Source organism: Cryptomeria japonica, chromosome 3 (assembly GCF_030272615.1).
Source record: "Cryptomeria japonica chromosome 3, Sugi_1.0, whole genome shotgun sequence".
NCBI classification, from domain to species: domain Eukaryota; kingdom Viridiplantae; phylum Streptophyta; class Pinopsida; order Cupressales; family Cupressaceae; genus Cryptomeria; species Cryptomeria japonica.
The window spans coordinates 956,638,507-956,710,595 of NC_081407.1; positions in this window are offsets into that span (position 1 = coordinate 956,638,507).

A 72,089-nucleotide genomic window follows, 5' to 3' on the forward strand; every position below is an offset into this window, starting at 1 on the left:
GATCTTTGAATTCTGGCCTCCATAGCTATTTTGCTTCTCTCTTTCTGTGACAGGTTTGCATGCAGGTGATCTTTGGGAGCTGTAGAGTTGATTTTTCCTCAACTCCAATATAGTATCAGAGCCTACATCTATTGCTTCTTGTTCTTGATTTTTCAGAAGATTTTTTGGAGGAGGGTTTCAAGCTTTTTCAGAGTTTTTGCCTCCATTCTTCTCTTGTGATAGGTATTTTTCTTGTAAGTGATCTTGGGATCTCTGAAGTTGATTTTTTCTCAACTCCAATATGGTATCAGAGCTCTAGATCTGCATCACCCTATTCTCTTCATGAAAGGTTTTGGGCCTTGTTCTTCAGATCTGTGTATTCGAGGGTTTGTGCAAGTTTTGTTTTTTTTTTTTTCATTTATGGGGGTAGCTGATTTTTAGGTACATTTTGGTGCCAAAAGGACCTCATAGTTGGATTCAGAGGGTCAATTCCATGATTTTTGATATATAATTTGCCTATTTTCGGTGACAGGGGCATGATTTTTTATTGAAACATTTTTCGAGGCACGAAAATCCATATGGCTGTACCTGCAAATGTGTCAGAAACTTTTCATCAAAAAAAAGATTTTTTTTTCCCCCCTTTTTATGTCCTAAAAGAGGGGTTTTTTTCTTTTGGGCGTAACTTGGGCATACGGAGGCGTATTTTGACAAATCTTATATCATCGAAAAGCTCTTTCCGAGCTCTATCTAGATATGGAGGTTTGAACTTTTGATTTTGCCTTCTTAATGGCTTTTTTTTCTGTCAAAGCTAGAGGCTTGTTTTTGCACTCTGGGAGACATAACTTGAGCATCCAAACTCCATTTTTCGAATAATTTATATCATTGGAAAGCTTGTTCTATGTTATTTCCATTCATATGAGTTTTCTTTCTAGATTCTTCTCTAGGTATATTTTATTCAGTTTTTTGTTTTTCAGCACTCTGGTGAATATCTTGGATGTTTTAGGTCCTGGGATCTCTTTCTTTGAGTAGGATGTCTCATCTTTGGCTTTTCTTTCTGTTTCCAATCTTCTGTCTCTTCTTATCATTGTAGCATTTTATTTATGCAAACACATTGAGATAAAGTGCCACCATGCATTGTATACTTGGGATCTTGTACATCTTGTGCCTTATTGTACATGCACTACTTATAAAGTGCCATGGGGGGTTGATGTTTTCTTTTTGTTTGCCATCTACCTTTGTCATGTGAGTGTTCCTTACACGACATTAGCCTCATGATGTATGTCAAGTGTTCCTTCCACAACACTATGTACTTTCTCTACACCTTCGATGTTCTCATTTTTTCGTCATGCAATTCTTGTTGGCCGTTCTTTTTAGTGTACTTGTCCCTCTCCCTTTTCAGCATTATGGGGAGGTTTGTCCTGTTGGTTCTAATGCTTCCTTGGTTCGATTGATCATCTCTTCAGGCTTTGGTGTTTCATGCCATCTGTATCTTCGAATTCAGTTGTTTTCTTTTGTTTGCCATCTGATTCGAGTAGTGTCATTTGAGGGCACTCATGCAGATTATAGTCTTCTCTACCTGGTCATGTTCTATTTCAGTGGAGGTTCTTCAAATCAGCAGTTACTCTTCGACAGTGTTTGGAACTATATCATTCTTTAGTGGTGTTCTTCATTCTCTTTCTTTTGTTCCTATCTTCTGGAACACTCTTGTTTGGAGGCTTCTTAGTCCTTCACTTGAGCTTTCATCTCTTTTTGGAGAGGATTTTTGTTCCCATGGGGTTTTCTCCTTTTTTCTCCACTTTACAGAGATTTTATTGTACTTGGGTACCTCATTAGGCCTAGTTGTCAGGACCCATTGTTGCTTTCATGCATTTTTTACATGTTTTTTTAGTCCTTAGTTGTTTTTTAGCTACTCCCTAAGTTCATCTTAAGGGGGGGTGTTAGAGTAATTGTTTATTTAATTATTAGTCTATTATACTCTATGCTTAAGCTAAACTTATGAATCTTATAATTCTTTAGGGTTTCGAGTATCCTCTAATAAGGATTCTCTCTTTGTATTTTTATAACAACTGTAATTATTGAATTGCATTCTTGTTGCACAATCAATATGACTCCTTTTTTCTGGATCTCTGAATTCTGGCCTCCATAGCTATTTTGCTTCTCTCTTTCTGTGACAGGTTTGCATGCAGGTGATCTTTGGGAGTTGTAGAGTTGGTTTTTCCTCAACTCCAATAGTAGATACATACTCCAGCTTCACCTTCCCTTCATTGACTTTCTCTCTCAAGTAGTTATATTTGATTGATATATGCTTAGACTTTGAATGTTGCACCGAATTCTTTGACATATTTATAGTACTTGAATTATGACAGTATATAATAGTAGGCTCATCATGAATAACTCTGATATCTTTCAACATTTGCTTCATCCAAACTATTTTAGTGCAATTACTAGCAGCACTAATGTACTCAACTTCAACAGTAGATAAAGATATATTGAATCTTGTTTCTTGCTAGCCCATGAAACCAGCTTCTTACCTAAAAATAATTCTCCACTGGTAGTACTCTTCCGGTCATCAACATCACTAGCCCAATCTGCATCAGTGTAAGCACATAACATGAAATCATCATTCTTCGGATACCATAAACCATAATCCACAATTCCCTTTATCTATCTGAATATCCTCTTAACAACAGTGACATGACTCTCCTTTGGATGAACTTGATATCTAGCAACCATACACACAACATGCATATTGTCAGGCCTAGTCTGAGTAAGATATAGTAGTCCACAAACCATAGATTTGTACAAACTCTGATTAGCTTTAGGAGATTCATCATTTTTGGACAGTTAAGAACCAGTTGCCATAGGAGTTCCAACTAGTTTGGAATCATCTAGTCCAAACTTCTTCAATAGTTCCTTCACATACTTAGTTTGAGATATAAATATACCTTTTCCTATTTGTGCAATCTACAAACCTAAAAAAAGCTTCATGTCACCAATCATAGACATCTCAAATTCTTTCTACATATCACCGACAAACTTCATACTCATATCATCATCACCACCAAAGACTTCAACAATCAAAATGTTATCATTTTCAATTTCAAAGTACATTTTGTTGTCAAAAACACCTTTGGTAAATCCCAATTTCAACAAATATTTGTCTAATCTAGCATACCAGGCTCTAGGAGCTTGTTTTAGTCCATAAAGTGCTTTCTTCAACTTACATACCATGTCTCGGCCATCATCTGACAGTGAAAATCCATTAGGTTGCTCAATGTAAACTTCTTCCTCTAGATCACCATTCAAAAATGCAAATTTGACATCCACCTGATATACCTTGAAATCTTTATAAGCAACATAAGTAAGTAACAGTCTAACAACTTCAGTTCTAGAAACCGGGGCAAAAGTTTCTTCATAATCAATCCCTTCATGCTATGAATACCCTTTGTAGACCAGTGTAGCTTTATTTCTGACTACTTCACCGACATCATTCATTTTGTTCTTGAAAACCCACTTAGTACCAACAACATTTTTATCCTTAGGTCTAGGCACAAGTTCCCAAGTGTTGTTCTTTTCTATCTGATCCAACTCTTCTTCCATGGCTCTTATCCAGTTTTCATCTTTACAGGCTTCAACAACATCTTTAGGTTCAACTTTAGAAATCAGACATACTTCTTCTGCAGCTAACCTTCTTCTAGTCATCACACCTTTATTCTTGTCACCAATAATTTGATTCTCGAACTGATTCAATCTAACATAGCTCAGAGTATTATGATTGTTCTGATCCTCAGGTTCTTGCACATCATCACCAGTAGCAACAACATTCAGATTAACAGTTTCTACCGGATCATTTTTCTTAGTCTCTTCAGGTTGAATAGGAGTTAAAACAACACGTTGACCATCATCATAAGATCTGATCTCCTTCCCAAGGTTCTCATCCACCTTCACATTTGCACTCTCAACTATCTTTCTTAGTCTCTTGTTATAGAATTGGTAGGATTTACTCTTTGTGCAATATACCAAAAGGATACCTTCATCACTTCTAGAATCAAACTTTCCAAGATCCTTATCTCTCTTAATATAGCATTTGCTAGCAAAAACTTTGAAATATTTCAAAGTAGGAATATGATCAAACCAAAGCTCATAAGGGGTCTTACTGGTATCACCTTTGATATGAACTCTATTGAATGTATAAACTGTAGTGCTAATAGCCTCTCTCCAGTAGACCTTTGAAACATTTCCTTCAATCAACATAGTTCCTACAACATCCAAAATAGTACGATTGTTCCTTTCAACAATCCCATTCTGTTGTGGAGTCCTAAGAGCAAATTTATCAAAGAAATATTCTCATAGAATGAGTTGAATTTATCGAAGAAAAATTCTCCACCTCTATCAGATCTCAAACACTTCAGCTTCAATCCAGACTCAGTTTCAACTTTAGCTTTGAATATTTTAAATTTCTCAAATACTTCTGCTTTGTCCTTCAAAAAGACAACCCACATCATTTTAGAATAATCATCAATTAACAGCATAAATTATCTATCACCCTACACACTTCTAAAATTTGTAGGTCCACATAGGTCAGTATGCACAAGATAAAGAAAACCATCAGATGTATAAGGTTTTCTCTTGAAAGAAATCCTTGTTTGTTTACCCAACTGACACTCCTTACATACCAGATTAATAGGTTTAACAATTTTAGGTAGATCTCTAATAGCTTGTGTAGAACTGATCTTAATCAGTGAATCAAAGTTTACATGACACATCCTTCTATGCCACAACCAACTCTCATCTATCTTAGCAATCAAACAACTTTTTTTACCAACATTCAAATGAAAAATGCTACCTTCAGTCTTATTCCTAGATGCAATCTCTATACTGGAGGCATTCAAGATCTTGCATTTACCATCCTTGAATTGTAGATCATAACCCTTATCAACCATTTATCCAACACTAAAAAGATTATGCTTCAAACCTTCAACATACAAGACATCATTAGTGTTATGCTTACCATCGAAAGAAATAGAACCTCTCCCATGGATTACATGGGCTTTGTCATCTCCAAATCTAACTATTCCACCACCATACCTTTCCATGCTAACAAATTTTCTTTTGTCACCGGTCATATGATGTGAACAATCGTTGTCAATAACCCATACACCCATTTCTTCTACCTCAGCGGCCAAAGCTTTCTCCTCAACATAACAACTTGTGGAATCACTAGGTACAAGTCTATCTTCTTTAAAGACAATAAATACAACTTCATCTCCTTCTGATTCATCATCTGTAACACCTTCATCTGTAGCATGATAACAGTTCTTCTAGTTCCTAAACTTCCAGTTAGAATTGTAAGGCTTATCATAGTTTTCATGCTTCTCATATCTATCATTCCTATCATACTTATCAAACTTATCATGTTTGTCATACTTAGCCATTGTCTTCAGACATCTAGAGGCAAAATGTCCTGTCTTATTACAAGAAAAACATTTCAAGGGAAACTTTGCATCATACTTATCGACACCTTTAGGCAATATCCAAGCAATCAGTGCTTCAAGATCATCAAGTTCTTTTTCTTTCTCTGCTATCTCTCTTCTTACTCTTTCATATCTGGATATCCTGCACTCATCAGGATCATACTTCTGCTTACCAGATACGGATGTTGATGCTTTAAATGCAATCTCAGACTTTCCATGTGATTCTCCAAATTCCCTTAGCTCAAATGTAGCAAGCTTTCCAACCAACACATCTCTTGTTGTTAGTTCTGATACTTAATGTAAAGTATAGATGCCAATAGCTAACAAGATGAGAGGGGGGGGTGAATCATACAAACTTAAACTTCCATTAAATTAACAGATTCAACTTCGATAACTTATACTTCAGCAACTTAACCAAAAACTGATAAACATGCAAACTTATGAACACATAATCATAATAACACTCATAACACTAGATTTAACGTGGAAACCCAAATAAGGAAAAACCACTATGGGATTTTAGACCGACTAAGAAATATACTCTTCTAGAGTATGCTCGGTTAAAAGCAAATCCTATTAAAGTTTACAAACACATTGCTAGATATGACCCGGTTAAGGGATTTCCCTCAGATCTGTTAGGATCTTCACTTTTTTAGAAGTGACCTTGTTAAAGGATTTCAAACACTCTCTTAGAATGTTACCTTGCTAGAGGGTTTACATATAAGATTGTTAAGTCCACTCGGTTAAGAGATTTTCTGTCACTTACAAAATAACAGTAATAAAATCTATCTGCAACTTCACATCTAAAATGCTAAAGCAGATTCTTATTTGCTCAAAACAATCTAGTCATAGGACTTATCTTGTCCCTCTGCTAGGCTCTCTACTCTGTTATTCAAACAAGTCTTCAAGATTTTGTGCTTGGTAATCGCTATGTAGCATCCCTGTGCATACACTTGCCCGCATACATTGTTTATTAACAATTTCTTATTTATAAACAATTGCTAACCGTAGAATCTCCTTGATCACATTTCCCATGATCAATCTTAGCCATCAGATCTTTAAACTTGACTAGGTTCAATGTATCCTTCCGATCTGAAAATGTTTTACCTTACCTCGGGACTTGCATTCCCTTCTTGGAACTTGCATAAGGTTATTGTGGTTCAATCAGCGTTGTAGATCTTCCTGCCGATTTTCCTTCGCCATAGATCTTTAACAAACTTCATTCACGGTATACCAATCATTTATACATCTCTAGCTAATCATTGTCCTTTATTAAATAATGCTTTTATCCATCCTATGTGCACTGTCATAACTCAATTGCAACTCGGTAAATACTAAACTTTACTCGGTAGACATTTCGCCTTCATTAACCGATATCGATAACCTTAGGGTTTACCGACTAGGTTCTTTGCTCGGTTGCATAGTATAGTATTAACCTTACAATCAACAGCATATGTAGGATATCAAAACAATCTAAACATCATGATCTCATCATTGTCTAACTTGGTAATAGTTGCCCATTGAATAACTTATTCCTCCCTTTATTTATCACATTCTTTTTGTGTCTTTTACCGACATCTTAATTCTCTTCTAATCAATCTTCTCAAGATATGGCAACATCATACTGAATCAGATAATCAATTTATTGACATCAATGACAAAATAATGTTATAAAGATAGTTATCATCCTTCTTCAGTTGTATCAATAATCTTCAACAACCTTCTCAATATCCTTATTGAATATCAACAATCTTTCTTAATGTAATGCCAACAATCTCCCCCTTTGGCATTGATGGCAAAACCAACAATTAAATGGTAATACCAATAAGATATTCAAATTGATTCAGATTCAGATTGCTATTAGACTTCTCCTGTTATCCTTGATCTGTTGTCTTCTGAAGTCTTCTCCATTTTTGCAATCACTCCCCCTGTCATTAGTCTTCTGTTATTTCCATCATTCAGGGCTTTATCATGCAGTCAACCTTTTAGTCTTCTCCCCCTTTGACAACAATGCCAAAAAGTAAAAGAACTAAATCATGATTTCTTCCTCTGTGAAGTGATTTTCCTTGCTGTGTAACATCTTAGTCTTGGTTAGATCAACTCCTCTCTATTCATTTTTCCTACACACCTTTAGGTGACCTCCTAAAGTGTGTAAATCAACATCAATCCACACATAATATTCTATAGATTCATAGAATTGATGCTTTCACCGAACTTGGTCAGTAAGTAGAAGATAGGGGTAGGACCCCTAACTTGCTTCTGAGATACTCAAAAGTGTCTCTTGGCAGTGGCTTTGTGAAGATGTCTGCTAATTGCTCCTTTAAACTGATATATTCCAGCACAACTTTCTTCTCTTGAACTTCTTCTCCGAGGTAGTGATACTTTATAGATATATGCTTTGTCTTAGAGTGCATCATTGGATTCTTTGAAATGTTAATGGCACTAGTATTATTACAGAATATAGTTACTGGCTTAGTAACTTTCTCATTTATACCTTCCAACAGCTATTTGATCCATGCTATATTGGTACAATTCAATGCTGCAGCAACATATTCAGCTTTTGCTGTAGATTGAGAAATACATCCTTGTTTCTTGCTAAGCCAACTTACTAGTCTTTCTCCTAAAAAGAAAGCTCCACCACTTGTGGTTTTGATGTCATCTATGTTGCCTGACCGATCAACATCAGTATAAACTTTTAAATCAAAATTATTCCTCTTTTCATATACTAAGCCATAGTCTTCAGTGCCTCTCAGGTATCTAAAAATTCTCTTGATTGCTGTCATATGAGTTTCCTTGTTATCTGTAGAGAATCTTGCTACAATACCTACTGCATGTGCTATATCTGGTCTACTATGCACAACACATTGCAATTTTTCAATCATAGATCAGTAAAGTGTCTCATCAACAAATGCAGATTCATCATTCTTTGATAATTTATAGTTAGTAGTCATAGGAGTACTTACTAGTTTAGAATCCTCCATTCCAAATTTCTTCAAGATTTCCTTTATGTACTTGGATTGAGTAATGAAAATCTTATCTTTCATTTGCAATATCTGTAAACCTATAAAATACTTTATCTCACCGATTAGTGACATCTCAAATTCTTTGCACATTTTATTTCCAAAGTTCTTGCATAAGGAGACATTACCACAAAATATAATGTCATCAACAAATATGGCTGAGATTAGTATTCCATTGTCCTCATCTTTCTTCATGTACATATTGTTGTTTTCACTTGTCCTTATAAAACCAATCTTGATTAAATAAGAGTGTAATCTTTCATACCATGCTCTAGGTGCTTGTTTCAGACCATATAAGGCTTTGTTCAGTTTGCATACCTGATCTTTACTCTTGTCTTCAACAAATCCTTCAAGTTGTTCAATGAAAACTTCTTCTTCTAATATACCATTCAAAAATGTAGATTTAACATCCATTTGATATACCTTGAAATTTTTGAAAGTAGCATATGCCAACAATGTTCTTACTCCCTAAGTCTAGCCACAAGTGCAAAAGTCTCACCATAATCTATTCCTTCTTCTTGAGCATAACCTTTGCAAACTAGTCTTGCTTTGTTGTGAATAACCTCACCTTTTTGATTTAGCTTGTTTCTGAAAATCCACTTAGTACCGATTAAATTTTTGTCCTTTGGTCTTGGGATTAGTGTCCATTTGTCATTCTTCTTGATTTGATTAATCTCTTCTGTCATAGCATTTACCCAATCTTCACTGTTAAATGCCTCTTTCACTATTCTCGGTTCAAATTGAGAAATCAGACGTGTTTTGTCTTAGTTTGTTTCTTGTCATCACTGGATCATCTTTATCTCCTATAATCTAACTTGATGCATTATGTCTTTTGACATATTTAGCTAATATAGGCTCGGTAGGTTTTGTATGATCTTCTTCATCACTCAGTACTTGGACATTATCTTCATATTCTTTAGTAGCTTTCTCAATAGGACTTCTCGGTTGAACATAAACAAATTCTTCAAAATCTTTTGGTTCTTTGGAATTTTCTTCATCATTTCTTTCTGCAAATTCATCAATTTTCATATTTGCACTTTCCACTATTTTGTTAGATGATTTGATTAGATATTTAAATGCTTTACTTCTAGAAGAATAACTGAGAAATGTTCCTTCTTCACTTTTCTGATCAAACTTTCCATTTCTGTCATCTTTGTGAACATAGCATCTACTTCCAAAGATTTTAAAGTAACTTACATTAGGTTTTTTGTCATACCAGATCTCATATGGTGTCTTCATAGTTCCTTTCTTCAATTGAACTTGGTTCAGGGTGTAAACTGTAGTGTTGATTGCTTCTCTCCAAAATGTTTGAGGTACCCTCTTTTCTATCATCAAGGTTCTTGCACAATCCACAATTGATCTGTTTCTTCTCTCAGCTATCCCATTTTGCTGAGGTGTTCTCGATGCAGATACTTGCCTCTTTATACCATGATCATTGCAGTATAAGTTAAATTTATCAAAAGTGAATTCTCCTCCTCTATCAGATCTAAGACATTTCAGTTGTCTTCCTGTTTCATTTTCAACTCTTGCCTTGTACCATTTGAACATTTGAAAAGCTTCTGATTTTTCTTTTAAAAACATAACTGACATCATCCTTGAGTAATCATCCACAAATAATATGAAATATTTATCACCATAATAACTTTGAACTTTCATAGGACCGCAAAGATCAATGTGTACTAGATCAAAAATTCCTTTAGAAGTGTAGGACTTACTTGTAAAGCTTGATCTTGTCATCTTACCCATCTAGCATCCTCGACACATAGCGTTCTCAGGTTTTTCAAGACTCGGTAGACCTCTTACTCGGTGCTTCTTACTTATTTTGATCAGATTATCAAAATTTACATGGCAAAACCTTTTATGCCATAACTAGGTATCATCTATCTTTGCATAAAGACACTTTTTCTGAGTTGAGTCAAGATGAAATGTATTACCTTTTGTTTGTGTCCTGGTAGCAGCCAACTTTCCATGCTTGTCATGAACTTTGACAATTCCTTTCTAAAATTCTATTCGGTATCCTGTATTGTTTAGCTTTGCTCCACTCAACAAATTGTATTTCAAACCTTCAATCTAGTATACATCATCATGTTTAGCATTGTCAAGAAGTGTTATAGATCCTTTACCTTTCACCAGACATGGTGCATCATTACCAAATCTTACATAGCCTCCATCATAGTCTTCTAATTTAACAAACTTGTGTTTATCACCTGTCATATGATGTGAGCATCCACTATCTATGATCCAAGAATCATTATTATTTATGTGAGATGTTAGGGCTTTTTCTTCATACCTTTCCTCATCAGATCCATCTTTAATAGCCAAATAAACAACTTCCTCAGTATTAGTTTCATCAGATTCGCCATCATTGGATTCCTCATGTGCTACTAGACATGTCTTTCTATCTCTCCTTCCGAAGTCTTGGTTTCCTTTGTATTGGTTATCTTTCTGCCTATTATCTCAGTATTCTCTCTTTTCACTAGATTCTTTGTCAGGGCAGTTAGAAGCCATATGTCATATTTTATCACAATTGAAACATTTTAAAGGTAGCTTTCCTTTATACTTACCTTTTCCTCTCGGTAACCTTCTGGCTAATAATGCTTCAAATTCTTCTTGCCTCTTGATTTTCTCATACAGTTTGTGCACTTTTTCCATGTTCATGCGAAATCTTTCACTTGCTCCATTGTGATCCCCTTCAGAGTACTTACTCATTCTATCATTGTAATCATCAGATTCACCAATATGAAAAGAACTGAATGCAGATTCTACTGTATTTACCGAAGATCCACTGTTATCAAAATTACTTAACTCAAATGCATGTAGCTTACCAATAGTAGCATCCAAAGAAACTGGCATGTTAGGTATAGACCTTAATTCATTGATTGCTGAGACTCAAATAGCATAAGCTGGTAGAAGGGTTCTCAACAACTTACTTGTTATATCCTTTTCTTCAATAGTTCCACCTGCTCCTTTAATTTGATTGACAATCTACTTTAGTCTTGTACTGTATTGGGTTATGTTCTCACCTTCATTCATCCTCATGGATTAAAGTTGTCCTCTTAGACTATCTACTTTTTCTCTTTGAACATGTTCATCACCTCCATACACAGATATGAGATTAGTCCACATTGCTTTTGCATCATTGCAGCCTTCTAGATCATTAAACTCTGAGTCGGTCAATGCTGATGTTATTTCAATCATAGCTTGAATATGTTCTTGCTTTTCCTTTATCCCTTCCAAGGTCATAGGGTTGGTGCTCGGTGCAATGTAATCATTCTCCAGATAATATGTTGCATATTCTCTAATTCCTGATAAATGTAGCTTCATCCTTTTCTGCCATGTGGAGAAACTTGACTTGTTCAACTTCGGTGCATCCCTTTTATACATCTTCGGATGTTTGCCTCAAGTACCTTTAAACTTTTTCTTTTGGATTCCAAAGCTCTAATACCAATTGTTAGTTCTGATACTTAATGTAAAGTACAGATGCCAATAGCTAACAAGATGAGAGGGGGGGGGGTGAATCATACAAACTTAAACTTCCATAAAATCAACAGATTCAACCTCGGTAACTTATACTTCAGCAACTTAACCAAAAACTGTTAAACATGCAAACTTATGAACACATAATCATAATAACACTCATAACACCAGATTTAACGTGGAAACCCAAATAGGGAAAAACCACTGTGGGATTTTGGACCCACTAAGAAATATACTCTTCTAGAGTATGCTCGGTTAAAAGCAAATCCTGTTAAAGATTACAAACACATTGCTAGATGTGACCCGGTTAAGGGATTTCCCTCAGATTTGTTAGGATCTTCACTTTGTTAGAAGTGACCTTGTTAAAGGATTTCAAACACTCTCTTAGAATGTTACCTTGCTAGAGGGTTTACATATAAGATTGTTAAGTCCACTCAATTAAGAGATTTTCTGTCACTTACAAAATAACAGTAATAAAATCTATCTGCAACTTCACATCTAAAATGCTAAAGCAGATTCTTATTTGCTCAAAACAGTCTAGTCATAGGACTTATCTTGTCCCTCTGCTAGGCTCTCTACTCTATTATTCAAACAGGTCTTCAAGCTTTTGTGCTTGGTAATCACTATGTAGCATCCGTGTGCAAACACTTGCCCGCATAAACTGTTTATTAACAATTTCTTATTTATAAACAATTGCTAACCGTTGAATCTCCTTGATCACATTTCCCATGATCAATCTTAGCCATTAGATCTTTAAACTTGACTAGGTTCAATGTATCCTTCTGATCTAAAAATGTTTTACCTTACCTTGGGACTTGCATTCCCTTCTTGGAACTTGCATAAGGTTATTGCGGTTCAATCTGCGCTGTAGATCTTCCTACCGATTTTCCTTCGCCATAGATCTTTAACAAACTTCATTCACAACATACCAATCATTTATAAATCTCCAGCTAATCATTGTCCTTTATTAAATAATGCTTTTATCCATCCCATGCGCACTGTCATAACTCGGTTGCAACTCGGTAAATACTAAACTTTACTCGGTAGACATTTCACCTTCATTAACCAATATCGATAACCTTAGGGTTTATCGACTAGGTTCCTTAGGGTTTACCAACTAGGTTCTTTGCTGGATTGCATAGTATAGTATTAACCTTACAATCAACAATATATGTAGGATATCAAAACAATCTAAACATCATGATCTCATCATTGTCTAACTCGGTAATAGTTGCCCATTGAATAACTTATTCCTCCCTTTATTCATCACATTCTTTCTGTGTCTTTTACCGACATCTTAATTCTCTTCTAATCAATCTTCTCAAGATATGGCAACATCATACTGAATCGGATAATCAATTTCTTGGCATCAATGACAAAATAATGTTATAAAGATAGTTATCATCCTTCTTCAGTTGTATCAATAATCTTCAACAACCTTCTCAATATCCTTATTGAATATCAACAATCTTTCTTACTGTAATGCCAACACTTGTCACTATATTCACACTCTGGATCTCATCAATAGCAGAAACCTTATGTTTATAACCAGGAGGCAAATATCCCAGCACCTTAGCAACAATCTCATATTCCTCAATCTTTCCACCAACATTCTTGATACGAAGGACAACTTCATTCACTTTAGCCATGTATGAATGTATGTTCTCATCATCTCCCATATTCAATATCTCATACTTTCCTTTCAAGCTCTAAAACTTAGCAACTTTCACTTGGCTATCTCCTTCATACAAGATTTCAAGCTTCTCCTGGATCTCATGTACGATCTGAAGTCCCATAACATTTGCCATTTCAGGATTAGTCAGGGCACTAATCAATGCTTCCTTCACTCTGATGTTATATTTTGCTTCCTTAACCTCATCAAGAGTGGATGGTCCATTTTGAGGAACAACATAGACATTCTTAGCAATCTTTAAGTAATCTTCTCCAAGACATTTCAAATGCACCTCCATCTAGCTCTTCCATATAGTATAGTTACTTCCATAAAACCTCAGACTATCCTTCTTAAAAAGAATACCTTGAGCTTCTATCATGGATCTCCTCAAGTGATTAAGCTTCTACCAGGAGATTTAGCTCTGATACCAATTGTTAGCAGCAATTAAGAAGGAAGAATGAGAGGGGAGGGGGTGAATCAGTCTTCACTCGATGAAAGAAAATTAAAATTCAAAACATAAATTGATAAACTACAGAAATGAATCAGATAAGCAAATTAAGAACACAACACACAACACCAAGATTTTGACATGGAAAATCAAGTTAAGGGAAAAACCACGGTGGGATCCTACCCACCCTAAGATGATACTCTATAGTAGTATGTGAAAATATTACAATGGGGAATGGACATGCATTCAGGAACACTGCTTAGAGCTCACTACTCAAAAGATATATTCCTAGAAGTCTACAACCCTTAGGGAAGTCTCACTGACTTACAATATGACTCAGACTAAAATCCGAAAGAAATGAACTGCAATGATAGTATCTACAAATGCCTGATGACAATTCCAGTTAAGCATAATTGTCTGCCCTACAACACCAATCTCACCTCAACACTATAGTGAAAGATAAGTCTCTTGTTCTCATGGTCACCTCTCTCTGATAATGTAGACACAATACCGATACCCAAATTACATAAGTATCTCACCTATAAATACAAATCATCAACCTTGATAACAAGGTTGGTTAAACCCTAACCCTCAACTCATAATTATAAAAATTATATTACATGATACAAAGATCAATCACCGGACCAATATAATGATTTATATTACATAACATGGACCTAATTCAAATTCCCAAATGATCACATCGACTGGAAATCACACCAAGATCGACCGCAACATGCTACACCACCAAGAATACCACATAACACAAAAATCATCATGAGTTCATAGAAATCAGCAAAAAATTACACAACAATCAATGCGGATCACCAAAACAAATAGGACAAGACTAGGAAATACCAACAAGCACGTTATAACCATCTGGAACATTTGCACCAACACTACTTTTCAAATCTTCATTGATCAACATCTAGAAAGCTCAAGAACACAACCAATTGGCAACTGTCACAAGAAAGATAGCTTGCGGAGTATCAAATCACAAACCATCAAAAATGAAGATACCCAATATCATCCCAAACAATATCCCAAAGTATCAGCACAAGATCTGATCACTCTGGAATATACTGAAGGAAATATCGGATTTTGCAAAACAGTGATCAACAAAACCAAACTTCAAAAGAAAACTTCAAAACCGGATCAAAAACTCTTTCCAAATTCACTGAAATAAATCATAGGAATATGTTGACATCAATGACAACATATCCTAGTAGTAGAAATGACAACAACCAAATCCAACAATCTCCCCAACAATCCAACAGTCTTACACTTGCATATTTTTGGTGCAGGAGCACCTAACGTCTAGTCAATTGGTTTCAAGTCTTAGGAGTTAGGGTTAGGTCTATTTTGATTCAACAAGGTCTGTTGAGACCATTTGTAATGTTATTTCATGTTTTTGGGTCTATTTTTTAAAAGTGGATTCATGATTTTTAAATTTGTAAAGTTGGTCAAAGTGTTGTCATTTATGTCATCGAGATAGGCTATATCAATAAGATTTCATTGGGGTAAAAAGTTGTCATTACTGTTATCGAGATAGGTTAAACCGATAAGGCATCAATATTGGCATCAGGATAGTTAACCCAATAAGAATAATATTGATGGAAATTTGTCATCGAAATAGCTAATTCGATGATGCAGGAGCATCCCCGGTCGATGAGAAATCCTGCATCAACCAAAAATATTTCCTTTCAGTTTTGGTCTTGTCTAGTTCTTTGTGCAGTTTTTTGTATTCTTATCGGTATGTATTGGTAGTTGCTTGTTCTTCATGATAGATCTTATTTTCGGTTTCCAGATAGTTTCATGTGCTTGATTCCATATTTCTAGCTCATCTGGCTTCTTTACCCGTCAATCATCACTTTCAGTTGACTATTTCTGGGTTCTGGGATAGTTCTTGTGCTTACTGGTTGGTTTTCCTTCTTTACCTGCATAATTCTTAGCATGTGGATCCATCTTGGGTCTTGTCTGATTTTCTTTGGTGTGTGGTCGACCTTTCTACTGATCCACATCACTTGGTTGTTATTTTTTGGAAAGATTTATTAAATCTTAGGGCTGACCTAATTACATGTTTCATTTTGCTGCATTGGTGAATGTAATCTTATGAGACTGACCTGGATATGTTTTGGTGGGTATAAATATGATATTATGTAATCATTTGTAGGGGCAGATAAAGTAGATCTTAGAATAAGGATTGAGATTTGCATATTGTGATCCAGTTGATTCTTAGAGTCTCAGTTGGATTGTATCTGGCTTGAGGCCTGCATGTAACCGGTTAATTGTCGGATGTTCTTTGATGATAATATGATGATTTCTAGATGATTATCAAAATTTCTTAGGCTTTGATATGATCTATTTATGTGAACTTGTTATGTTTTCTTTCTGCTTTCATTGTGTCTCTTGCTGCATAAGCCAGTTGACTCTTTTGAGGGTTCTTACCGATTATGGCTGCATCAAGTGGTATCAGAGTTGGTTATGGACTGGCTGGTGCAAAAAATCGTTAGTGGACATTGAGGCATTCCTTGGGGTGGATAGATTTTTTATTGGAGGGAGGATGCACGTGTGTTCAATAGATCGTCGAGGGGAGGCAATTGAAATCGGTAGTCAAATCGTCGAGTTGAGGCAGTTCACCAGAGTGGAATAAGAGATGTCGTCGAGGAGGACAAACCCCCAGAGGGTAGAGCAGATGATGGAAGACTTCAAGAATGAAGTGAGGAATTAAATTCGAAATGCTTTGGTTGGTTTGCTAAGAAACCTTTATTCTAAGGATGAATACTGAACTCGGAGGATCTGATCAATTGGATCATAGAATTGGAGGACTACTTTGAGTTTGAGGATGTCAATGACCCGCAGAGAATCTAGTTGGCACAGGCCAAGTTGAAAGGGCATGCTACCTTGTGGTGGAAATAATTGTAGAAAGACAGAGTGGAGAATGGTGAATTGAAGATCGCCTGATGGAGATAGATGGTTGCAAGATTGAAGGCCAAGTTTATGCCGAGAGACTATGAATTGGAATTGTTCAAGTTGCAGAACTTGAAATAGAGAAACATGATTGTGAAGGAATATACTGAGGAATTCTACAAGATGGTGATTAGATTTGGACAGAGGGTGATATGAGTTTGTAGAAGGATCTAATAGATGAACTTGATGGATAGATGGAACCAGTTGATAGAGGGTTGATGGTGAGAAACCGGATGAAGTCTTGTGGCAGAACCAAATCAGGGTTGAAGAAACAAAGATAATGTGTAGATCTGAAGCAAATAAAGAGAAGGAAATGGAGTCAAAGGTTAGAGAAGCCAGTTGAGGCACTGAAGGAGCTAAAGCAGAGATTGGCAGATAAGGAAAATGTTTGGATCAAAAATAAGCATGGGAACTTCATTCCGAATCCTTTTAGATGTTCATGAGTTGCCTCTCATGGAACATTTTTTTCTACCTAGGTTGTCTGATGCAAGAGAATCCTCGGTCAATGAGCCAGTAGTTTCTTGTTATTCATGGTAGATCTTATTTTTGGTTTCCAGACAGTTTCATGTGCTTGATTCTAGATTTCCAATTCATTTGGGTTCTTTACTGGTTAGGTATCGCTTTTGGATGACTGTTTCTAGGTTTTGGGACAATTCTTGTGCTTACTGATTGGTTTTCCTTCTTTACCAGCATGATTATTGGCGTATGGATCCATCTTGGGTCTTGTCTAATGTTCTTTGGCATGTGGTCGATCTTCCTACTGATCTGCATCACTTGGTTGTTATTTTCTGGAAATATTTCTTAAATCTTAGGGCCGACCTAATTACACGTTTCATTTACCTGCATTGGTGAATGTAATCTTATGAGGCCGGCCCGAATATGTTCCGGTGGGTATAAATATAATATTATGTAGTCATTCTTAGAGTCTTGATTGGATTTTATATGGCTTGAAGCCTGCATGTAACCAATGAATTACGGGATGTTCTTTGATGATAATATGATGATTGTCGGAAGTTCTAAGGCTTTAATATGATCTATTTATGTGAACTTGTTATGTTTTCTTGTTGCTTTCATTGTGTCTCTCTTGTTGCATAAGCCGGTTAACTCTTTTGAGGTTTCTTACCGGTTATGGCTGCATCATCTGATAAGGTTGTCATCAGGATAATTTACACTATCGAGATTGCAAAATATTGTTTAGCCAACTTCGATGGGTTATTCTGACAGACATCCACATGTCTCGATCGGTATAGCTATACTGAAATCAGTGGCATCAGAATAGGTTTCCTCTATTGGGATGACTTAAAATTGTCATTCCACCTTTATGAGTTATTTTGATGGGGGATCAAAAGTCATGATCAGAGTTGTTATTATGATATCGGTACCCAGTGCTAGTCTATCAACTCGACATTGCTATTCGACACCTGTGTCTGATAGTGACTTATTAGCTTTTGAATATGAATATTCCAGCAGTCCAAGGTTCACATCAGGAAAATTCCATATTTGGTATAAATTTTATGAGAAACGGGTAGAGAAAAAGAGGGGGAGAATAGGGAGGATTCTGCAATGTAAATTATGTAGCTTTTTTTCAAATTTGAAATCATTGGCACCAAATTGGAAGTCTATTTTCTGTCATTCTCTCTGTCTCTGAAATTTACTATGTTTCCTATATTTGTATGTATTCAAACTATTTATGTGAGCACATGTGGGTATAGAACTGTGTGTTATCTTCCATTTGCCGATGGTTGAAATTCTGAACCCTAAAGACTTTGTAGATTTTTTATGGGTTGTTTGGATAGTTGGGGTAACTAGGGTTCTCACAGAAATTTGATTGTTTCTCTCTGACTCGGATGTCATAACATCTTGTGCTATTGAATTGATGAGAACATAATTTTATGTTTGTTGACATTTGACTATTAATTTTATAACAGAGAGCCTCTGCAAGGGTATTTGTGTTTTGAATGTTGTAAGTCTGAAGGAAAAGAGTTTTTGTATTGCATCAATTTTATGGTCTTTGCATGAAGTTGTCAAATTTAGATGCATTCAATTATTATTTATGTACTTCAATTTCTTAGTTTATGTGCTTTCATTGCTTAGTTTCTTCATTAATTGCATATGTTAGAGAGAAAGTTTTGTTTCATTACATTAGACATCATAGACAAAAATGATATTTTAAAATTTTAAGATGATATGTTGGCCTTTGGCCAACTTGTCTTTACATTGTGATAGTGGCCTAGCTTCCCTTATATCACTCTATCCCTCTCCTAAAGATCCTCCTATCTACAAGGATATTTTGAGGCAAGAGTGTGATCATATTATCACCTTTCTCAATGTTCTCCCTTGTAAGGATGAAGCATTAATAAATGATGCTTGTCCATCTCCCAAAATTGGTCCACCGATGAGAAAATTTTGGTGCAAGAAGATATTATTCTTCTTTTAAAAATCTCCCTCCTAGGGATTCAAAGCTTTGAGGAATGATGTTGGTCCTTCTCCTAAAATGTACATCACCCATGAGGAAACTTTGGGTCAAGAGGATGATATCATGTTGCTACTTTTCCTAGTGATGCATTACCTTCTATTCACTTCAATGACCCCCTTCTGGATATGAAGCATTGATGAATTATACTTGTCCCTCTCCCAAAAAATTTCCTACTCGTGAGGATACTTTGGTGCAAGATGGGTATATCACTAGCAATGTTTGCAATTATCTCTCTTAAAGATGAAGCTTTAGTGGATAAAGAACACAATCAAGTCAATGCTATCCATGGATCTATTCATGTGAAGCCTAAAATTATTGTTCATCTTTGTCAAGATTTCCTTCAACCTCAAAATAAACCTATACTTATTCTAAAAATGTTTAACAACCTAATTATTATGCAGTAGCTCACACATATAGTTAACTATAAACAACAAACAATATTCCAATGTTCTTCCTAATTCTCAACATTTTCTTCCTCCACCCCCTAGTATTTTCCAACATGTTGGTAAGGAGTAGGATCTTGTTGAGAAACTTTGTGATACAAAACTTAATGTATCCCTTTAGGAATTGATTTAAACTTCACCTACATGCCATGGGATGCTCCAAGAAGCTTCACAGAAGGTAGTTTTCTCGCCTTTTTCTAGACCGAATGGTGGAAAATCCTTTCTTGATCGTATTCATGAAACAAAGATAGATATTGTGTTCTCACAATATGAGTTACCTCTTTTGGAAGTTCAAAATCTATATGATCCACTCATGATTATTATCCTCATTAATGGTAATGATATAAAATATATCCTAGTTGATAATGGATCAGGGCTTAATATTTGTAGCATTTATTTATTACATAAGATCAAAGTGGATACCTTCCTTATTCAAACAAATTCTCTTTGTATTCGTGGATTTATTAATGTTGGTAAAAAATTCATTAGGTACAATTGCATTTCCTATTAAAGTAGGTGAGGCAATCCTACCCATGCTTATCTATGTCATTCCTAGTATTCTCAGATACAACCTTCTTCTAGGTAGACCATGGTTCCATGATATGTAAGAAATCCCTTCTACATCACAATCTTAAATTCATTTACAACAACAAGATGTATACTCTAGAGGGTGATAAAGATATGTATAGTAGTGTCCAAAAAGAGGTAGGATATATATCTTCCCTAAACATTATGATTCATTCTACAACACAATCTCACTGCTAATACTCACTTAGAAGATAATTAAGGTCATTTAGACTTTATAGTCCATATTTTTAGAGAGTACAAAATCGTTGAATTTAAACCTGAAGAATCAAAAGGGTCTAGTGTGTCATTTATCCAAGATTCTTCTCATTCAATTCAAACCTCTCCTTCTTCTAACACATGTATTGATGATGATTGGGACTCTATAGAGTTCGACCCAATTGAAAATAAGAGTCAACCCTCTTCTACTTACATTTCAAAAACCCACTAAGACTCTTACACTTGATTTACAAAAACATTATGTAGTTGGTTTCGAAATCCTTTCTAAACATGGATACAATGGACATTGTTTAGGATGTGTGAAACAAAGTATGAAGGTTCATGAGAAATATGCATCACACTTGTTTAAAGAAGATTTAGGATTCCAACCTCCTTCTTCATCGACATCCCCTCTCCCATTGTCTAATACATCTATGTCTTCTTCTCCCAACTTCTCACCATAACAGAAGAGTATTTTGTTTGACCTTATTCAAGACAAACAAATTACTCTCCCTTTGAAAATTTAAAGAAAAAATAGTAAACACAATAAAGACAATCCTTCATTTTGTGTGAATCATCAAATTCATTGTCATTCCACTAATGAAGGTCTTACTCTAGGGTGTAAAATTCAACAACTTATTGTAATCGGTATCATGCAAGTGAAAAGTGACAATGAGTTACAACTTGTCTTGTCCCTTCTAAATTACATTTAAGTTCCTATTGTGTTGCTCCCTACTATGTGGCATTGGTAACTTTAATTTTGGGGGATCATTGTCATTCATTGTGGTACAATTTCATGTGAAATCATAGTTGGGTAGTAACATATTAGCCTAGTTATTTTTATCTCTATATTGAGGGCAAGAATAGGTTCTAACTCATTCCTCCTTCCTAAAGCTCCACTTTCCCTTTTTTGAGTTGTGTCTCTTATAACTTGATATCATTTCTTGCATAGAATTGAGGACATATTCCTTTCTTTAAAGTTGTATATATATTAAATGATCTTTCCTTGGTGATAGAAAGTATGTACTCATTCATCAAGAATCCCCTCTCCTAGCAACAGGGAAGGTGTATATTCTTAATCTGCTTCCCTTTTAGCTGAATATGGCATCTTTGTCAAAGGTCTCCTCTATTATTTAGAGATTGATATATTTATGAAAATATATCTTCCTTCGCCTTTGATAGTCATGTATCCTAGATAAGGATCCCTTTACACTTATCACAAGATGTCTCTTCCTTGCTTAAAGAATTGTATCCTTTAATGGACCTTCTTCCTAACTTGGAACACAATCATGTTTGTTAAGGATATCTCCTTGTTGTTGAAGGTTTTTATCCTTGATTTGGATATTTATCTTCCTCAAGATATCAACATGATAATATGTTGACATCTTAAGGGGAGGCATATGAGGTCTCCTTGTTCTTTGTATTGGTGCATGCTACAACACCCATTTTGTAGTTGAGTTTTTGGATTGCCTTACAAAAAAAGGGTTTTTTTTGTAATTTTTGTGTTTCGTGGATATTGCAACACCCATTTTGCAATTGATTTTTTGGACTTTCCTTGTAAACAAAGGGTTTTGTTTGGTAACATTTGTGTTTGATGCACACTGCAACACCCACTTTCTAGTTGAATTTTTAAATTATTTTGTAAACAAGAGGGTTTTATTTGTAATATTCCTTAGTGTGAGTCAACTAGCATAACACACCTTGCTAGACTAGTTTGAATCCCCTTTATTTAACTTGGATCAAACAACATAACATACCATGTTTTCCAATACAATCCATCTCTCTCTCTCTCTCTCTCTCTCTCTCTCTCTCTCTCTCTCTCTCTCTCTCTCCACATGGGCCCATATCATGCCTTTCTAGTTGTTGAATCATGGTTTCTTGTCTCATAAAATGGTGGAAATCATTGTCCTTTCTATAAGTCCAATTGTTCTCTTTCAATAACATGCCAAGAATGATATTAGTAGTTGAGATATTTTTGACATCGAAGTCTCTTCAACTAGTTGACTTGGACCCTTTTTTTTTCTTTAGTACTAACATTGTTTGCTTTGTGTGTTCTTTGAAGGTTTTTTCATGCATTGACAAGATCTTGTGCTTGGGGTCTTATGCATGCATCAAACTTAGGGTCATCCTATCCCTAGCTTTTCTTTCTCTCATATGCTCTATGTCTTCATTTCTACTTTACCATGAGTATGAGAATAAGTTCATATTCCCACTAATGTGGGGGCTAAATGTAGTGTAATAAATTGTATCCCCTTACAAGTCCACACTCCTCTTTGGGCCCTTAATTTAGTGTGTCATTTTTCCTATATCATTTCAAGCTTATTTGAGTTCTATACCATTTGAAATTTCAAGACACTTTATTCCCCACTCAAATGTTGTCAATCAAATTTAATTTCTAGATCCAATATTAGGCCCCTATTATCTCACTTCCCTAAAAATTGGGGCCTATTTTGTCAAGACACTATTCAAAAGTATGAAATGTTTGGCACTTTTTGGCCAAAATTTTGGGAGAGTAAGGTCTCAAAATTTGGACATGATTGTTGTATATCAGCCAAAATGCCAAAATACCTTGAGAACCCTATATAAGACATCATCCCTAACTCATTTTGATCATCCACAAGTTTCATTTAAAGAGTGAATATTCTTTTATCAAGAGTAGATCTAATTACAAGGAGTATCAAGCTACATCAAATTATCTTCAAGTATATTTTCATGATGGATATTATTATGATTATCATGTTATTGCATCAAAACTTGAAGGAATTATCCTAAGAGCATTGTATCATCAATCAAAGGTATAATCATTTCATTTTAGCATTTCAATTAAAAATTTCCTTTAAATTTAGTCTCTTCCCTATCAAGGGTAATCTCTCTTTTCATTGTTCTTGTAATGGAGGTTAACACCTACCCAGGGTTTGACTTAGGCAAGCCCCTATAGCAGGCAACACTATTTTCTTCTCAATTTGTGCATGTGCAGTCTGATAATTAGGTTTTCAAAAATATTTTGAATTAGGTATAGGAGATCCCAAGACTCAAAAAACAGTGATTGTCAAAAAGTTTCATTAGAAAATCTCTGTACAATGAAAACAAGTGCCTATGCCCTCGAGACTAGGGCACCTAGCACCATAGTCCACCTAGAAAAGGATGCTTAGCACCATAGTCTAGGTGTTTTGAATTGAAGTTTGACCAAAAGTTATCTTTAAGGCTCCCAAGAACAATTTTTGACCCCTATTCCTGTAGTGTCCTAAAATTGCACCCCTCGCAATTTTCGATCACATTTGGGTCTTCACCTTAGTGTTTGCACCCCTCAGACTGATTAGAGACCTGATTATGCTCACACATGTGAAAAACACCATTCAGCTCAAAGGTTCACCACATTGCCACCTTGATCCTACCCCAAAATAGGGCAGGACCAGGGCCTAGCACCATGGTCCTCCCTAAAGGGGACCTATCTTGGACCCCCTGACCTATCTCAAATTTGAAGTGAGAAACATCCCTCCATATCAGCTCATGTCTAAAATTCAATTCATTAATCCTATGGGCAAGTATATAAGAGGGATTTCCCCTCTCATTTAAAGATATAGATCATCCACAATCATTATCAAGCATCTGATCATTCAAGTGATCAAGAATTCAAGCATTCAAGATAAATTGAGTATTTTCAGTCTTCCTTCAAGCTTTGGAGCAACAAGAGAGTCAAGATTTCAAGCATTGAAGAGGAGATCATCATTCTAATTCATGAAGTCCTAATTCCATGTGGAGGTAAGCAAAACTTCACAAGGAGGTATAAGCATTTTATTTACAATCAATTCAACATCCCCTCAAAGAGGAAAATTTATACTTTCAGCCCTTTCAATTACATTATTTCAACCACTTGTTTAATTCTAAAACAGAGGTTTGACCTAAAGGCAAACCCCTGTTCCTGACACATTTCCCTCTCCTTTTGTGTATAGGAAGTAGGTGCATAGTTGTATCTCTGGAATTAAACTTTATTTGTAGAGACAGAAGAACTCTTTTTGACACGCAGAAAGTTTGGAGGACTAAGAGGGTGGGCATCCTGGTCCAGACACACAATCCCTGCTACTTTTGGTAGATTTCATAGAGAAGCTCTGAATCATCTCAAACTTCTCAGATGCAGGTGCACAACAAAATCCTGAATCTGTAGCTCATTGTTTTCTCATATTTGTCTTCATTTTCAACACTTAGTTTTAATTCAACTAGTCAACTTATAAAAGAGGGTCAAACATATTCCATTTAAACCAATCTACTTAGTATTCAATCCTAATCTAATTACTGATTGAATCTAGTGGATTTACCCCCTCTTTTGGATGTAAAGGCATCATCTCCCCCAAATGAAAATTGGTGATTTGGTGATTTCTCCTTCATTGTTGCAAATTGCCAAATCACCTAATTTTCCCCTTTACATTTTGGTGAAACCGACTCCTTACACCCTTAATTTAGATTTTTGTTTTCAGATTTGAGTGTGTGCAATTTAAAATTCAAATTTTCAATTACAAGTTTAATTTCCTTGCGATTTTCAAAAATTTAGAGGTTAAATTCACATAAACCGTAATTTTTAGATTAAAAATTGAGCTTGTGATTTTTCTAAATTAGACTGATTGTTTCAGATCTGAGAACTCTTCAATTTTACAATTCAAGTTTTCATTTACATGTTCAATTTTCAAAAAAATAGTAAAGTTAAGCGGTTAAATAAAAAAACACTAGTTTTTAATTTTAAAATTGAACTTGTGGATTGTGTAGACCTTGAATTAATTTTCAAATTTGAATCCTTGCTTCAATTTTAAAATTCAAATTCCCACCTTACAACATTCAAATTTTCAAATTTAATTTTCCAAAATTAAGCAGTTTATGCAACAAACCCTAATTTTTAAATTTAAATTAATCTTGTGCAATTTCAAATTTACCTTTAAGAATTTAATCAATTTAATTAGGTCTAAAGATCATAAAAGTTGGCCCTTAACCTTAAGAGTGCCCTTTTATGTTTCTTTCTTTCAATTAATCATTTTATTAAACATCCTAAGTGTGTCCTATTTTGACTTTTAAGGCCTTATTTCGCATATCTAGACATCTCCAATTTCCATATCCTTCTGGAATTCGCATTAAAATCACAATATCTTGCTTCCCTAAAAATTTGGTAAAAAGTTGGTTAGACCAAGTAGCTAGCTACCTGGTCCTGACTTTTTCTCCTCAAATTTCGGGAGCCTGTTTTGACTGTATTTTGTTGTCCAATTCTAGAGATTTGTGAAATTTTATTTATTTTAGGTCGCCCTAAGGCTGAAAATAAATATGAATTTCAACATTTTCAATTTAAATTTTAAAAATAAGTGGTTAATCAAATACACCCTGATTTTTAAAATTAAATTGATTTCTGCAATATTTAAAGATTTCAATTTTTTTTAAATTAAGAGGTTAGTTTTGCACAACCCTAATTTTCAATTTAATCTTCCCTCCTTTTTGATAATATGATGAAACAATAAGGATCCGGTCAACTAATGAGAGGAGGGGTGAATCAATAGATAGAAAATATACTAAACTTTCACCAAACTTAATCAAAACTTAATCACAACTTGCTAAACTAATTGGTTTAGACACTGTGTCAAAGCTGCAACTGCACTGTCAAACTTTACCGGTTGACCAAAACATCAATGATACAATGCAACAGATCTGAAAGTCAAATACCATTTAACCAAAACATTAAACCACTTTACTATGATCATTAATAGCTCATTTCAAATCACTTCCAGTCATCTAAACATATCTAAGTGGCTTTACCAGTTAATCATATCAACCATATCAAAACACATCCACAAAATCATTCACCACTTGACACAATAATTTTTCACATGGAAACCCAAATGGGAAAAACCATGATGCGGATGAATACCCACAAGTATTTTTTACTCCTCTAAAGTTCGCCCTTTTAGGAGCCAAGCCTTGTCAAATGCTTATACAATAATGTCTTGTTAAGAACAGATCCAGTTAAGGACCACCCGGTTAAGGGATTGACTACAATACCCTATTATGAGTAACTTCGGTAGTGTTGGACACAATGGATCATTGAGAGGGGGGTTAATCAGTGATTTTACTTCAACTAGGAGATATTGGTAATATATAAAACAAATTGAGTGCTAATCGGTAGCTCAATGAGTGCAAACGAGGTGTGTGAGAGGATTTGCTAACACATTAACATAACACATGCACAAGAATGCGTCACACAACACCAGATTTATGAGGAAAGCCCAATGTGGGAAAAACCTCGGTGAGAATAGTTGTTGGAGATCTTCTGCTCCAATCTAGCCTCACAATGTAAAAGATCTGATTACAATTTTAGGGCACCAACCCAAGGAGCACCAACTCAAAGGAACACCGACCCCTGCTCAATTTATAGGCTACAACCTAAAGGAGCTAAAACCCTTGCACTAAGCTCCAACTTAGTGAAAACAATATAAAACCCACTTATACAAATGAAATCACTATTGTAAATGAAGTCTTGCAACCTTACAATATTCTTCTCTCAGTTTCAACCTTACCTTTCTTTATTCTCTCCACCAACTCTGCAAATTTGCTTTGTTGATAGCTTTGCTAATAACTTTCCTAAGTCCCCTCTCACAATGTCTTCACTCTTCAACTCACACTTGATCACTCTTTATCAGGTACAACGTTTGCTAGTTTATCACCATTGTGTTCTATGCACACTCCATCGGTTTGTTCCTTGCTTCGGTTTACCCTGCTTCTCCTTCACGGTACAGTTTTCACTCATAAACACTTCAAGTGTTTATCTCTTTGGCTCTCAGACAACAATTTCACACTTGCCTTCCCTCTTAAGCAACAATCACAGTCTCAAGTCATCATATTTAAACTTGAGCTTTCCCACCAAGAATCAATTCAAACTAAGGGCGGTTAGGGCTTCCTTCACCTGACCAAATCTGTATCAGATCTGATCCAATCTGCCTTGGATCTATCACCTGCACTTTGAGGAATGCATTTGTATGCATTTTCCATTATCCAATGCATATTTGCTAAAGATAGCAATCTCGAGCATGATCCTCAGCCTTGAAACCTACCGACTTATTTATGACCCAGTTGTTTCCTTCTTGAGGTCCTCTTGTGGTCTAATTTATTTGCTTCGATCCAGGCGCCAACAACTCCCCAATCTTTCTTTGTCACTCTTCCTTTCTTGAGCTGCATCAATCTGTTATCATCTTGTGATTTGTGGTTGTTTCATTAATGTCAACTAGTTTTTTCAACAACCATGTCGATGGAAACTTCACCGACCTCTGCATGCTTGCCACCTCAGCTCCACATGGCATCACATCAGTCATACACTCAGCTCACCAACACAAGGTCAGTTTACACTTTAACATTGACCAAACTCATACCAGCACAAGCCTTTACCGGTGAGACCTTCTCCTCCAACTAACCTGTAGTGCACACTACACTGGTAGCACATCTTCACCTCCGGTGGTTTGTGATCATTTTAACATTCTGCCTCTTCATCATAAGCAGGAAACCAACCTTCAAACCGGTTTATGCTCTAATAGTTATCACTCAACATTCTAACACATGCATATCACCTCATACCGGTGAGGTCACTGATAGTCTCAATACCTACCTGTCTTCCATTATAGCACTTCACTCTCCTTTATTGGTAGCCTGCAATACTGGTTGACATCAATGGAAACTCAATTCCAAAAATCTCCCCCTTTGGCATTGATGTCAACATTTTCTTTTTTGGTTTATCTCCCCCTTTGACAGCAATGGAAAAGGGAACCTTAGTCTGACACCAATAATCTCCCCTTTGGCTTCATCTGGTTAAGGCACACTCTCCCCCTATGTCCATGCTTCATGATTCAAGTTCCATAAGATAGTAATAATTGTTGACTCCCCCTGAATCATGCATCCTCTTATGCATTTAAGTGATGCCAAGTGGTGGGACAACTCCCATCTTTGTCTCAAGTACTCAAATGGGGCCAAAGGAAGTGGCTTGGTAAATATGGCAGCAATCTTCTCACCAGTTGGAACATATTCTACTATGACCTCCTTGTCTTCTACCTTCTCCCTCAATAAGTGATACTTGATTGCAATGTGTTTTGTTCTTGAGTGCATTACTCAATTCTTGGAGATGTTGATTGCACTTGAGTTATCACACCGGATTGGAATATGTTTTGGTATCTCTACCTGTATGTCTTTCAGTGTCTGCTTCATCCATAAAACCTATGAACAACATGTAGCAACTACTATATACTCTGCCTTGGTAGTAGATAATGACACTAAATCTTGCTTTCGGTCATCTATACTTCCTACCCAATCTGCATCAGTAAAAGCCTGCAAAACAAAGTCTCCTTTCTTTGGACACCACATACCATAGTTGATAGTTCCTTCCAGATACCTGAAGATCCTTCTGACTGCATTTAGGTGAGCCTATTTAGGAGCAACTTGGAATCTTGCTACAATGCAAACAACTTGTACAATGTTTGGTCTAGATGTTGTTAGATATAACAGACTACCAATCATAGACCTGTATAGTGTTTTCTCAACTTACAACCGATTACCATGGGAGTACTTACCAGTTTGTTGTCCTCCATTTGAAATTTCTTCAGCATGTCTTTCACATACTTGGTTTGGGAGATAAAAATTCCTTTCTCCTATTGTGAGATGTGCAAACCAAGAAAATAGGACAACTCACCCAGCATGGACATCTCAAATTTTGTCTTCATCTTATTTGCAAATTCTTTGCACATGATTTCCTTGTCTCCCCCAAAGATAATATTATCCACATAAACAACAACTATAATCATGTGATCTCCATTTACCTTTACATACAAGTTGTTTTTTGCATTCCCTTTTTGGAATCCTTGCTCCTTCAAGTATTTGTCTAACCGGGAATACCATGCTCTAGGAGCATGCTTCAAACCATACAATGCTTTCTTTAACCAGCATAAAAAACTCTCATCTTCATTCAGCAAGTACCCTTTCAGTTGTTCCATATACACATCTTCTTCAATATTACCATTGAGAAAAGAAGATTTTGTTGGTATTTTGGTATGGTTTTGTCATTGATGTCAACACCTGCTAAATACACCTACTTTGGAGATCCAACAACATTCATTGGCAATCAGTAAACTGTTCAACAATCACCGGTATATGGTTCATCGGCAGGATATAATGTTCACCGGTACCTGCAATGACATGGAAGACACTTGGTAATGTCGAAGATATCATATGGACACTTTTCCTTGAAGTAATATCATTGGTATATTCTTATTTGCATATTTGCTTTTACCAACAAATAGGTCCAGGTTATCTAGGGTTACACCGGCAGGTTTATCTTTTCCAAATCAGCATGGCACACTATGGAGATGATTTATTATTGTTATAAAAGCATTAAGCCGACATGTTCAATCGGTTATTGCATCAGATATTGTATTATTTGTAAAATGTTTTATTGTAAAATCTTGTAGAGATGACCTACTAAAATTGGTCTTAGGGTATGGTATAAATGTAAGATCTTATTTGTAAGATCAAATGTGGAATGCGAAAAAGAATTGGAAGAAGGTATATGCGAGATTAAGTAGAGGTATACACGAAGACATCATTTGAAGGTGAAGCTAGGTTTTTGTAGAAAGCATATCAACATTACACCAGTACTGAATCTAGCATATGAAGATGCTATTTTGTGCAGTACATTCTCATTGGATTTAACCATCCAACTGTAGTCAGTGTGACTCCCATTTGTGTTTGAGCAGTGAGCTCTAGGCTGTTGGCCTTTTTGCATGTGCAGACCCCTCTTTGTACACTTACTATCTGCAGTAGTATCATCTGATTGTGGGTAAGGTTTCCCACCATGGTTTTTCCCCTTACAAGGTTTCCACGTACAAATATTTGTGTTATGTGTTATGGTTGACTTTGTGCTTACGTTTCATGCATTTATTCTTACCCGTACAGCATTTCCTGTTAACACTATTTACCAGCACATTTAACTGTCTTACTGGTATTAAGCATTAAGTTGGTTAATAAGATTTTGGTTTGAATTTACTAGACAACTGATTCACCCCCCCCCTCTCAGTTGTCCCCGTGACCTACAATTGGTATCAGAGCCTAGTCCTCTTTTTTCAGAAGTTTAACAACTTGAGGAAATCCAATGTCTACTAATTATTTCAGAAAGGATAGTCCTAAACTTGATGGAACCAACTATGGAATATGGAAAATCAGAATGGAGACACATCTGAATTGCATTGGTAAAGACATCTGGGAAGTTACTAAGAATGGTTATACTGCTACTGTAGCTGGTCAGCCTGCTCCTATTACTTTAGGTAAAGATGAAGAAAATGATTGCAAAGCAAGAGAAGCACTTTTGAGCGCATTATCAGATCAACAAAGCATGGGATTATCAGATAGATCTACTGCAAAAGCTATTTGGGATCATTTGGAAACACTGAATGAAGGGGATTCCATAGTCAAAATTGCAAAACTTGAAAGCTTCCAAGTCAAGTATGAACATCTGAAAATGGAAGAAGATGAAAGAATTTCTGCTTTTATGGAAAGAGTAAATGAAATTGTCTTAGGTATCAAATGTTGTGGAGGAACCTTGAGTGGAGATGAGATTGTTTCAAAAATATTAAGAGGTTTTCCACCGGCATATAAATGAAGGTTACTGCTATTAATGAGTTGAGAACAATGCCTAATACATCAGTAACTAGGGCTACATTGATTGGAAAACTTTCATCTTTTGAAATTGAGGAATTTGGTCCTGTTACTACTATAAAAACTGATTTGGCCTTCAAAGCATCAACATCATCTACTCCATCTTTTGACAAATCAGACTAGAGAGCATTTTATGCAAGAGAACTTGAAGAAATCGAGAAGGAGAATGAAGAACTTGAAGAACTTGAAGCACTATTTGCAAGAATAATGCCAAAAGGTCCAATTGGAAGTAAGTATGAAGGTAAAGCACCCTTTAAATGTTTTAACTGCAATAAGATTGGTCATATGGCTTCAAGATGCCCTGATAGACATGCTAGACTAAGAGAAGAAGCTAGAAGGACATACAAACCTAATCCTGAATATCAGAGATACAGATTTAAGAAAAACAAAGATAAATCTTGCTAAATTGCTGATGAAGGTGTGACTGATGATTCTGATGAGCATCCAGCATACAACGGATGGGCCTTTGTTGCTATAACAGAAGATCAATCGGTACCTATTGCTCAACCGGTAGAACAAGCCCTAGCAGCTAAAGTTGAATCAAAGGATGAATGGATTATTGACTCAGGATGCTCACATCACATGACTGGAGACAAAGGCAAATTCTTGAACTTTCAAGAATACAATGGAGGTTTAGTAAGATTCGGAGATGACAAAGTCTGTTCAATCAAAGGTAAGGGTTCAATATCTCTTGATGGTAAGCATAACACTGACAATGTTTACTATGTTGAAGGATTAAAACATAATCTTTTAAGTGTTGGTCAATTAGTTGAGAAAGGTTTTCAGTTACAATTTAAAAATGGAAAATGCAAGATCATGAATAGAACTGGTTTGGAAATTGCAACCGGTAATCAGACTAGAGGTAATATCTTTCATTTGAATAATAGTGAAAAGGCATGCTTAATTACACATATAGATGAAAGTTGGCTATGGCATAAAAGACTATGTCATGTAAATTTTGATTGCATGGTAAAAATCAGTACTTCTAAGGCAGTTAGAGATCTACCTAAAATTATGAAACCTCATAATACAATTTGCAAGGAATGTCAATTTGGAAAACAAGTTAGAACTAGTTTCAAAAGTATTCCAGAAAAATCCAATAATGCTCTTGATTTAATTCACACTGATTTATGTGGTCCGGCTAGAACTAAAAGCTTACAAGGTGATAGATATTTCATGCTAATTATTGATGATTATTCTAGAATGTGTTGGGTTACTTTTCTCAGGGAAAAATCAGAAGCACTTGGGAAGTTCAAACTATTCAAAGCAATGGTTGAAAATGAAACCGGTAAGAAAATTAAATGTTTAAGATCAGATCAAGAGGTGAATTCACATCTAGAGATTTTAATACATTCTGTGAAGTAAATGGAATCAAAAGACAGTTATCAGCACCTCGGACACCACAACAGAATGGAGTTGTTGAAAGGAAAAATAGAACTATTTTGGATGTAGCAAGAAGTATGTTATCAGAAGCAAATCTACCACATGTGTACTGGAGAGAGGCAGTAAGCACTGTTGTCTATACATTCAACAAAGTTCACATCAAAGGTGAAACCGGTAAGACCCCTCATGAACTATGGTTTGGTAATACTCCTACTCTTAAGTATTTCATTAGAAGAGATGAGTATATTAGCAAGTTTGATCCTAGAAGTGATGAAGGAATATTTCTTGGTTATTCATCTAAGAGTAAAACTTATAGATGCTTTAATAAAAGATTACAGAAAATTGTTGAGAGTACAAATGTAAAGATTGATGAACAATTCAGAGGAACTTCAAGGTATATAGACTCTGAACCGGTAACAGAAATTATGACAAATGAACCAATAGTAAATCCACCAGTACAGAATGATGATCCAGTTACTCCAGTATCATCAGAGGATACCATAGTAATTGAAGAACAACAATAGACTAAGACACCCCGGTATGTAAGACTGAATCATTCTGAAGATCAGATAATTGGAAGCAAATTTAAAGTAGTCATGACAAGAGGAAGATTGGCAAATGAAGAGGTATGTCTTATTTCTCAAATTGAACCATTATCTATCAATGAGGCATGTGAAGATAAATTTTGGATTAAAGCTATGGCAGTAGAATTAGGACAAATTGAGAAAAATAATACTTGGACATTAGTTCTCGGCCTGAAAATAAAAATGTAATTGGAACCAAATGGGTATTTAGAAACAAACTCAGTGAAGATGGTAAGGTTGTTAGGAATAAAGCAAGACTAGTGTGTAAGGGATATTCTCAGAAAGAAGGAGTTGATTACAATGAAACCTTTGCACCGGTAGCTAGAATTGAGGCAGTTAGATTATTCTTGGCCTTTGCAGCTCACAAGGATTACAAAGTTTATCAAATGGATATTAAATGTGAATTTTTGAATGGAGATCTTGAAGAGGAAGTCTATATTGAACAACCTGATGGATTTTCTTTGACAAATAACAATGATATGGTTTGCAAATTAAGAAAAGCTCTGTATGGACTAAAACAAGCTCCAAGAGCCTGGTATGCAAGATTGGATAAGTATCTTTTAAAAATTGGTTTTACTAAAGGAAATGCAGATAGCAATTTATATTACAAAGTGACTAATGATGACATTTTGATTATGGAAGTATTTGTTGATGATATAATCTTTGGAGGAGAAGATGGATTATGCAAAGAATTTTCTCTTAAAATGCAGCATGAATTTGAAATGTCTATGATTGGAGAAATAAAATTCTTTTTAGGATTGCAGATTTTATAGACTGATAAAGGCATATTTTTGAGTCAATCTAAGTACTTGAAAGAACTACTCAAGAAATTTGGGATGGAAAACTCTAAACCGGTAAGCACACCTATGACTACAAATGACAAATTATCTCAAAGGGATGAATCTACACCTGTTAATCCAACTAGATACAAATCTATGATAGGAGGATTACTGTATTTGACACAAACCAGACCTGATATTATGAATGCAGTATGTATAGTTTCTAGATTTCAGAGTAATCCCAAGGAAAATCATGAATCAGTAGTAAAAAGGATTTTCCGGTACTTACAAGGCACATCAAATCTTGGATTATGGTATCCTAAAGATGAAAATTTTGATCTATATGCATACACAGATGCAAATTGGGCAGGAGATGTGGATGATAGAAAGAGCACCACTGGAGGAGCATTCTTTCTTGGAAAGAGATTAGTTTCTTGGTTAAGTAAGAAATAGAGTTGTACATCTTTATCAATAGCAGAATCAGAATATGTTGTAGCAGCAACAAACTATACACAGGTACTTTGGCTTAAGCAAATGTTGAAAGACATAAAGGTAAAATGCAAGGAACCTATTACTATATATTGTGACAACACTGCAGCAATTGATATATCTAAGAATCCAGTATTACATTCTAAAACAAAACATGTTTCTATCAAACTGAATTTTCTAAGGGAAAAAGTTGAAGAAAAGGAAATAAAACTGGTTTATGTGAATACTAAAGAACAGCTTGTAGATATTTTTACAAACCCTTTGCCTAAGGAAACTTTTGAGTATCTCAGAGATCAGCTCGGAGTCTTACCTCCACTGGTAGAAACTTAGACAGTTGATGATTGTCATCAACTGGCAGAATTAAATGGACAAATCTTTTATTCCGGTATTTGATGAGGAAGCTACTTCTCAGGGGGAGTAGTTGGTATATTGAATTGGTTGGTATTTTGTATGAACTTGAACCTTTTGTGACTTTGGCATTTGATGTCAAAGGGGGAGAGATATATGGAAAAACATTATTAAGGAAAAATATATGGAAAAATGCATTATCTTTTTGAGGAGAGATTGGTATTGTAAATAAATCTTTGTATTAACACATATTACTCCCAGGAGGAGAATTGGTTTTTGTACTTGGCATTTCTATTTTGGCACTTTGATGGTTTTTCCATGTTGTGTTGCCATCAATGCCAAAGGGGGAGATTGTTGGTATTTTGGTATGGTTTTGTCATTGATGTCAACACCTGCTAAATACACCTACTTTGGAGATCCAACAACATTCACCGGCAATCAGTAAACTATTCAACAATCACCGGTATATGGTTCACCGGCAAGATATAATGTTCACCGATACTTGCAATGACATGGAAGACACTTGGTAATGTTGAAGATATCATATGGACACTTTTCCTTGAAGTAATATCATTGGTATATTCTTATTTGCATATTTGCTTTTACCGGCAAATAGGTCTAGGTTATCTAGGGTTACACCGACAGGTTTATCTTTTCCAGATTAGCATGGCACGCTATGGAGATGATTTATTATTGTTATAAAAGCATTAAGCTGACATGTTCAATCGGTTATTGCATCGGATATTGTATTATTTGTAAAATGTTTTATTGTAAAATCTTGTAGAGCCGACCTACTAAAATTGGTCTTAGGGTATGGTATAAATGTAAGATCTTATTTGTAAGATCAAATGTGGAATGCGAAAAATAATTGTAAGAAGGTATATGTGAGATTAAGCAGAGGTATACACGAAGACATCATTTGAAGGTGAAGCTAGGTTTTTGTAGAAAGCATATCAGCATTACACCAGTACTGAATCCAGCATATGAAGATGCTATTTTGTGCAGAACATTCTCATTGGATTTAACTATCCAACTATAGTCAGTGTGACTCCCATTTGTGTTTGAGTAGTGAGCTCTAGGCTATTGGCCTTTCTGCATGTGCAGACCCCTCTTTGTACACTTACTATCTGCAGTAGTATCATCTGATTGTGGGTAAGGTTTCCCACCATGGTTTTTCCCCTTACAGGGTTTCCACGTACAAATATTTGTGTTATGTGTTATGGTTGACTTTGTGCTTATTTTTCATGCATTAATTCTTACCAGTACAACATTTCTTGTTAACACTGTTTACCAACACATTTAACTATCTTACCGGTATTAAGCATTAAGTTGGTTAATAAGATTTTGGTTTGAATTTACTAGACAACTGATTCACCCCCCCCCTCTCAATTGTACCCGGGACCTACAGATTTTACATCCATCTGATACACTTTATATCCCTTATAGGCTAAGAAGGCTAAAAACATTCTTATTGCCTCTAATCTAGCAACCGGTGCAAAGGTTTCTTCAAAATCAATACCTTCCACTTGATCGTACCCTTTGCAAACTAACCTTGCTTTATGTCGGACTATCTTACCTTCTTCATTCATCTTTTTCTAGTAGACCCATTTGGTACCTATGACATTCTTGTCTGTTGGTCTAGGAACAAATTCCCAAGTCTGATTTTTCTCAATTTGTTTCAATTCTTCATCCACGACGTCTACCCACTTCTCACTTTTGCTAGCATCATCAAAAATTTTGGGCTCTACTTCAGTCATGAGGTAGAAATTTCCCTGCTCACTTTCTCGGGCTAATCTCCTTGTGATCTACACACCTTCATTCCTATCGCCTATGATTTGTTCTTTCGGATGATTCTTCTACACATATTGGCTGGGGATCTTGTTTGGTTCATCTTCTACCGGTCCATTGTCATATTCTTCTTCATATTCAACATCTAAATCATCAATGTAATGTGTCGGTGTAGATTTTCCTCTATGTGAGTCTTCATCTATTCTCACATTTACACTCTCAACCACCCTTCTCAATCTCTTGTTGTAGCATTTGTAGGCTTTATTGTTGGTTGAGTATTCCAAGAAGATTCCTTCATCACTTTGGGAATCAAAACTTCCTAATCCATCAACATCTCTCTTGATGAAACACTTACTTCCAAACACTCTGAAGTGCTTGAGTGATGGTTTCCTTTCATTCTATAACTCATAAGGATTCATTCTATTGTTCACTCTTAACTATACTCAGTTTAATGTTTATACTGTAGTATGAGCTGCTTCCTTCCAGTATATATCAGGTATGTTGGCCTCATTCAACATTGTCCTAGCCATCTCCTTCATTGTCCTATTTTTCCTCTCTACCATCCCATTTTCCTAAGGTGTCCTTGCAGTTAAATACTGTCTTCGAATTCCATGTCTCTCACAGTAGTCAACAAATTCATTGGAAGAAAATTCTCCACTTTGATTTGATCTTAATCATTTTACCCGATATCAACTTTCATTTTCTACCATCTTCCTGAAAATCTTGAATCTCTCAAATGCTTATGACTTATCATGTAGGAAGGTTACCCAAGTTATTCTTGAGTAATCATCTATAAACAACATGAAATACCTTTCATCGGCTAATGCTCGTCCTTGTTGGCCTACATAAGTCTATATTTATCAACTTCAAAGGTCTTGAGGTGTTATATTCCTTTGTTTTAAAACTGACCTTTGATTGCTTGCCTCTGACACATTCATCACATAGTGTGCTTGTCATTTTTATGATCTGAGGTATGTTTCTCACACACCGGTTCTTGCTTATCTTAACCAGATTATCAAAGTTCACATGGCCTAATCTCTGGTGCCACAACCAGCTTTCATCAACCTATCCCATCATTCATTGGGACTCATAGAATTCCTTCAGAATGTAGACATTACCCTCTATTCTCTTTCCTTCTGCTACCACCCAACTGGTACTCTACTTTTTTATTTGACAACCGGTAGAGTCAAATGAAAACTTGTACCCTTTGTCACACTTCTAACTTACACTTAGCAAGTTATGCTTCAGTCCTTACACATAGTACACGACATGAGCCTTGAGCTTGCCATCAATATTTAGTGTACCCCGACCTTTGATCTTGATGGAGGAGTTGTCGCCAAACTAGACTAAACCACCATTCCAATAATCAAGGTTGATGAAATTTTTCTTATCTCTGGTCATGTGATTTGAGGAACCACTATCAACTACCCATAGATTCCCCCTTTCAAAATCTAGAGGAGTCTGCACAATTAGGCTGGACTCTATCTTGTTTTTCTCCTTCTCTACCCAAACGGGTTTCTCTTCTTTCTTTTCCTCTTCTGTCACTTTGTGTTCTGATTTTGTTTCTAACTTCTCATCCGGTACTATTTTCTTTTGCTTGTCAATTCTCAGCTAACAATACCTTTCTATGTGACCAAAATTTTGACACTTCTAACATTTCACATTAGCACTGTAAGATGTACTCAAGGCATTTTTGTAGGACATATGCATATTAATCCTACATTCATAACTCTTGTGACCAAACTCATTGCAATTATAACATGTGATATTTGTAGTTTGTAATGCAGCAAGTGAGTTTCTACTCTCAAAATTAGGGTTGACATTCATTTTCCTACAATTTTCCATTCTATGACCAAACTTATTACATCGGTGACAATAACCATGAAAATTTGGAACATATCGGTTATGTTGTCTTGAACCTACAGATGAATGCCTCACTGAGGCTCTTCCTTTCATGCTGCTAACTCTTGTGAATCATTCATCATCAATACTTACATTTCTCCTTGGATCTATATGTCGGTACATTGAGTATGGTCTCTGGTTCATTGATTGAGTTTATCGATTTGTGTGGCGGTTTCTAGCAGCATCTGCATATGTCTTCTTGTCGGTATTCTCGCTCATTGTAAATGTCATCCTTTCTTCACCATCATTTAAAGAGGTAAATTGTATCTCCTTACCAGATGTGTCTTTGTTGTTTGAACTTTGTCCTTCTTGAAAGCCTAAGCCATCGGTATCTTTAGATTGCTTCTGTTTACTTAGCATCTTATCCAGGGCTTCAATGTTGCCTTCATATTTGCGTCTCAATTATATCTCTTCCTTACTTTTCTCTAATTCCTTCCGAAGCTTCAGTATTTCTACTTCTAGATTTTGATGCTCCTTATCCTTTTCACTTAGACCAGTGCTAGTGTCTTCATAGACCCTTTTGGCTTCTTCTAGTTGGAGTTTAAGATCTGCAATAGTTTTCTTGGACTTTTCAAGAGATTGCTCCAACAACTCTTGTTCTTCAACTGCAACCCTTTTTACCTTCGTCAAATATCTCCTTGTTTTCTTTAGCTCATCTAAGGCACTAATGAGATCTACTTCTCCTTTCTCTTCCTCTTCTCCTTCTTCAGCTACCAGAACCTCTTGAGCCATGAAAAGGTTTTCTCTGACTTCATCTCCACTGTAACAGTCATTTGAGGCACTTTCCTCGTCTGTGGTATCATTTTCATGTGTGTAAAGATTTTTCTACTTCTAGTAGCCTCTTCTACCATGCCGATGGACATTCTTCTTCATATCCTTACCATATGACCTGATACCACTTGATTGATCATCTTCATTCTTATCACCATAGGGACATTTAGCAGCGAAATGTCCAATCTTTCCACAGTTGAAACATTTCAAAGGTAGCTTGCCTATGTATTTACCTGAACCTGTCTTGAGTCTTCTGACAAATTTTTCCATGATGTCATCAGAGTCTTCACCAGATGCATCATGAATAGATTATTCTTTTCCTTTTCTTGATGTTTTGAATGTAGCTTCTTCCTTCACAACATCAGTACTGATGTTCCTCATCTCATAAGCAGTTAGGGAACCATACAACTCATCCATTGCAAAGACTTTCAAATCTTTTTCTTCTTCTATTGGTGAGACCTTTGTGTCATAATTAGATGTAAGAGATCTAAGTACTTTCTTCACTACCTCTTCATCTTTTATTTCTTCTCCAAGCCCTCTAATGTTTTTTGTTGTTTCATCAATCCTTTGGAGATACTTAGCAATCTTCTCTTCATCTCTCATTTTCAAACCTTCAAGTTGTGCTCTCAATGTATGTAACTTGGCTTCCTTGAATTTAGCATCGCCTTCAAATATCTGCCAAGTTTCTTTGGCAGAGGAGCAATGCATGACTTTAACAAACTCATTATTAGATAACCCACTAAGAATGGCATTTTTAGCTTTATCATAGTTCTCATATTCCTTCTTAGCATCTGGATCAATACGGGGATTATTAGGGACTATATACCCATTCCTAATCAACATCCATACATCACAACCTAGAGAGGACAAATAGGTTTCCATTCTTCTACTCCAAAATTCATAGTTGACACCATTAAACATAGGGGATTTTGAGGAGGCAGATTCATTTCTTGCCATTGTGAACACTTGATAGGATTTACCCAAGCTATAAAATGCTTTTGACAAAATAGAGTACCTAGGATCTAATACCAATTGTTGGACACAATGGATCACTGAGAGGGGGGTGAATCAGTGATTTAAACACTTTTACTTCAATGGGGAGATACCGGTAATATATAAAACAAACTGAGTGCTAACAAATAGCTCAAACAGTGCAAACAAGGTGTGTGAAAGGATTTGCTAACACATTAACATAACAGATTCACAAGAATGCATCACACAACACCAAATATACGAGGAAAAACCAATGTGGGAAAAACCTCGGTGAGAATAGCATTTGGAGATCTTCTGCTCCAATCCAGCCTCACAATGTAAAAGATCTGATTACAATTTTAGGGCACCAACCCCTGATTTATGAGCACCAACTCAAAGGAGCATCGAACCCTACTCAATTTATAGGCTACAATCTAAAGGAGCTGCAACCCCTACACTAAGCTCCAACTTAGTGAAAATAATATAAAACTCACTTATACAAATGAAATCATTGTTGCAAATGAAGTCTTGCAACCTTACAATATTCTACTTTATCGGTTTCAACCTTATCGGTCTGTATTCTCTCCACCTACACTGCAACTTTGCTTTGTTGATAGCTTTGCCAATAACTTTACTAAGTCCCCTCTCACAATGTCTTCACACTTCAACTCACACTTGATCAGTCTTTATCAGGTACAACTTTTGCTAGTTTGTCACCTCTATGTTCTATGCACACTCCATTAGTTTGTTCCTTACACCGGTTTACCCTTCTTCTCCTTCCTAGTACAGTCTTTACTCATAAACACTTCAATTTTTTATCTCTTCGGCTCTCAGACAACAATTTCACACTTGCCTTCCCTCTTTAGCATCAATCATAGTCTCAAGTCATCATATTTAAACTTGAGCTTTCCCGCCAAGAATCAATTCAAACTAAGGGTGGTTAGGGTTTCCTTCACCTTACCAAATATGCATCAAATCTGATCCAATTTTCCTTGAATCGATCACCTGCACTTTGAGGAATGCATCTATACATTTTTTCCATTATCGAATGCATATTTGCTAAAGATAGCAATCTCAACCATGATCCTCAGCCTTGAAATCTGTTGACTTATTTATGACCCAACCGTTTCCTTCTTGAGGTCCTCTTGCAGTCTAGTTTCTTTTCTTCAATCCAGGCACCAACAACTCCCTGCTCTTTCTCTGTCACTCTTTCTTTCTTGAGCTGCATCAATCTGTTATCATCTCATGATTTGTGGTTGCTTCATTAATGTTGATTAGTTGTTTCAACAACCATGTCGATGGAAAACTTCACCGACCTTTGCATGCTTGCCACCTCAGCTCCACATGGCATCACATCAGTCATACTCTTAGCTCACCGACGCAAGGTCGGTTTACACTTGAACATTCACCAATCTCATACTAGCACAAGCCTTTACCGGTGAGACCTTCTCCTCTTGCTAATCGGTAGTGCACACTACACCGATAGCACATCTTCACCTCCCGTGGTTTGTGATCATTTTAACATTCTACCTCTTCATCATAAGCGGGCAATCAACCTTCAAACTAGTTTATGCTCTACCATTTATCACTCAACATGCTAACACATGCATCTCAGCTCATACTGGTGTTGTCAATAATAGTCTCAATACTTACTTGTCTTCCACCATACCGGTTCACTCTTCTTTATACCGAGTGACATACCTTTATAGGTAGCCTGCAATACTAGTTGACATCAATGACAACTCAATGCCAATAGGTAGAAGATTTCAAATCCAAGCTAATGGATCAGCTGGTTAGAGGATTTAAACAACACCAAGCCTGTTAAAGCTTACCCAGTTAAGGGATTTAACTGTTGTAATGGTTAAAAAACAATAGGTTCTTTGCTGATCTAGTAATAGCACTTCCTTGCTTAATCAAATCCTTTTTTTCTCCCTATCTGCCTTCACAACATTCTACAGACACTCCTTCTGGTTTGGCAACAATCACACTACCACACTTAACCAAAATGGCCAACACAATTACAAACAACTCATAGACCTTAAATACAAATACAATAGGTCGGTAACACATCACAAAACCTACAAATATCATAGAGATTTCAAACATATCGGTTCAATCGTAACCATTGGATTATGTAGCAATCAACTACACATTGTTCTAGAGAACTTCAACCGCTCTTGGATCACCGCACATTGGATCCTATAGCTCATCACTCATTTTCCACTTCATGCTATGCATTTATTCATTCCCAAGATAAATGGTTATCTTCATGCACCAAATCCACTTTGAAACTCATCTCGTGCATCATGCTTACGTGGCATTTACATCTCCGATCACCATTTGGTCATAGATCATCACAACCGATTCACCAAGCTCCATCGGTTAGGGTTCTGCATATTGACTGGTTAGGGTTAGTGGTTGATCACTCTGCTTCAACAATAATACCAATACCGGTTTCCTTCACTGCTTTACTACCAGTTGCATTATTGCATCATTACCAATTGCAATACAACTTCATTACTGATTTCTATTGACATCAATGATGACACTATACTTCATCAATGCAATCTTGATGCAATGCCAACACTTTTAGTTTTTTATTTTAAAATTAAGAGGTTAATTTCACTTGTCTCTAATTTTAAATTCAGTCGCCTTCGGATAATTTTCAATTTACTAGGAGATTGCATTATTGCTTTTTAAATTAATTTTTTCATCTAATTGGGTAATCATTTTCCTATAATTTAGCATTATTCAGCTATTTTGCAACTTAGACTTCAAGATTAAATTTCCAATTTCTCTCCCGTAGTGCATGAGTTTTACTACTATTAGTCCTACCTATAGTATCCCCATAAGAAGAAGTTGTTTTTTAAAGGTTGTCCAAGGTTTAATTATCAAGGAGATGGAGCCTAATTTGGATAGTTTTTTCAATGAGGATATTTTTGTTTCTTCCAATCCTACAGACATCCTCTTTTATCCTCTTGATATTTCTCATGATGTGGAGGAATCATTACCTAGGGTATCCGTTGACCAAGTGGAGAAGATGGACAACCAGTTTGACAATCTTCAATAATGGATGAGTCAAGAATAATCAAAAAGTGAGGCTCTTCCATTGATTGAAGGATTAAAACGAATGATTCAAAGTGATAAACATGTTGTTGATATCTTGCGTGGTATTATTCATATTATTGATTCTAACATCATGCCTATGAAGAGTTGTGTTGAAAGCCTAGGTTATACACAACCTCCTAGTCACGTTAATCATTCCATTCCTCTGACAACTCTTATGACTAGTGTTCCTACCTTCACATCAAACATCATGGCTACCTCTACACGAAATGTCATACCTACAAGTGTTAGTCATGGGGAAAATACCTCTTATTTCATTCCTCCCACCATGAGTGTTCCCCTTGTTACCCAATCACACTCACCACCTATAAATGTTAGTTAAGGGGGCAGCTCCTTCAATCACAATTCCTTCATTTCTCCTATGAATCTTCCATGTGTTACCCAACCTTCTACATTACCTACTTATCATAATGTCCCACCTCCTTATTCTCAATCTCTTCCTTCATTCAACAATGTTACTCCTCCCTCTCAATCCATCATGTCTAATTTCAATCCTTCTACCGAAGCTACAATCAATAGTCTAGCCCAAACAGTATCTTCCTTACAACAACAAATAACTTCTATGAATCAATCTAAGTATAATGTGTTGACATTTGATGTAGTGATCCCATTATCCAATGGCATTGTTAGAGTTGTCCCTCAATTGGAACTTTATAATGGAAAAGGTGATCCCTTAACTCATGCTAAAACATTCCAAACTTTGTGAAGTGACTTTTCTCATTATCAAAGATTGTTAGTGAAATTATTTACTAGAACATTAAGGGATAGAGATTTGCAATGGTATTGTTCTTTCCCTCCTTATTCTCTTACTTCTTTTCAATAATTGGCTAATGCTTTTATTCAACAATTTCACAATAGCATTGGTCCTAAAATTACTTTCACTAATTTGATGCATTGTAAATAAGGTGGTAAAGAAAAAGTGACTAATTTTATTGGTAGATATCAGAATTTGTATACTTAGATTTCTTTTAATGTGCCTGACCAAAATATTCAAAATATTTTTATTGCTAATTTAAAAAAAGGTATTAGGGATAAACTTCTCTTAACTGAGTTTACCTCCTTTCCGCAGTTGTGTGTAGTACTTCACAATTATCAATTGACTGTGAGTCAATTGGATTAATCTCCTTCCATGGCTCCGAGTGATAAGGTTGATAGTTCTCAAAAACCGTTTGTGAAGTTCAAACCAAACAAAGGATTCATAAAATTCAATGACAACAACAACAACAATCAACTGGTAGCCACTACAGGTGTGCCTCCTTTGTCTAAATACTTTAAAAGAGAAAAAGAATTTACTCATTTGAATGAATCTTTGCATAGAATTATGTCTTAGTTAATACAAAGGAATGTGTTAAAACTTCCCCAAATCAAACCAATGGATCCATCTAAGACAACTTCACCTTTGATGCTAAATTCTTTTGTCAATACCATCATTAGCTTGGTCATGATACAAAAAAAAAATTTCATTGAGAAGTAAGATTCAAGAATTGATTGATAAAAATATCATGTATGTGGCAGGTGTGAATGATAAAGGAAACAAATATGAAGCTCCCCCTAATCAAAACCTTCAGATTTTCAATGATCCTTTACCATCCCATTCCACTAATGTGATTGAGATTGATCATCTTGCTTTCTCTTTGGATGATGTTGGCCTTGAATCTAACAATGTGGTAAACCTTGTAGATAAACAAGAACCTGATAAGGACTTGTGCATCACATTTGATCCTAGTGAGACCATTAAATTACCCGATGGCCCATTATACATAAGTCCAAAAATCATAGGTATACTTGCTAGAGGGGTTCTTATTGATTCTACTTGCATGATTAATGTGATAACTGAAGAGTTTATTTATACTTTGCAATTGCATAAAGTGATATATGATGATACTGATGTGGTGGTTAGAGTCTTTGATGGCTTTTCTTGTCCTGCTATTGGTTCTATCATACTTCCTATTGATGTCAACACTAAATACTTAGATATTCAATTTTCTATCATTCCTACATCTGATCAATTTCATGTGAAGTTGGGACATCCTTGTCTTTCTTCCATGAAAGTGGTCACTTCTACTGTTCATAAGTGTTTTAAATTTCCTCATAATGGTAAAATCATAACTGGCAATCATAGCATGTGTTACCTTATGATTTTTTTTAAAAATCTTAGGTAACCCTTTCACTAGCTAATTATGAAAAATGGACATGAATTTTTAATACTTTCATTTAAGGGCTTAATAAATTATTTTGTACTAATATTTAATTCTTTAAGAATTAAATATTATCATATTGTGCAAAATAGTTAAATATCAAATTATGTCAAGTGAAAATTAGGTGAAATTCAGTCAAAGATTTTTACCTTTCATGTAAATTAATTCTTTCAAGAATTAATTTTTATTGTAATGTGCAGAATTATTGTACACAAATATGTAGAAATCTTAATGAAAGTGAAAAAGAAATGTAAGTGGGTAAATCAAAATTGGGAGGAAAAATTGTTGAAAAAGAAAGTTGGGTAAAAGGGGAAGTTACAGGTAGTTACCCAACTACTTTAGTTATGGATGAATTCTTTAAAAGGGGATTATTTTTATTGTTGAGGGATTCTCTCCTCTACGGAAAAAAAAAAAAAAAAAAAAAAAGGAGATTTGTAATGAGAGTTTATTGTTTTACTCATAGTTAAAATACAGGCTTGATAAAAGAATAATTGCTTTCTCTCATGAATTTATCTTTGAAAGTCTTTGTGCTGATCAAAGAGAGTGGCCTTTGTATCACCCATTTGGAGAAATATTGATAAACTATGTTTTATCAATATTTGCAATTATTCATTGGAGGATTTTATGGATATTGAAAGACTGTGTGCTCTTAATATTCATTTATATGTTTCTTTGTACAAGCATTTATTTCATTTTCCATATTAATTATACCAAAATTATTAATAGACTTTGTGCTATTAATAAATGTTCATATTTTATTCTAGTCACAATTATTTATTTCTTGGAAATGAGGGATTATTTTGAAATATAAAATTAACATTTGAGGGAGCTACTCCTCTTTGAAAGCAGAGGAAAATCATCTTCTCCATGATGGTTTATCCAATGTTGCAATGTTTTGTTGCTATCCATTGGGCAAATTGGTAAATAGAGCACAGTGACAAATTCATTTGCTAACAGTTTTTGGCGATTCTGCTGGGGATCGAAGTGCCTTGTGCATTCAATTTTCAAAATTTTTAAGGTACCTCCCCTAGGATGGAGGTTGGCGGCTTTGTTGAAGATGAATACCAAAAGGCCTTTGTGAGATATCCAGAAGTACTAAAAGAATGGATTCCAGCAAGAAAGGAGAATGAAACAGATATCTCACTCTTTATACCATCATTTAAAGAGAATCCAATCATTGAAGTTGTAGGAGATTTAATAAAAGAAGTACAATTCTTGAAAGATTTTTATGGTGTTGTGCCAATCCAGAAAAGAAATAAATCTCCACCTCAAGACTTGAGCAAAGAAGAAGAAGTTGCTGACATCAGGCATGAACAAGGCAATGATCTTGAAGCAAAATCAAGTCATAGTTAGCAAGAAGAAGAAAAAAAATTCAGTAATTTTCAGACTTCTAAAGTTCTCATCTCAAATGCACCTTTGGGAGAATCAGTACAACAATTTTCATATAAGCAGTTACAAGATCAAGATATTCAAGGTATGACAAAAATCATTGACATTGGGACTCTCTTTGTGAAAGATGATATGGATGTAAACAATCAAGAATATCTTGAATCCATATTTATTTTCCCACACATGCCTTGTACCTCTCTCATAGATGGGATAAGTATTATACTAATGTTGTTGCTTATTTCTTTTCTTCCTCCATCTTACAAAAAAATTACTAGAAGAGGCTCATACTTTGTTCATCCTGTAAATGGTCATATTTAGCCTTTTCTCTTCTCTCCTTCCATTGTAAATAACCCATTTTGCTTTCCAATTTTGGCTTTTTTTTTTTTTTTTTTTTGGGTGTGTTTTTGTCTTCAATAAGGTTACAACAGTTTTGGAATTTGCCCTTTATCATGAATTAACCCACAATTTGATTTATTTTTTTTTTTTTAACTTTCCATACATTTCCCATTTTTCAAGAGCCTTCAAGAGATTGGGGGACTAGAGTTGTCGGCAGGTTGGGGAATATTGAAACTCTTGAAAACATAGGACACTTGGTTCTGGTGTTTGGGAAAAGGTCAATCCTCTGATATTATTCATACATATGCTTTCTAGAATTTATTTTTTAACAAAATGCCTCAAGGAAATGTTGTCTCACGGAATGCCACAGCCACAACAAAGTTTCTTGTCACATCTATGAAACCAACATGAAAATGCATGAAATAATGACTCTGTAACCCAAAGGAGAAGGCACTCATGAATGGCAAGTAGAGATTATGGAGTTCTCTTCATTATATGTCACATAATGCAGTCCCCAGGTAGAGCCAATGTTACCTTATGATTTTTTTTTAAAATCTGAGGTAACCCTTTCACTGGCTAATTATGAAAAATGGACATGAATTTTTAATACTTTCATTTAAGGGCTTAATAAATTATTTTGTACTAATATTTAATTCTTTAAGAATTAAATATTATCATATTGTGCAAAATAGTTAAATATCAAATTATGTCAAGTGAAAATTAGGTGAAATTCAGTCAAAGATTTTTACCTTTCATGTAAATTAATTCTTTCAAGAATTAATTTTTATTGTAATGTGCAGAATTATTGTACACAAATATGTAGAAATCTTAATGAAAGTGAAAAAGAAATGTAAGTGGGTAAATCAAAATTGGGAGGAAAAATTGTTGAAAAAGAAAGTTGGGTAAAAGGGAAGTTACGGGTAGTTACCCAACTGCTTTAGTTATGGATGAATTCTTTAAAAGGGGATTATTTTTATTGTTGAGGGATTCTCTCCTCTACGGAAAAAGAAAGGAGATTTGTAACCAGAGTTTATTGTTTTTACTCATAGTTGAAATACAGGCTTGATAAAAGAATAATTGCTTTCTCTCATGAATTTATCTTTGAAAGTCTTTGTGTTGATCAAAGAGAGTGGCCTTTGTATCACCCATTTGGAGAAATATTGATAAACTATGTTTTATCAATATTTGCAATTATTCATTGGAGGATTTTATGGATATTGAAAGACTGTGTGCTCTTAATATTCATTTATATGTTTCTTTGTACAAGCATTTATTCCATTTTCCATATTAATTATACCAAAATTATTAATAGACTTTGTGCTATTAATAAATGTTCATATTTTATTCTGGTCACAATTATTTATTTCTTGGAAAGGAGGGATTATTTTGAAATATAAAATTAACATTTGAGGGAGCTACTCCTCTTTGAAAGCAGAGGAAAATCATCCTTCTCCGTGATGGTTTATCCAATGTTGCAATGTTTTGTTGTTGTCCATTGGGAAAATTGGTAAAGAAAGCACAGTGACAAATTCATTTGCTAACGGCATGTATCAACCTGTAGTGAGGAATGGAGACGTTTGTCTTGATTACTTTTGGTCTCAACAACTCCAGCCTCTTCAACCTAGAAGTGAGGCTCTCTCTAGATCATATCAAAACTAGAAAAATGAAATGATTTTATCCTTGAGTAAACCTATAAATCCAACACTTATCCTTCCTCTTGATTACCATACACCCCTTCTTGAGGATAAGATTATTTTTCCTCCTAAGGAAAGAAATAATCTTCTTCCAAAGGAGGCATCTAGTACTTCTCCTTCTACGGATAAGATTATCTTTCCTCCTAAGGAAAGTGATATTATTTTTTGTAAGGAAGAATCTATTACTCCTCCTATGAATGACTCCACTCTTCCTCCCAAAGGTAGAAAATATCTTCCTCCTAAGCATCAATCTATTCCTCCTAAGGGTAGACCCATCCCTCCTCCTCATGATGGACCCAGTCTCCATCCTACACCTCCCATTCCTCCTTTATATGGTGTGGTTCCTCCTCCTTCATCTTACAGAGAGAAACGACTGACCTCTCCTATCCTCCAACCTAAAAGACCTCATCCATTTTATCCTTCTCTAAAAGAAGAGGTGAAGCCTATACCTGATGAACCTAAACCTTGAGCCAAAACTAGACAAAACTATTGTGTAAGAGAATGCTGACGAAGACATCATGCTAGAGCTTGTGAAGTTGTTTCCCAAACCATTTCTTCTCCTAAAACACCAACTATTGACATGATTCCAATTTCTCCTAAACAAAATGTTCAACCTAATTCTCCAATATGTAAAATGCTTTAAACAAATGATGGTTTAATTTCTATTCCTATTATAGCTCCTATTCTTATTAATCTTGATGAAGAAATAGGTGTACATGTTGTTAATGATGAAAATGTTGATCCTAATATTTCTGATGATGAATATGAATATGTTGATGTTGACAATGATTTATCTGTAAAATTTTCAAAACCATTAATCATAGATCCTAGTAATGAACAAAGTGACTCATCATTACAACATGGTCCTTGTTTAGAACTTGTGATAGCTCCATCTACTATTCTCAATGTGGCTCCTCTTACGTGTTGTACACCTTCCTGAAATAATGATTAGCAAGATTGGGGGGAGGATGATGTGCTTGATTAGCTTCATTAGCACCATAGATTCTCTTTCTCTCTCCTCTCTTTCTTATTTGTGACATTCTTCTATTTGTTGTCCCTAGTGTTGTCTACTTGAGGATGATGCAAAGCATTGAGATCTATTTTGCTCTCTTCCATATTGACTCAAAAGACACATATGTTCCCTTCTTCCATAGTGGTTTCCTTTCTTTGGGGAATGAGGACAATTATATGCACATATATACATGATATACATGAGTTATCATAAAAAGCATACTAACTCCAAAGTTAGGTGAAACCACCTTGTGTTTTGTGCTTTGTGTTCATTATCCTTTGATTTATCCTCTCTTGGGGGCTAGATTATTGTGATAACGTGCTTGTCTTTTTGAGTGTATCCTACCTTAACTTAAAGAAATTGCTCCTGGAAAGGCATGTGCAATCACTTTAACGTGGGGGCATACACTCTTATGATTATCTCTCTTGATACTTAAAGTTACTTAGCAAACTTTGTCTTTGCTTTGTAATTTTTGGTGCTTTTTTTTTTCATGACACATAGTAAGGGAACCTTACTAGTTGTAGTCATGACTCTCTCTTTCTCTCTCATGATCTTTCTTTTTACCTTATCATTGAATTCATAAGATCCTAAAGTCCATTGGGGGCTTGGTGTATCTTGCCTCTTTGACATGGTGAAAGTCTTTCAATCTGAATTCCTTGTACTTTACCACAAGTATTTGCGTAAGCTGATTCTCCCACTAGAGTAGGGGCTAAATGTATCATCCTAAAATTCCACCCTCACAATTTTCAATCACATTTGGGTCTTTTCCTTAGTGTTTTTGCCCCTCGACCTGATCGGAGACCTGATTATGCTCACTCGTGTCAAAAACACCATTCAGCTCAAAGGTGCACCACATTGCAACCTTGATCCTGCCCCAAAATAGGGAAAGACTAGGGCATGGCACCATGGTCCTCCTTGAAGGGGACCTATCTTAGACCCCATAACCTATCTCAAATTTGAAGTGGGAAACACCCTTGCATGTCATCTCATGTTGAAAATTTAATTCATTAATCTTATGGGCAAGTATATAAGAGGGATTTCCCCTCGCATTTCAAGATATAGATCGTCCACAAGCATTATCAAGCATCCAAACATTCAAGAGGTCAATAATTCAATCATTCAAGAGAAATTGAACATTTCCAGTATTCCTTCAAGCTTTGGAGCAGAAATAGAGTCAATATTTCAAGCAATGAAGAGGAGATCATCTTTCTAATTCATGAAGTCCTAATTCCATGTGGAGGCAAGCAAAACTTCACAAGGAGGTATAAGCATTTCATTTTTAGTCAATTCAAAATACTCTCAAAGAGGAGGATTTCTACTTCCAGTCATTTCAATTATATTATTTCAACAACTTGGTTAATTCCAAAATTAAGGTTTGACCTAAAGGCAAACCCTTATTCCCAACACATTTCCCTCTCCTTCTGTGTGTAAGAAGTAGGTGCGCAACTGCACTTCTGGAAATAAGCTTTATTTGTAGAGATAGAAGAATGCTTTTTGATTTCTAAAAAGTTCAAAGGACCAAGAGGGTGGGCATCCTGGTCTAGACACATGATCCCTACTACTTTTGGTAGATTTCACAGAGAAGCTTTGAATCATCTCAAACTTCTCAGATCCAAGTGCACGACAAAATCTCAAATCTGTAGCTCACTGTTTTCTCATATTTGTCTTCATTTTTAGCACTTGGTTTTAATTCTAGTATTCAGTCCTAATCTTATTAGTGACTGAATCTAGTGGATTTACCCTCTTTTTTTAATGTAAAGGAATCATCTCCCCCAAGTAAAAATCAGTGATTTGGTGATTTCTCCTTCATTGTTGCAAATTTCCAAGTCACCTAGTTTTCCACTTTACAATTCCATACCTGGACACCTGACAACATAGTTGAAAAACTCAAACTTGGCAATGACTCAGCTGACCCAAAAATTTAAAAACTTGAGGCTTGTCAAAAAACTCAAGAAAAAATTGGCAATAACTCGACAAATTTGGCAAACATTTAAAAATTTATAATTTCTTGAAATTTTTTTATGAGGCTCTATAAATATGCTCAAACATGAATGAGATTAAAAATTTAACATCATATAATTATGTTAATTATTGGAGTTGAGGAAAAATCAACTCTACAGCTCCCAAAGATCACCTACATGCAAACCTGTCACAGAAAGAGAGAAACCAAAAAGCTATGGAGGCCAGAATTCAGAGATCTAGAAAAGAGGAGTCATATTGATTGTGCAACAAGAATGCAATTCAATAATTACAGTTGTTATGAAAATACAAAGAGAGAATCCGTATAAAAGGATACTCGAAACCCTAAAGAATTATAAGATTCTTAAGTTTAGCTTAAGCATAGAGTATAATAGACTAATAATTAAATAAATAATTATTAGCTAATAAAATATTACTCTAACACCCCCCCTTAAGATGATCTTAGGGAGTAGCTAAAAAACAACTAAGGACTGAAAAAGCATGTAAAAAAGCATGAAAGCAACAATGGGTCCCGACAACTAGGCCTAATGAGGTACCCAAGTACAATAAAATCTCTATAAAGTGGAGAAAAAGGGAGAAAACCCTATGGGAACAAAACTCCTCTCCAAGAAGAGATGAAAGCTCAAGTGAAGGACATAGAAGCCTCCAAAAAAGAGTGTTCCAGAAGATAGGAACAAAAAAAAGAGAATGAAGAACACCACTGAAGCATGAAATAGTTGCAAACACTGTCGAAGAGTAACTGCTAATAAGAAGAACCTCCACTGAAATAGAAAATGACCAGGTAGAGAAGACTGTAATCTACACAAGTGCCCTCAAATGCCACTACTCAAATCAGATGGCAAACAAAGGCAAACAACTGAACCCAAAGATATAGATGGCATGAAACACCAAAGCCTGAAGAGTTGATCTGTAATGCCCCACTAGGAACCCTAATGGAAAACAACACAACTAGGCAACTAAAGGGTGAAATAATTTTTTTTTAAAAGATTAAGTGCATTAATTATAACCATTGCACGTCTAATAACACAACAGAAGACTAACACATGATTTCCTAAGGGTTACCAATGAAGATTAATTCACAGATTATATTAACACCACGGTTAATCCAATTGTCCATTTAATTAGGTAAATTAAATGCTTAAGTTAAAAACTACACATACATCTAAATTCCAAAATGAAAGAATCAAAGTATTCCATGCATTCAATTTATCCATAAATCATTTATACATAAGATTAAAGCAATTGAATTTAACATACATTCTACTAACATAATATTATAATATCCATAAATACATAGCTTCCAAAAATACCACAGAATCCGAAGTTACAATATCAAGGTTACATAAAAGTTTGATACAATGACCACAAGGTCTCAACTGAACAATGATCACAAACATGAGCTGGTACATGAACCACGAACCAAGAAACACCAACAAAGCCTTTCCTCGCTTGAAGATACAATCCAGAACATCCGATGGGAAGTGGCACTACCACCCGACCATGTGATCCCGAAATGGAACCACCCCACCGTGCCAGGAGATAGTAGAAAACCCTCAAGAAAGCAAAGTAAGACAAGTATGAAAGAACCACAAGACTCTGCAAACATCCATGTGACTCAACTCACAAAACACTAGTGACTCTAAGGAGAGAGTGTCATCGCATAGCTTGATGGTTACCATGGTAGGCCTCCTAGGTCCTGGCTCTTTGTCCTGGTATCCTCTCCCAGCTTCCAACTCCAACTAAGTCTCATGCGAACCCTACCAATCCTTTTGTGAAGACATGGTGGTAAGTTTGCCATTCCAGGCCTTCTCGCAACATTATGAGCCATGTATTAGCACTCACCTATGCACGAGGTACATTATCATAATTAATATTTATTCCACCCACCCCCAAATCAATTATTAAGTTATCGCTTTTTAACTGACTTTCGACGGGTTATCCTATCATCCACTTCAACCACGGCCCCCGCTCAAAAGCCACTCTCTCACATAGGACAGTAACAGGAAAAGGTCTCTCTACGAGAACTCTATGGCGAAATAGATAGCCATAACTAATCCTGACAAACCACAGGTGAAGGATACACAATCACTAACCCAAGATTGACCATTTGGACAAAACAGACAATGGCTCATATCAACGGGGTTATGCAACAACACTTGACCAAGGAGATATAACAACATATGACATAATGACAACTCAACCAGAATAGCAACGAAATTAAGCTTGACTACAAACACCATTTACACAAGATCCTAATACAGACAATCTTTTCTTTAAACAGCTAAAAGCATAAATAACTTGCAATTAAAGATTTTCCAGAAAATAAGAAAATACAACTATATTAATACAAAGAAATCAATTTTGTCATTTGTCCAATAAGGTTAAATCAATCACATAAAAATTAACCCCCTAATTATATGTTCATGATTACTTTACAAATAAACCCGATTAGATTGTATCAATAATCTAAATTAAATTCCAAATTAAAAATTATATGTAATAATATATGTAGTCACACAAATCTGTCCAGCTTAATTAAATAAATATTCGCTATTTATTTGATTAAAAATCCACTAGCCACCAGTTAATTAAATTAATATTTAATAAATTCATCCCCAAACATTCTTATATTAATTAAATAAATTATTCAATTTATTTTAATTAATTCATTAAATCAAATTCAAATCAATTAAATAAATAAAATCTATTTATTTAATTAAATCCCCCTATTCCTCTTTTAAATAAATTAAATAAAAATATTTATTTAAATCATTATCCCCACCCCACTTGCATTTTCCTACAAATGCAACTTGCCCTCATTTATTGAAATAAATGAATTTTTATTTTAATAAAATCCTATTTTCCCTCACCCACCAAATCCACTTGCAAAATCTAATCCCCTTCTAGATTCTTCTAACCCCTTCCTAATTAGCCTAATCCATCCCCTAATTATTGTCACATTCCTAAGCAAAATGGAGTCACTTCTCAAAGACTCCAAAGTCTTTGAAAAGCATTTAATGCTTTGTGTGTTCAACAAATTAACCCCCAAAGCCTTCCAAGACCACTAATGGCTCTTACATGACCATTTATGGCTCTTACATAACCATTTATGGTTATTTCAAACTTGTCTCCCCAAAACATTTATTGTTTTGACCATATTTATCCATTTCACATTTGCACAAGAGTTTATCCATTGGATAAAAGCTTTATTCTTTGAATAAAGAGTTTATTCATTCAACTAACCTTGACTCTAACTTCCAAAGTCATGTCAAGCATTTAATGCTTATTCCCTCTCCTCTTAACCTATCTCACATTGACACTTGTCATCCTGGGATTGGGTTGAAAGCCCTCACATGGATTTGAAATCATTCAATCCTGACCCTTGTTGAGATTGCTCAATCTCAACCATCCATTGCTCCATTTTTCCTATAAATAGAGCCCATTTCTTCATAATCCAGATCTTGAAAACTTGTATGCATTTAAGCTATAGACATTTTAAGAGAGCATTTTAGCATAATTAACTCATATATTGTCATTTTGGATAAAATCAATCATTTTAGTATCAATAGCTTAATATTTGCTTCTTTATTTACATTTAGAGCAATATTTCAATCGCAATCCTCCATAAGCATCCATAGTGCAAAAAGCAGCTGAGAGCTACACTATTTTGGAACTTGGAGAGGAGAGGAACAAGGGAGAAGGAGCTAAGACCATGCTAAGAGGCATTTGGAGATGCCTCATTATCTTTGTTTCATTAGTTAGATATATTAGCATGATTTTAGTGTCTCTCTTGATATGCCTGTTTAGATTAGTCTTTGATTAAATAACATTAACGATTATCTTGTTTTTTGTGTTGTTTAGCTTAGACTAGCCTTGTCCATTTTGCAGGGCATCATTTGGTGAACCCGACGTGAATCGAACACGCAACCTTCTGATGAGGAAAACACATCACCACCTCCACCACGCAAAGACATCCCTGTTTATAGAGAAGTACAGATAAAGACCACTTGGGTTCCTGAACTGGTAACATCTTCCACAGACCCTACGTCTCATCCTATGCCTGATTCTGACAGGGAGAGTACCATTAACGACCTTCACCATAATGTCTTAACCCTCACTGATACATCTAACACACTTAACCTAATCGATGAAGTAATGCCCATTATCCACCTGATCTCATCGAATGGAACCAACCAAATTCCCCATGCCTTGACTTCTTCCAAAACGATGAGGCCATCATTGACTTTTTGGAATTAAGGGATAACTTACCAAGTGGGGATCACAAAGCTAGATTCGCCATCGAACTTAATAGCGCAACATACTTCGGGGCGGATGCCAAACCTTTCGGCTGCAAAAATATAACAATAAAACATGGATCTTCTAGTGAAAACCACACTGTGGCACTGTTTGATCCGACAAAAGTAAAAAGAAAGAGCGTATCCAATAGTGAAAACCTCTTTGAGGCGCCTGAGGATGAAGGGTTTGACATTCTCCATGCTAATGCACAATAGGAACAATCAACGATTCTCATCGAGGAAACCAAAGAGTACAATGTGGGGACTCCTGAAAATCCTCATCTCATACATCTAGCAACTCTTCTCACTCCAGAAGAGCAGCCTAAGTTTATAGAGTTCTTCCAAAAGAATCAGATCAACTTTACATGGTCATATGCAGACATGCCTGGGCTTGATCCTGATTTAGTCATGCATCACCTTACCATAGTAGAAGGAGCCAAACCTGTCAAGCAAAAGCTTCGTAAGATGCATCCTCAGATTGCAGTGCTAGTCAAAACAGAACTCAAGAAACTCCTAGATGTTGGTTTCATTAGACCAATTGATTATGCAGAATGGATCTCCAATATTGTGCCTGTCAGCAAACCAAAAGGGGGCATCCGCATTTGTACTGACTTCAGAGATCTGAATAAGGCCTGTCCTAAGGATGACTTCCCCCTTCCAAATATCGACATCATAGTGGATCTGACAGCAGGACATGCCATGCTTTCACTCATGGATGGCTTTTCAGGATACAATCAAATAAAGATCGCACCAGAAGATCAACATAAGACAGCCTTCACATGTCCATGGGGCACATATTGCTGGAATGTAATGCCTTTCGGTCTCAAGAATGCAGGAGCAACCTATCAAAGAGCAATGACCACCATCTTCCATGACATGATGCATACTATGATGGAAGATTATGTTGATGACTTACTAGCAAAATCACTCACCAGAGAAGGGCATCTCCACATCTTAGATAAAATCTTTGATAGACTGGAACAATACCGTGTTCGACTCAACCCAAAGAAATGTGTCTTTGGAGTAACCTCCGGGAAACTTCTATGATACATTGTCTCAAGCAAAGGTATTGAGGTCGATCCAGCAAAGGTTAAGGCAATCATGGACATGCCACCACCAAAGAATATCAGTCAGCTAAGAACACTACAAGGGCGACTTCAATCCATCCGAAGATTCATTGCACAATTGGCTAATAAGTGTCACCCATTTACACACCTGCTACACAAGAACATCCGCTTTCAGTGGGATGCCCGATGCCAACAAGCATTTCAGACACTTAAAGACTATCTCATGAATCCACCATTGCTGATGCCACCAGATCCAAGTAGACCATTGTTACTCTATATATCAGCAACAAGTACAGCATTGGGTGTACTACTAGCACAACATAATGCAAAAGAAAAAGAGTGTGTTGTTTACTACATCTCTCGCACACTAGTGGGCTATGAACTCAATTACATGTCTATTGAGCGAGCTTGCCTAGCAGTAATCTTAGCAGCCACTAAACTGAGGCACTATCTGTTAACACACAAAGCACAACTCATTGCAAAGATTGATCCACTCAAGTATTTACTTAGCAAAGCAGCATTGACATGCCGCTTGGCCAAATGGGTGATGATTCTGAGTGAATTTGACATCGAGTATGTAGACCGTAAAGCTATCAAAGGTCAAGTTATTGCAGATCAGTTGGCCGATGTACCTCTCATAGGCAATCATCCTCTCATTTCCAATTTTCCAGACGAAGAGATATTCATGATCAGAACAACACAAACATGGAAACTATACTTTGATGGCTCGTACACTAGGCATGGCTCGGGGGCAGGCATTCTGTTTATCACACCTCAAGGTGACAGCATCCCGAAGTCTTATAGGCTCGCATTTCCATGCACAAACAACATAGCAGAGTATGAAGCCTTGATCACTGGACTCAGGCTAGCCGTACAATGGAAATTACAAGAACTACAAGTATATGGCGACTCACAACTAGTCATTCGACAAGCAACTGATGAATATCAGACCAAGGATGATAAACTCATGCCATATAAGCAAATGGTGGACAATCTAAAGGCATCATTTACCACAATTACCTTTGAGCAGATACCAAGAGATCAGAATCGAGCTGCTGACACTATGGCTACCATCCCATCTCTACTAGATCTTCCACAAAATTCAACACGCTACGAGTTCTTGGTTGAACAGCTTTGGATTCCTGCTTATGATATCCCTGAATCCGAAATGATATGTCGCCTTGTCAGTTCTGAATCCCCATGGTATGGTGCATTCTACACCTATCTCCGCGATCACACCCTTCCTCCCAACCAATCGAATAACCAACATAAAACCTTCATTCGCCAAACTGCTCGATATACCATTATTGTTGAAACCTTATACCGTCGCAGTCTTGATGGTACTCTCCTTTGATGTCTGGAACAAGATGAGATAACAAAGGCTTTGGAAGAAGTCCATGAAGGCATTTGCGGGACTCATTCAAGTGGTCCATCACTAGCCAAGAAACTCCTGCGCAATGGATACTATTGGCCATCTATGGAAAAAGATTCCTACTACTTTGTCAGAAAATGCAAGAAATGTCAAGTTCATGGCGACCTGATACATGCACCAGCCCAGGAACTGCAACCAATCACAACACCATGGCCTTTTTGTCAATGGGGCCTTGACATTGTGGGTAAGATCCATCCATCTTCATCCAATGGCCATAAATTCATTATTACCACCACCGAATATTTCACAAAGTGGATCGAAGCTGTTCCACTTACCCAAGTCACCGGCAAGCAGATTGCCTCATTCATCCTCAACTACATCATCTGCCGGTATGGTGTACCCATGTCCATCATCACAAATAACGGTCTTCCTTTAAAAAATAGGATGTTCATGAACTTTGTGAGAAATTTCACATCCAACACCGCTTTTCCACCCCCTACTACCCACAAGGCAATGGTCAGGCCGAAGCATCCAATAAAAACATATTGAGGATCCTAAAGAAAACAGTCAATGATGCCGATCGTGATTGGCATGTTCAACTAAATCCAGCACTATGGGCATATCAAACTAGCATTCAAACCCCTACAGGTGCAACTCCCTACTCATTGGTCTATGGTGCCGAAGCTATCTTACCTATTGAGGTTGAGATACCATCACTATGGGTTTCCTTGCATAATCTGATAGATGATGAAGCATACAGAGTATCCCATCTTCAGGACTTAGAGTTACTCGATGAGAAGCGACAAGCTGCACACAATCACCTCAAAGCCTATCAGCAGTGCATGAGTAGAAGCTATAATCACCGAGTTAGATCTCGTACATTTGAGGTAGGTGATCTTGTTCTACGAGAGAATCCTCGCAACCAACCAAACAGAGAACATTAGGGCAAGTTTGAATCAAACTGGCTAGGCCCATATGTTGTCACTGCTGTATTTGGGTCTGGGGCATATCAGTTGGCTACATCAGAAGGAGAACCGCTTGGAGATCCAATCAACAACATGCACCTCAAACGGTTTTATACCTAAGCTGTACAGAGCATCAGGCTCCCCTGCATACCAGAAAATACCAAAAACATTCAGAAAAATGCCCTGAAGAAAATACAAAAACAACAAAAAAGTAAAGAAAAATCATGCATCCAAACGGTGAACAACCACTCCGGTGGCACCTTGGGTAAGTGTGATGGTGAAAACTTGGCAAACAGGTGCCACTCGTAAAGGCAATAGCTCCAGTATCTTTCAGGCTCGTTGCGATCACATTCATGCATCCATACATCCATCCATCCAAAACCATGGCTTGTTATTCATCTGCAATTATGATAGTACTCCATACATCTTGCATCCCGCTTTTTCATAGTCATGTCTAAAACTGGGGGCAATGCCCTTAACCTATTGATGGAAGTGGATTCTACATTGTCTTATGAGTCATTAAGTTCTTCATTCAAACAATCATCAAAATACCAAAAACATTGGAAAATGTCTCAACAAAAATACCAAAAACATTCAAAACAATTCAAAATCCAACAACATCGACAAACCATTGAAAAATCCAACAAAAACATGGCAACACTTTGTACATACTTATCCATGCAGATACCAAAACAAACATTGACAAACTACTCACACGATGACCATTTATCAATCGACCACACAATCACCATCAACACTCAAAACTATCTTTAACAAGGATGCATCCTTCCTTACCAAAACAAAGACAAAAGTGACGTTTTCTTTGACAAGAAAATTATGTTAAGCTATCAAATACTTGGTTGATTTGTGAGTACAATCATTCATTTATCTATATCCGGATCTTTTAGCATTGTTTGTGTATCTTCGACACTTTTTTCCGATGAAGTTCTAGGGCATGTACTAATGGTGTCTACGTGGGAAGTTCACCAAGCTACGTGATCTTATGCCAAATGTAGTCATGGATCACTACGGCTTGCTGACTACAGCATATACCTCGACCATATGAGCATGAACCATTACCAAGGATCCATATTCTTTATTCTTTATGTATATACTGTTTGTTTACAGGTGCAATGCTCTTCCTTTGGTTCCTCCTACCTCATCCAACTAGATAAAGGTTTTATCTCTTAGTACGGTATGCACTTGTCTCAGGATATGATCAGCCTAAGATCAAGGAGGACGATCCAAGTCATGCATGAACGGAGATAATCCTTGTCTATTCCACAAGGAATACTCTGGTCGACTTGACCCTTATATCAAGTCGTTTGTATTAACTTGCTATATAAAATCCATGAAAGGAATACTCAGGTCATCTTGAATCATTATGTCAAGATGCTTGTATTCTCTTCCAACATTTTAAAGCTCAATGATGAAAATAGAGCACTATGGATCGTCATTTCATCTCATCTGTTTATATCTTGCATTCCGTTGCATATCACCCATTCATTCATTCATATATAGGTTTTATATGCAAAAGTGACCATTAAAACTGGTCTTGGATACAATCACGACCGAGTACTCTGATACATCATCAATGCATCATGCAAAGTCTCAAAAACCTTGCATTCCTCATGCTCATATCATCATTGCATTTAGTTGCATCTTGCATTAAGTACATTCATGTCATTTTTAACTTAACATTGCATATAGTTCATTTTGGACATTAGTTTTCATTAAAACATTTGCATCATTGCATCAATTATAAATAATTAGATTCATTCGTGGGATCAGATTGTCTTTTAATTGTTTTTAAATCATTTACTAGACATTCATTTAGTGTAAATTATCCATCATCCTTTCATTATCCTTTATCATTTAATATTGCATACATTCATTTATAGTTAAAAGGTGCATTCATTCATTATTAAGTATCTTATTATGCTCATTTTAGGATTCATTCACATTGCATTCATTATCCTCTTTTTTTTTGCATTAAGGTGCAGTTATTAAAACCATAAGTTATAATATCATCACATTATCATTTTTACTTAACATCATATTTCAAGCATTTAGAATCATAAAACCATTTGTTTCCAAAACACATTGGTTCATACCATTTTATAAATATCCATTTTACATATGCATTCGTTTAAAGGCATTATCATATAAACATTTGTACTTTACAAATTGCATTCATTTAACAAACATCTAGATGCATATTCATACATAACATCATTCATTCAATCATTGCATATCATTATCTCATCATTATATCAAAATAGGAAACACCAAAATCTTGTTCATAAATCATCATAAGCATACATCATCATCATGGCATTACATATATAAAGCATTACATCAAAAATCCTCTGCACTGCAAGAGTCCCCCAGGATCTGTCGTATGTGACCAGCTCCCCCTGAATTGGAATCCGTAGGATGCGCCACACATCCTCTAGGGTCACTGTCATCTCTCCCTGTGCTAGATGGAAGGTGCACGTCTCGCTGTGCCACTGCTCTGCTAATGCTGTGATCAATCCGTGATTCATACAAATCACGGGCATGTGCATCACCTCATATAGTCCCGTCGCGGCAATACAGTCTATCTCCGCCTGTGTTAATCGATCCCGCAACCCCTGTGTCGCAGGATGAGGCTCACGTAACTGCAACATGCCCAGCTCCTCCTGCACATGGACATTCATCAATCACCATCAGTTGTTTTGTTTTCAAACTTTCTTAAGTTTAAACCTAGACTATCAACAGATACTTTGATCAAGTATCTTCGGGTCTCAACAGGTACGCAATCATGGCCACCTAGACTTCAACGGGCATTTATCCTAACAAATGACCTAAGTCTCATCAGGCTGCTATGGTTCAAAACAACTCCCACTTCACCTCGCCATCCATCAATCATTGGCATCAGGAAATTTTCTTCATCCAAACTGGGGCATCTCTTTATCCTAAAGCAAAAGCATTATTTTACCATCAAAAGCGCTAGTTTCCCAACAATAGCGCTAGTTTCCCAACAATAGCGCTACAACCCTAACAAAAGCACGCAATCAGCTATCCCATAGCGCTCAAACTACAAATGCGCTCAAACAACTACACAGTAGCGCTAATAACGTTCAATAGCGCTCAAACATGCCCTCAATAGCGCTTATTAATCAACAGCACTTGAATTTGCATACAATAGCACTACAACAAAACAAAAGCGCTCAAACAATGGGGCAATAGCGCCATTGCGGCGCAGTAGCGCTAGTTCATGAAGCAAAAGTGCCAAAACCGTAGTTCCAGTGCTCTTGCTCCGACTTGACTTGGACTCAGCTAAAAACGTCTCAAAACTGTCTAAAAATTAAAATTTCAAATTTACGTATCGCTAGTCCATAGTCGTCTGGGCGTTGGAACTGTCGAACTCGCTCCAATCTGTGCTCTGCAATCCGTATCGGCATCCTGACTGCTGCTCGCTCCTCCAAAATGTCCCTATCAGAGCTCAAATTTCCAACTGGTCGCGGTCACAAATGATCCTGTTTTCATCCCTTTCACCCCATATATATCCTTCACCGTCACCGTAACTTCCCCCCGCTCACCACTGTGGTCCCCATGAACTTCCCGAGCCATCCATTTCTCCATTTTTCTCCCGTTTTCTTCCATTTTTCACCCGTATGGCTAACTTTTTCTCTTCTGCCACCTCGTCAATTTTCATTCTTTTTTGAGAGATCGCCCGATTTTTCAAATTTTTTCGGCCAATCTCTCGAGGGGGCATACCACCCATTAAATTTACATTTTATGGGGCATTTCTTCACACCAGTTTTTCTTTCTTTGAAACGACACGATAAACCGCACCGTTTCAAAGAGGGGCAAATGTAGTCACACAAATCTGTCCAGCTTAATTAAATAAATATTCACTTTTTATTTGATTAAAAATCCACTAGCAACCAGTTAATTAAATTAATATTTAATTAATTCATCCCCAAACATTCTTCTATTAATTAAATAAATTATGCAATTTATTTTAATTAATTCATTAAATCAAATTCAAATCAATTAAATAAATAAAATCTATTTATTTAATTAAATCCCCCTATTCCTCTTTTAAATAAATTAAATAAAAATATTTATTTAAATCATTATCCCCACCCCACTTGCATTTTCCTACAAATGCAACTTGCCCTCATTTATTGAAATAAATGAATTTTTATTTTAATAAAATCCTATTTTCCCTCACCCACCAAATCCACTTGCAAAATCTAATCCCCTTCTAGATTCTTCTAACCCCTTTCTAATTAGCCTAATCCATCCCCTAATTATTGTCACATTCCTAAGCAAAATGGAGTCACTTCTCAAAGACTCCAAAGTCTTTGAAAAACATTTAATGCTTTGTGTGTTCAACAAATTAACCCCCAAAGCCTTCCAAGACCACTAATGGCTCTTACATGACCATTTATGGCTCTTACATAACCATTTATGGTTATTTCAAACTTGTCTCCCCAAAACATTTATTGTTTTGACCATATTTATCCATTTCACATTTGCACAAGAGTTTATCCATTGGATAAAAGCTTTATTCTTTGAATAAAGAGTTTATTCATTCAACTAACCTTGACTCTAACTTCCAAAGTCATGTCAAGCATTTAATGCTTATTCCCTCTCCTCTCAACCTATCTCACATTGACACTTGTCATCCTGGGATTGGGTTGAAAGCCCTCACATGGATTTGAAATCATTCAATCCTGACCCTTGTTGAGATTGCTCAATCTCAACCATCCATTGCTCCATTTTTCCTATAAATAGAGCCCATTTCTTCATAATCCAGATCCTGAAAACTTGTATGCATTTAAGCTATAGACATTTTAAGAGAGCATTTTAGCATAATTAACTCATATATTGTCATTTTGGATAAAATCAATCATTTTAGTATCAATAGCTTAATATTTGCTTCTTTATTTACATTTAGAGCAATATTTCAATCGCAATCCTCCATAAGCATCCATAGTGCAAAAAGAAGCTGAGAGCTACACTATTTTGGAACTTGGAGAGGAGAGGAACAAGGGAGAAGGAGCTAAGACCATGCTAAGAGGCATTTGGAGATGCCTCATTATCTTTGTTTCATTAGTTAGATATATTAGCATGATTTTAGTGTCTCTCTTGATATGCCTGTTTAGATTAGTCTTTGATTAAATAACATTAACGATTATCTTGTGTTTTGTGTTGTTTAGCTTAGACTAACCTTGTCCATTTTGCAGGGCATCAATATACTATAATTACATAAATATATATATTCTACGAATATAATATTATATAATTATATCACATTAAAATATATAATAAAAAGATGTTTTACTTTGAAATATCTTTCATTTCCAAAATAACATAATTAAAACGACAGAAAATACTATATATATATATATATATAATATTATTATTATATATTTTTTTTTAATTAATTTTTTTTTTTTTTTTTTTAATACAATAATCTAAAACAAGTAAATTCTATTTTCACCCAAAATTTATTTCCAAACAAATTTATTTACAGGGAAATTAATTTATACATAATTTCTCCAAAATAATATAATAAAATAATTTCCCTTAAATTTTACTAATACAATAAATTTAATTAATAATTAAATTTATTTCTATAATAACTAATAATATCACAGAGATACACAAATATTAAAAAAGACTGCCTGTTGGTAAAGAGATTTGTCACTACGGTCGTTTACCTGAAACTGACCCTGTTTGCCCAATGAGCAGTGACAAATGTCCCAACAATTGGAGAGATCGTTCTGTGAAACACGATCTTCCTCTGTGTTTGAGAGGGGCAGCTCCCTCGTATGATAGGGGTATTTAGGATTTTGTGTACTTTTAACCTGAAAGCACATAAAGGAGAAAACATAAAACTAAAGAGGAATAAAGATAGAAACCCCAACAATAGACATACGACCATCAACTGAGATTTCTCAAAATTAGCAACAAGGGGAGTTTATAAGGTAATATGCTTAGTCATGAGATGACGATAAAGAAGAATGGTGAATCTCAACATATGGAGAGATAAGACACTTCAACACATTCAAACTGAGATACCAAAGGTTTCTTGTGCATCATCACATCAATTGTACAGATCACATATGCATAAAAAGACTACCAATTTGACATACGAGAAATCAGCAATGATAACACAGAAATACATTTAGAACACACGAGCTAAGACATATTCTTCATTATCCTTTTGGAAATATACAAGTCCAAAATCCTTTATATACATAGTGCAAATCAAAATGTCATTACAAGTTTCTCTTGGAATTCCAGCAGAGTTTTTCCCTCCTGTAAAAAGTCTCCCCTTACATTACCAATAGCCTTGTATTTATAGGCTTCCCAGATTAACCACCTTAGTAACTAACTATATTCCTGGGTTAATAACTAACTCTTTTCTGCGTGAATTTCAAAGAGTTAATAACTTACACACTTATGCACAAAAAAAGTCAACTTTCGAATCTTTGGTTACAATAAGTGACATAAGTCACTTTTTATAAAAAGAATTTCAAACCCATTACATTGAAGAAATAACTCGTTGTTGATTTGGCTGAGGTAGCCTTCATGTCTTCATTTGCTTCATTTGATCTTGTAATCACTTCACCATCTATTCCATATGTCGATATCTTTATCATTGAAACAAGGCATTCATCCGCCAATATCCTTTGTTCGAGGAGACGCCCATTGTGATCACATCAACTAGAATCCTTTACTGTCATCTTGCATGATTGCCAATTATCTGTGAAAAATCTTTGTTGTCATAAACTAACCCACATGTCATCCATTACAAAAATAAAAATTCAAACTTATAATATCGATGAAGAACCAAGTGATAAGCTATGTTTGAGGCACTTCTCCATCTTTATCCACTTCATCTGAAGTTGTCATCATCTCGTCATCTAACCATTTGAGATCACAACATGTCTATACATTAGTGCATTTCTCATCAGAATAAAGTAGTCATCTGTCCTCCAAAGACATATATTCTAGATACATTAGCTAGATATCCTTCATGGTCACCTTGCATATTTGTGAATCCTCTTTGAGAAATTTGGCCATCATATCACATCCTCCATGTCACTCACACTTCCTTGGAGTTATAGAGTCGTGCTTATTCTACAATCATTTCATTTCATTGTTTGAGATGATGTCTTTTCCTTTGAGATACTTGAATAAATAGTTCATGCCCACTGTCTAATCCAAGCTTCCAGAATCACATGCATATCCATCAAGATGAACATGTCATTTGTTTTATGATTCTCATTTGAATGTGTGTTTACAACAGAGATGGTCAGTTCAATAAAATTTTGACAAAATTAAATATATTAGGTTTTGATGAATGGCCATCCCATTGCTCTAGGCTTTCATGATCTACACTTTGTAAACATGACATGCTATCAAACAACACATGACATTGGCTATGCTTCCACCATTTGTAGTAGCTGCAACTACAACATTTGACACTCTATCCTTTATGCTTTGCTGAGTACCGTGACTGAATTTGTGCATATCCTACTATCATTGCATTAATTGAGACCACATTTCTTTAAGGCATTTGTCAAGCAATTCACTAGATTAGATTATTATGGAATGACTGAATTGAAAGAACCTCCCAAGGGTCTACGCCATATATGAGTAGAAAGCAAGAACAATAATGATGAGACAACCATAGTTGAATTTGTGCACAAGCACTTGTAATCGAGTTCACTTGCTATGTAAATGAGACCACATTTATTTAATGTGTTTGTCAAGTAATTCACTCAAGTAAGAATAAGGGTGTCTACGTTCACTATTCTTATGGTGAGGAAATCACGAATGATATCCATGCAAGTTGTTCCTACCACTAATGTACTTTCTCTCATGCTGCCCCCCCCCGGCTTGAGTATTAGAGTAGGGTAGTAATAATAATTCTAAGAAGTAGATGGGGTAGTGCTCCACCTCACATTGGTTCGTTGTGGCCTTGAGTATAGTTCACCCTTGGCTCGTTATAGGTGTCGTTAGTGCTATTGCTCGTTAAGGCCAATCGGTAGTCAACAATTAACCAGTAGGTACGCAGAATAGAAATGAAACTTTAAGACAAATTGAACTAAAGCTATTCTTATTGGTGTAGTGTCATCAACCTAGAGGCACATAGCGCTATGTAGAACAGTTCACGTGCTAGCATGATTCTCTTATGATCTTCACTCATATTCACCAAAGCAGCAGATGCAATTCCATTCTCTTTTAGTTAGATATTATGTCGTGCCTAGGCTCAAGACAACCTCTTCCAAAGCGGGGGTCTAATCCTCTTGCGTGACACCGAGAACATCAACATTTTACTCAACTGGATCGATTGACTCCATTTTATCGCTAGTTGGGAGGATGCTGACAAAGGTTGTTGAATTCGGCCTTACTCAATCACATGCCACGAGAACATATTTCATTGAGGAATTTTGTCAAACTGTTCACATGCATTGTCTGTGCTTTCCCTATGCTTCATGATTTGCATTCATGTCTACCATGGTATTCTGTCAAATAGTTCACGTGCCCATGATCTGCTTCCATGGTTTGCAACTTGGGTGACATACACCTTTAATGTCTTGTCAATGCTTCCATTATCATGTGAAACATGACGTTTTGTGCATTATCTATGCCTCCATGTTGTGCATACCAATCATTCCAAGTAGCTGCAACTCCACGCCTGACAGAGTTCTTTGATCTTCTGTGCTATGATGAATATCATGGTAGATTTACTCAACCTCAACTAAAGGCATTCATTCAGTGTGTAATACTATGACGACTGAGTCAAAACTTCCACATTCTGCATTATCTCAACCACGATTTTACATGTTTGGGTTACCATGTAATTCTGTCAAACAGATTGCGTGCTATACATCATTCCTTGAGATGAAAATTCATTGAGGCATTCTGACAAATGGTTTGCGGCTTATCTATGCCTTCCACATTTCGCATCCATATTCACATCTCAGGCATGTCCATGCTCCCTTATCTTGGTGCATGTTGATATCGCTTCCAGATATTCCATTCTAGGAAAGGCAAAGAGAATGTTGACGTAGTTTACAGAGTTTGGCTCTTATAAACAAATGGGTGCATTTACTAAAAAATTTCTAAAGATTCTTCGTCAAATCCATTTGGTTCATATGGTGCTATCTTTAGTGCATTGATAACCTGCTACTTGAAGCTCTCTTTCTTTTGTTTTTTTAAAACTCTTATGAAAAAGGGTTAAGAATGCTCACTTTTTGAGCATTTCTAACCTTCTTGACAAAGTGGGACCCGCAAGGTTAAGAAATGAGGTTAAGAATGCTCAAAAAGTGAGCATTTCTAACCTTTTTCTTTAAAGACAATGATTTTGACTTCGGAAACCATTGATCACGGAGGGGAATCAAGGAGGAATGCAACTGATGTTTTTAGACAACTTTTTATCACAAATGACCAGACATATTAAAATAATTTAAAATAGGTCCTGAAATTTAAACTTTTAAACGGTAGGGAGTTAGGTCCTTAAATTTGAAACATGCATAAACAGTAGGGAAATAGGTCCACAAAATTATTTACACCTTATGACGAATCCTAGGATGAGATATTTTAATCATTTTGGGGCAACGGACACCAAAAATTGAAAGTTTAATATATGACAAATTAGGAACTAGGTTCAGGTGAAAATTAGCCACATACAACAAAATGATGCTAATGACATGCTTATCAAATGGTTTCCTTCAATTCTTGGTAATTTCCAAAATTCATCCACTTTTCATATTCTGACTGGTAAGGACCTTGGATTGCATGTTCACTGTTTACACATAACACCCATTGGACCTTTACTCAACACTGAGAGTGATTTGAAGTTTAAATTTTAGGTAGGCCAAATATGGGGGCAACACTGCCATAGCCAAATATCAAAACAAAAATCAAACAAGAGGGAATGATTTCTCTGGTAAATCCCATTCCTCCCAAATCTTGCAATTTCCATGCACAATAAAAATCTTGGTGAAATTTGTCATAATAACTTTTTCCAATTTTCTTAAAATTTAACCTACAAACACCTAGGAAATAACTTCTTTCCATAAACTAGAAATTAACTTTAGGAATGAACTTTAGCCAAGAATCAAACAAGATTTTAGATTTGACAAACATCTTAACACACACATCATTCAAAAAGATAGAAGAAATAGAAATATTTTCTTTAAAACAAACAATCAAAAAGAAGCCACCCAACCTGGTATAGCTTTCCTAGAAGAAATTTGTAGAAGAGAACCAATCCTTCAACAAGCTTCCAAATAAATTTCTCTTCACCTAAATCCCTGACCTGTTTCCTGTCTTTTTCTAAAATAAAGACCTATTTCCCTTTTTAAACTAAAATTCTAGGTTGAATATATTTTTCCAAAAAATCTAAATTTAGTAATAAAAACAATTTTATTTTCTTTACTAATTTTCTAACAAAGGATGAGTTAACATGCAATAATTAAAAAACATTTTTCTTTCTTTTCTTTTCTCATACAAATTAATTAATTTTCTAAGTAAAGAAATTAATGTAATACTTTAATTCTAATTAATTCTTTTATTCATTTATTTATTAATTCTTTTATTCTTTTATTTATTTAAAATTCTAGGAAACAATAAATGAAATTAATCTAATTTATTTTTCACTAAAAATTAAATAAAATATATTTCTAATGTCATGCAGCTTGCAACTTAATTTATAAAATTCTTTTAATTAATTAAATTTATAATCTCAATGCTTACATAATTCAACTATGAGATAACTCCATAAACTTAATTAATTAATTAAATCCACTAAAACACACAAACTGAACAAACCTCAAGAAAATTCTCATAAAAAGATCAAACAACAAAATGCGAAGGCCGAACAAAATGACAGGACGACCAACTGACGACACTCACACGAGTATAACTGAGTAAAATAGGGTCAACTACTATCTCCTCCACTTCCATCAGAAAATATAAGGCACGCTCAGACCTGTGAAGCCGGGTGGAGATGATACCCCGTACCTACCCAGTACTTGTACCTGCAATATCCTGCATCACCGAACCACACATGCATATATACAATATATAAAACACAACATACACACCGATGAAGGAGAATCACGACGTTCCCTGTCTCACCGAAATGAGTGAAGGAAAAATGTCCCCTTGCATCTAATACACTTGCAGACACACAACATATAATTACACATTGCATAGATAAAGTAAAGTGTCAGTACATAGTAATAATCCATAAAATGCCATAAATCACAAGTACTGAAATACTGCAAATAAACTATGCATCTCATATCTAGATAAAGCATGAAATAATGTCATATAAGTATGAATAACACATCATGGTAACATATCCACTGAAAGTAAACAATAATAAATATGTCTAATAAGTTCAAACGAGTAGGGGTACTACATGATCAATCGAACCAAGGAAGCATTAGAACCAACAAGACAAACCTCCCCATAATGCTGAAAAGGGAGAGAGACAGGTACACTAAAAAGAACGGGCAACAAGAACTACATGACGAAGAAATGAGAACATTGAAGGTGCAAAGAAAGTACATAGTGTCATGGAAGGAACACTCACTTGACACACATCATGAGGCTAATGTCGTGGAAGGAACACTCACGTGCCAATAAAAAATCATGCCCCAGAATCCCCTGTCACCAAAAATAATCCAATTATATATCAAAATTTGTCCAATCAGCCTCCCGAATCCAACGGTGATGTCCTTTTGGCACCAAAATGTACAAAAAAAATTAGCTACCCCCAGAAATGGAAAAAAACAACAACACAAACCCACAAATACACAAATTTGAAGAACAAGGCCCAAAATCTCTCATGAAGAGAACAAGGGCATGCAGATCTAGAGCTTTGATACCATATTGGAGTTGAGGAAAAATCAACTGTACAACTCCCAAAGATCACCTACATGCAAACCTGTCACAGAAAGAGAGAAGCAAAAAAGCTATGGAGGTCAGAATTCAAAGATCCAGAAAAGAGGAGTCATATTGATTGTGCAACAAGAATGCAATTCAATAATTACACTTGTTATGAAAATACAAAGAGAGAATCCTTATAAAAGGATACTCAAAACCCTAAAGGTGAAAACCCTAAAGAATTATAAGATTCCTAAGTTTAGCT